The sequence below is a fragment of the Malania oleifera genome, chromosome 13 (assembly GCF_029873635.1).
Source record: "Malania oleifera isolate guangnan ecotype guangnan chromosome 13, ASM2987363v1, whole genome shotgun sequence".
Classification (NCBI taxonomy): domain Eukaryota; kingdom Viridiplantae; phylum Streptophyta; class Magnoliopsida; order Santalales; family Ximeniaceae; genus Malania; species Malania oleifera.
Genome location: NC_080429.1, coordinates 42,752,494 through 42,824,582, shown reverse-complemented (window position 1 = coordinate 42,824,582; position 72,089 = coordinate 42,752,494). Strand labels below are relative to the sequence as shown.

The 72,089-nt window shown below is 36.4% G+C and overlaps 1 protein-coding gene across 3 annotated transcripts; it reads right to left on the bottom strand.

Moving 5' to 3' along the window:
- Nucleotides 1–30,202: 30,202 nt before the first annotated feature.
- Nucleotides 30,203–56,963, bottom strand: LOC131146705 (uncharacterized). 3 transcript variants are annotated; one of them, XM_058096459.1, is made up of 7 exons: nt 56,755–56,963; nt 55,413–56,639; nt 39,055–40,064; nt 38,030–38,634; nt 30,833–30,999; nt 30,620–30,686; nt 30,203–30,533 (listed from the first exon to the last, which is right to left on the bottom strand). In XM_058096459.1, exons 3-7 carry the CDS (start codon nt 39,878–39,880, stop codon nt 30,495–30,497), a joined length of 1,704 nt encoding a protein of 567 aa, XP_057952442.1. In that variant the 5' UTR covers nt 39,881–40,064; nt 55,413–56,639; nt 56,755–56,963; the 3' UTR covers nt 30,203–30,494. The 3 variants fall into 3 exon arrangements, with proteins under 3 accessions (XP_057952442.1, XP_057952443.1, XP_057952444.1); XM_058096460.1 differs by having other exon boundaries at nt 39,055–39,958; nt 56,536–56,639; XM_058096461.1 differs by lacking the exon at nt 56,755–56,963 and having other exon boundaries at nt 56,563–56,639.
- Between the last annotated feature and the right edge of the window lie 15,126 nt (nt 56,964–72,089).

The following is a 72,089-nucleotide window of genomic DNA, read 5'->3' as shown; positions in this document are numbered from 1 at the left end:
TGTTCTCCAGCTATGCAGTGATTGATTGTCGTAAGAAGGTAGTGGTGTTCAGACCTCCTAGGAAGTAGGAGTATGAGTTCGTGGGATCATATGTGTATTCGACGCCACGGATTCTATCGGCATTACAGGCAAGGAGGTTACTCTTGGATGGTTGTCAGGGGTACCTAGCTTGCGTGAAGGAACCGTCACGAGATGAGTTGAGACTCGAGGATATTCAGGTGGTCAACGAATTTTCGGATGTGTTTCTAGATGATTTACTCGGTTTACCTCCAGATCGTGAGGTGGAGTTTGCGATAGAGTTGCTACCTAGCAAGGCACCGATTTCTAAGGCTCCGTACTGGATGGCTCCATCAGAACTTAGAGAGTTGAAGGAGTAGTTGCAGGAATTATTGGACAGGGGATTCATTCGACCTAGTGTTTCGCCCTGGGGAGCTCCAGTATTATTTATGAAGAAGAAGGACGGATCGATGCATATGTGTATTGACTACCGTGAGATCAACAAAGTGACGGTGAAGAACCGTTACCCTTTACCTCGTATAGATGATCTCTTTGACCAGCTGCAGGGAACGCAGGTCTTTTCGAAGATCAGCCTACGGTCAGGGTATCATCAAGTGAGGGTTAGATCTGAGGATGTAGCGAAGACTGCTTTTCGAATCAGATACGGCCAATATAAATTCTTGGTTATTCCGTTTGGGTTGACCAATGCGCCGACAGTATTCATGGATTTGATGAACAGGGTATTTCATGAGTATCTGGATCAATTCGTAGTGGTGTTTATTGATGACATTCTGGTATACTCAAGGAGTATGGAAGAGCACGTGGAACATTTGAGATTGGTGCTACAGATTCTGCAGGAGAAGAAGTTGTATGCTAAGCTGAAGAAGTGCGAGTTCTGGTTGAATCAGGTTGCTTTCTTAGGCCATGTGGTGTCTGAGGGCGGTATCTCTGTTGATCCTAGCAAGATTGAAGCTGTAGTCAACTGGGCTAGATCGAAGAGTGTGCAGGAGGTTCAAAGATTTCTTAGACTGGTGGGTTACTATCGTCGGTTCGTGGAGAGTTTCTCTAAATTATCTAGACCTCTGACACGATTGACTAAGAAGGGGGTGAAGTTTGACTGGACTAGTGATTGCGAGAAGTGCTTTCTCGGGTTGAAGCACAGGCTGGTTACCGCTCCAGTATTAACCATTCCTTCGGGGGGATGGGGTTTTTGTGATCTATAGCAACGCGTTCCTGAGGGGTTTGGGATGTGTGCTTATGCAACAGGGTAAGGTGGTAACTTATGCTTCTCGACAACTTAAGGAGTATAAGAAGAATTACCCTACGCATGATCTGGAGTTAGCTGCTGTTGTTTATGCCTTGAAGATCTGGCGACACTACCTGTACGGTGTTCAGTGTGAGATTTATACTGACCACAAAAGCCTCAGGTACTTTTTCACACAGGAGGAGCTGAATATGAGGCAAAGGCGGTGGTTATAGTTGATTAAGGACTACAATTGCACAATCAGTTATCACTTGGGAAAGGCTAATGTGGTAGCAGATGCATTGAGTTGGAAGTCAAAACAAGCAGCAGTAACTGCAGTTGTAGCTCAACATCATATCAAACAGGATTTAGAAAGCCTTGGCATGGAGCTGGTATCTGGTGATCGTCAGGCTTACGTTGCTAGCTTGGTGATCCAACCGACCCTATTTGAGCGTATTAACGACGCGCAGGCTAATGATGCAAAGTTAGCGGAGATTGTGGAGAAAGTGCAGCAGGGTTTGGCTGCAGACTTTAACATCTCTGACAGAGGTGTGTTGAGGTTTAGGACCAGGATGTGTGTTCCAAAAGACGAGGAGATCAGAAGGATGATTCTGGAGAAGGCGCATCGTTCTTTGTATATGGTACATCCAGGTAGTGCGAAGATGTATCGGAATTTGAGCGAGTCCTTCGGGTGGTCTGGTATGAAAAGGTAGATTTCTCAGTTCATGGAGCAGTGTCTGACGTGTCAGCAAGTGAAAGCTGAACATCAAAGGCCGGCGGGGCCGTTGTAGCCTTTGCCTATTCCAGTGTCGAAATGGGAGCACATTTCCATGGATTTTGTGACCGGATTGCTGCCAGTACTTCACGGGCAAAATGCTATTTGTGTGATCGTGGATAGATTGACGAAATGTGCCCATTTCATACCGATGAAAGTTGGTTATCTTTTAAGTAGGCTGGCAGAGTTGTATATGCATGAGATTGTGAGAATGCACAGGGTACCGGTGTCCATTGTGTCATATCGAGATCCGAGGGTTACTTCTCGATTCTAAAAAAGCTTGCAGGAAGCGTTGGGAATGAAGCTTACTTTTAGTGCAGCGTTCCACCCCAAGACTGATGGACAATCGGAGAGGACGATACAAATCTTGGAGGATATCTTATGGGCTTGTGTATTGGACTTCGGCGGTAGTTGGATTCAGTTTCGGCCACTAGTAGAGTTTTCCTATAACAATAGCTTCCAGGCTAGTATAAGGATGGCACTGTTCAAGGCTTTGTATGGTCGGAGGTGTCGATCTCTTTTATATTGGAATGAGGTTCGTGAACGTCAGGTTTTAGGACCTGAACTTGTGCAGCAGGAGTCTAAGAAGGTAGGTTTGATATGGGAGAGGATTAGATCGGCTCAGAGTCGGTAGAAGAGTTACGCGGATGTTCGCTGCCGTGAGTTGGAGTTCGAGGTAGGGGGTAAAGTATTCCTTAGAATCGCTCCGATGAAGGGAGTGATGAGATTCGGAAGGAAGGGCAAGTTGAGCCCGAGGTATATTGGACCATTTGAGGTCATTGAGCGAGTGGGTCCAGTAGCCTACAGAGTTGCACTACCCCCAGCACTCTTGAGGGTCTGCGATGTGTTTCACGTATCCATGCTGAGAAGGTGCGTGTTGGATCCTTCACATGTTATTAGTTATAATGAGTTGGAAATTGGGGATACTTTAGCGTATAAGGAGATACCTGTTCAGGTTTTGGACCGTAACATTCAGAAGCTTCGTACCAAAGAAATACCATTGGTGAAGGTATTATGGTGAAACCACGAGGTTGAGGAAGCTTCTTGGGAACTGGAAACGAAAATACGTCGAAAGTATCTGCAATTGTTCTAAGTAGTACTTGGATAGCAGGGTGGTATGAGTATGTATGTATGTATGTAATCCTCTGTTATCATACTATATTTGGTGGTTAGTCTTTGGGAGAGTCCTGTGGTATTGTAAGCTCCCGAGACCGTGTAGGTATGTGACCACAGTATTCCTCCGCCATAAGTGAGGGAATGGGAGCACATTTCCATGTATGTATCGTAACGAGACTGCAAATAAATGGCTGCCATATTCTCTAGAGTATGTATGTATATATCGTGACGGGGCTGTGTATAAACGGCCACCATATTCTCTAGAGTATGTATGTATGTATCATGATGGGGCTACGTATAAATGGCCGCCATATTCTCTAGAGTGTGTATGTATGTATCGTGACGGGCCTGCGTATAAATGGCCGCCGTTTTCTATAGAGCATGTATGTATCGTAGAGGGTCTGCGTATAAATGGCCATCGTATTCTCAAAGTATGTATGTATATAGTAGTATGAATGGGTTTGTAATAAGGGATTGCAAATTTCGAGGACGAAATTTTTGTAAGGAGGGGAGGTTGTAAGAACCTGAACCATGATATAGGGGTTAATTATGTAAAAGAGGGGTAAAAATGAAATTTGCACGGAATTCGTCGACGAGGCCATACTTGGTCGACGAAGGCTGAAGGCTTCTTGTCGACGAAATTCAGAAGCTCATCGACGAGTAAATGCCGAGCGGCCAAGAAAATTGGAATATCTGGCTCGTCAACGAGACTACCGATTTGTCAACGAGGCTAGTGAAGAATTCATCGACGAGGACCTCAATTCGTCGAAGAAATCCCCCGCGTCAAAGGTCTTTATAAGGATATTTTGGGTTCGCTTTAGGGCTAAGTTTCCCAAATACTCTCCCTCTCTCTCTAGAACTTTCCTTACACTCTCTCTCTCTCTCTCTAGTTTTCTTCATCATTTGTTTTCGGAATCGCAAATCCAATGTTACTGCGAGGATCAGTGAAGGATTCTCTACGTTTCTAGTGGATTAGAATCTCGTTTTGGAGGATTTCGGGTTTTGGGCTAAAATCAAGGTAAGGCTCGGTTTTTATTTCTGATTCAGCATATGTGTAGTAGTATGGATTGTAAGTATGTACTATACTGTGGTTTGTAGGTTTCGGAGTCTTGGTTCGTAGTTTTGGGGACCATAAAATTCGTAATTAGAATTCGAGTTAAGGTAAGAGGATTCTGTTTATATTAGTTTATTTTCGAAATCAGGATCGATAAGCTTGTAGGCTACGATCGTATGTATGTTTTGGTAACTTATTTGGGGAAATCTATCGGGTAAAAATGCGGGATTTTCGGGTTACAGTTTTTCAAGAAAATTTGGGATTTCGGGTATCATCTCTATTTTGTTTGGAAAACTGTTGGTTGTGTTAAAACTGTATTATTAAGGTGACTGTAATCCATATTTGCATAAACTATATACTTGAAATTATAAATGATATGATTTTCCATAAACCAAATAAGTGTGGTATGTATGGATTGTATGTATTTGTTCCAGGTATTTGTAAAACAGCTATGTGGCGGCTAATTACCGTACGCTGAAATGCATAGGAACATGAGTTCTAAAATGATTACTGGGATTTGTAAAACAGTCATGTATCAGTTAACTACCGTGGGCGAGAGTGACCGGCTCTATATCCGAGGTGTGAAATATCACTAGTATGTTCCGGCTGGTCACCGAGGGGTGTGTTCTACAACGTATGTAGCAATGTAATCATTGTGGGCCTAGGTCGTCGCAGCGTAGTTGTGCATGTGGCAATGTAATCATTTTGAGACTAGCTGACCTTGTGTAGTTGCGTATGTAGCAATGTAATCACTGTGGGCCTGAGTCGTTGCTTCGTAGTTGTATGTGTAGCAATATAATCGTTGTGAAACTAGGTGACCTTTGTGTAGTTGCATATGTAGCAATGTAATCAGTATTGGGCGTAAGTCATTGCATTGTAGTTGCATATGTAGCAATGTAATCGATGTGAGACTAGGTGACCTTGTGTAGTTGCGTATGGAGCAATGTAATCACTGTGGGCCTCGGTTGTCGCAACATAGTTGCGTATGTAGCAATGTAATCGCTGTGAGATGAGGTGACCTTGTGTAGTTGCGAACTAGTGAGACAACACTGACCGTATATTTTGGGTATCGTATGTATTGGAATGGTTTTTGTGAAAACACTACAACTGTATGTATACGTATAAAACTGTATGTAACTATTTCGAACTGTATCGTATTTTATAGTATTATGAAGTATATAAAATAACACTGGTATACCACACACTGATATAACCTGTTTTCTCCCTTAGTGAGAGGTGTCTCACCCCAAATATATATAAATGTTTTTCAAGTCCTTTAGATAGCCGAAACTAGCATCCTAGCATCCGGAAGCAGGGGGTGTTGTTTAGTTACTGCTAGTACCTGTTAGGTACGAGTTTTTGGTATCCAGGTTGTCGGGATGGTTTTTGTAGACACCTTGGGGTATGTTTGTAATATGGGAATGTATATCCTAACTTGTATAGACTTTGGATGAGTATGGATGATTGTGTGTATGTATGTGGGCATCCGTTCACTCCATGGGGTCGGACCCTCTATTTATATTGTATCAGGTATGTTTTAAATTGATACAGAGACAGGTTAGGTTACTAAATTCACACCTGGGACCTACCTGCGGGTTCGAGGCGTGACATTTTCATTTTGTAATTTCTTGCATAAGGTGATTAGCATGTCACAAGCTTCATCTTTGTTTGCTAAGAATAGTACCCAAGTAAATCTTGAATAGTCATGTACTATTACAAAAGCATATTGTTTGCCTCAAAAGCTTAAGGTTCTAGTTGGACCAAATAAGTCTAGGTGCAGGAGTTTTAGGGGTCTTTTAGTATATATGTATTTTTTTTAATTTTTGAAGCTTGTTTTGACTTGCTTTCCCTTTTGGCATACATCACACACCTTGTCTTTTATGAATTTGGTATTTGGTAGTCCATTTATAAAATTTTTCTTAGATTAATTTGGATAAAATATCCATACTAGCATGTCCTAGTTTCCTATGCCAAAGCCAACTCATTTCATTCATTGCAGCTAAACAAGTTACATTTTGATTTACTAAGTTTTCAAGGTTTATACAATATACATTATTTATCCTATGAGCTACAAACAAGGTTTTATTGTTCTTGGGGTTTTGAATAACACATTTTTCTTTCTTAAAGATTATTTCAAACCCTTTGTCACTTAATTGGCTAATGCTTAAAAGATTGTGTTTTAATCCTTCTACCAATAGCACATTATCAATACTAAGAGAATGTTCTTTACCTATCTTTCCAATTCCAATAATTTTACCTTTGGCATTGTCGCCGAAGGTGATGTATCCCCCATCCTTTTGTTTTAATGTGGTGAACTTGATCCTATCACCGATCATGTGCCTTGAACACCCGTTGTCCAAGTTCCATTTATCCATTGACGGTGTAGTCCTAAAGCATACCTACAACAAGGGATTCATTGTATTAGTCTTTGGAACCCAAATTCTCTTAACTTTCTTTGAATTGTTTTTAGTTCAATTATTCACTTTTCATTCACCTTGTACTTTGACATATTTTCTTTTTAGTGGGCAATTGAACATTACATGACCCTTAGTCTTGCACATGTGGCAAGTGGTGTGTTCATGTTTATTGTTTGAAGAAGTACTAGCATAGTGCTTGGCTTCTTTGACAAAATATCTCATGTATAATTTTTTACTCCTTTTTTTCGTTTTTCCATTATAACCTATCCTTTCTTTGTTTCCATTTACTCTTTGTTGTCCAATCATGTTTTCAAAATTTTATTTTCCTTTTGGTAAAGTTATATATAATTTTCTCTTTATCCTTTACTGATTTTTTAAGTTCGATTATCTCTAACTCCTTTTTATTTAAATCATCTTCATTAATTTTTCCTATCTCTTAAGTAGTTTCTCTTATTTCTTCTTTTAACTTTTCAATACAAGAATCTTTTTCCTTCTCACTGATTTTAGATGTTTCAAGTTGCTTCAATAATTCTTTATTTTGATCTTTCAAAATTATGTTTCTCTTGGAAATTTTTATGAATCTTTTATGTAAAGAAAACAACTCAACTTGTAATTCCTTGTAGGAAGGCATGCTATCACTAGACTCATCACAAGACTCATTGTAAGATTTTGTTGAGGAGTAGTAGGAATTTACCTCTTCGTCATTAGCCATGAAGCATATATTTGCCATCTCTTGTCCATTTGACTCGTTTTCTATCTCGCTGGAGCTTGAATCATCCCAAGTGGCCTTCATAACTTCCTTCTTTTTCTTCTTGTCTTTCTTGAGTAACGGGCAGTCCAACTTGATATGCCCTAGTTTTTTGCAATGATAGCATATAGGAGGTTCATTTTTACTGTTATTTTCTTTTCTATTTGTCTCTCCTTTCTCAGGTTTCTTTTTATTAAACTTTCTAGGAAACCGTTTATTTCTCCTATAGAATTTGCCTAATCTTTGGGTGATGAATGCTAATTCATCTTGATCTAAGTCGCTTGGTTTACTTTCTTCTTCACTTGAGCTATTACTAGAAGCTTTTAATGCAATGGACCTTTTATGCTTGGGTTCAGGATTTCTTTCCTTTAAAGCCATTTCATAGGTAAGTAATGAACCTATGAGTTCATCTAGAGAGGTGGTCTTAAGATTTCTACCTTCCGTGATAACAGTAGCCTTTGGTTCCATTATGGAGGGAAGGCCTCTTAGAATTTTTTAAATCATTTCGTAGGCAGTATAAGTCTTTCCTAAGGAACTTAAAGAGTTGATTACGTGGGCAAACCTAGTATACATACTTGAGATTGTTTCATCTGAATTCATTTTAAATGCTTCATACTCACTCGTTAACATATCTATCCTGTTGTCCCTAACATCTATTGTTCCTTCATATGTCACTTCTAATTTGTCCCATATTTCTTTAGCCGTCTCTTAGGCCATGACCTTATTGAACTCATTAGCATCTAAAGCACAGTATAGGGCATTTATAGCACTTGAATTTATTTGGAGCATTTTATAGTCTATATCGGTCATATCCTTTTTCTCTTTGGGAATTTTTTTTTCATCTACTATCTTAGTAGGAATTAGGACTCTATTCATAACTACTTCCCAAGCTTTCCAATCCATGTGTTGGAGATATATTTGCATTCTCTTTTTCCAAAAGGTATAATAATGTCCACAAAATATTGGTGGACGGGTTGAGGATTGGCCCTCGCCAAATGGTACTACTCCTATTTTTGCCATTTGATCATTTTATAGTTTCTAGTTAGGAATTACTATAACTAGGCTCTGATACCAATTGAAATTGGAATAGCTTTCCCAAGAGAGGCGTGAATTGGGATTTTTAAAAATTTATTTCCCTCTTTAATACTTTTGTGTTATAACAATAATCAATGCTTAACCACAATCACAAAACTGAATCAGAGAAATTTCAATCAAAACAAAATGATCAATCACTTAATAAAAGTCATGTAGTATTGTGAAAAGCTTTCGGAATTTGTATAAGCCATGTTGTTAATTTTCACAAACTACCTTCTTCCCAATGTTCAGCTTTAAAAAAACTTTCAGTTTAATAAGTCAAGGATGATCAACCAACGTAGTCCTTTTCGATTTCCGCAATCAATGTTGATCAAACCAAAACAAATTAACTGCCAGTCTATTTAACAACCAAACACTTAGAATTTAGAGTTTGATATAACATCCATGCAATTTATACATTTTACTGAAAAGTAAAGAGTAGGGGAGAAAGAAGAACACAAGGTTTTATGAGGTTTGGCTTCAACACAGCCTACGTGCTCACCTTTGGCAAAACCATCAAAGGATTCACTATCACCGTTCCTTTACCAGGCGGAACAATACCAATTACAACACTCCTTTGTTAAGGCTAGAGCCTGCTTTCTCAAACAATATCCCCTTATTTGGTCTAATGATTCTACACTCAAATCGTCAATCAATCTGCTGCAAAAATTTAAAAACAAGGCATACAAGAATTTGCTCCTCAAGAGCTGATTAGCACAGATAAAAATTATATACTTCAGTAAATTCACAAAATAAAATTCAGATTGAAGCTCTAGAGTTTTATCACCATAATAATCTTTCAATAGATGAAAGAATTAACAATTGAAGCACAATATGAGTGAGACAATTAGAAAACTTCTGAGAATTTCGTGGATGTTGAGAGCAATATAGAACTTTCAGACTTTCAAAGTGCTTAAGAGAGAGTTTAATTACTGATTTGAAAACTTGGTGTGTAAATTAATGCATCTTGAGGGTATTTATAGATGAGGAAAGGTTTCTTGCTTGTTCCCTAAGTTTACTTGGAGTAGGGTCCAAGTTTTAAAATAATTTGAGCTTCAAATAACTGAAATTTTAAAAATATGCCCGTTGAGAAATTTGAAATTTGCCGTGAGTCAGACGACAATGGGATCTCTGGTAGTCGTCTGTCCATGTATTTCATGCATATTTTTCACATACAGAAAGGTGGCAATTGGCTGTCCTTAGGGTGGTAGTTGTTTGTCACTGAACAACTCAGTTTTAAAAAAACATCCAAAAAGGTGGCAGTCAGCTGGTAGAACACACACAAACGTCTCATTTTACCCTGACAATCGTCCATCAAGTGCTTGACAGTCGTCTGTCATGCTACTGACTTCTTATTTAATAACCTTTAAATTTGCCAGTCTTCTATCCATAGAAAGACAGTCATCTGTCCAGCAGACTTTTCCTTCTTCTAAAAATATGTTTATCTCTCTCATTTTTGTTTGATTAATCTCAGAATATAAATTTGTTTAACTTTGAAAAACTTATTCCAAGGCATTAAAAACTTCAGATTTCTAAGTGTGTCTTTGCTTAATAAGCTTCAAAATGAATATTCATACATGAATCAATTTGAAGTACTTACAAAGCTTGTCCTATAAACAAATTTGACACTTCTTTGCTTTGAGTTCTTTTGGTGCTGATCTTTCAAACTTCCTTGAGCTTTTATTATGGATCACTTGTATTAATGTAAGGCTTTCCTTGTTCCTTGATCCCTATGAGCTTTCATAAAGTATTTGAAGTTTTGAGCAAATCATCTTTGCTTGAAATAATATCACTTGAAAACACATTAGATAACCTTACTTTATTATCATCAAAATCAAGAGTTGTAAGCCAAACTAGGCCAACAAATAATATTAAAATTTTTATAATTATTCTATTTGTGTCCTTAACGGTCATATTTTTTGGGAAGTCTATATATACCCCTTCATTTGGAATAATTAGCAGGAGATTAGAAAGATCATTAAGGCTAAAATTCTCTCAAATCCAAAAATCATTTTATTACTACTTCCAAACACTCACATACTCCACACTCTTGATCTCTTTTGTGAGTATCTCTAAGGCTATTATGCTTAATCTCTCCAGCTAGAACTCTCACTTGTATTATTGCTTGATTGATTTTATTTAAGAGTTTAGCATTAAAGTTCTTCCACCGATTTCATTTGATAAATCTTGCGTGAGAAGACTTTGAGGGTTGTGGTTCTTGCATTGTCATTGCAAGATACCAAAACCTAGCTTTGGTGTGCAAAAACCCTTTTCAAAAGCTAGTCTTTCAAATAACTCCACTATTCTTTGTATATTGAAATATCCTATTGAGTTTCTTTGATTTAACTTAGCATATTTGAAACCTTGATCTGATTTTTTGTTATTCACATATTGTGTTTCAAATCTTGCTTGGATAGACACTCTAGATCTGGACTGATTATCGTACTTAATTGAGTGTTTAGCACACATTAGAATACTGAGCATATTTACATATCATTCGTGCTTGTAATATTGACTGAACTGTATTGGTGCACACATCTGCTTGTCTAGAAGCGTATTTCCATGTACAAATTTTATACACATTGGTTGTATTCTAGACGTGGGCCTGAAGAGGGAGACTAGCCTTGTTGAAGAGTCTCGAACTGACTTAGACCCAATTAGGAAAGCTAGGTATGCCATCTTGGTAAGGCATGTTGGTTGAGGTCGGCCCCTTAATTGACCTGGTTGAAATCGATGTCGCTCCACCTATTTAAGTGAGTCGTAGTGGAGTCCTTGTGCTGGTGTAGCCAAGGCGAGGATGTAGGCAATTTGGCCAAACCTCGATAACATATTGCGTGTATTGTTTACTTCTCGAACTTTACTTTTATTGCACGTGTATGTTTATTTGTTGATTGCCTAGACTGATCCTAGGCTTGTGTAATACTATTGTTAAACCGATTAACCTAGGCAATAATTTTTAAATACCAATTCACCCCCCCCCCCCCTTCTTGGGATTGCACCAAACTTAACAAGGTGGAGCAGCACCGGTTACAACCAAGTCAATTCAAGGGGCTGACCTCAATCAACACGCCTTACCAGAATGGCGCACCTAACTTTCCTAACCGGGTTTAAGTCAGTTCGGGACTATTCAACAGAGCTAATCTCCCTCTTCAGGCCCACACCTGGAATACAACAAATATAAAAATTGGCGTACAAACAAATGCTTCTTACGCAAGCGGATATGTACCGATTTAGTAAAAATTAAACAATGCACATCAATATGTATGAACTATAAGTTCTGTGCAATGTGTTCAACTACACTCTAACACATGTCAATATATAATAACCACAAAGAGTGTACAATTAGTCTATCTTTAAAACCAAGTGTTAATATGGATCAATCATAGCAAGGGTTTCAAAGATTTGCAACAAGAGTGTTCAAAATATCTCACAAATGATTTTCTCAAAAATATAGCTCAAGAGTTATTTGAAAATTTTGCTTCAAAAAAATATATTTACACAATCAAAAACACAAGCCAAGTGAGTCTTTCAATAGTGATGCAAAGACCCACCAGCTACAAGGTTTTCCCACACAAAGAACATTAGTTAAATCAAGGAAAACCCTTAGCTAAAACTCTCCAATAAAATCAACAATCAATCTATATTCAATGAGAGTTTTGAGGAAGAGTAGCTGATCAAGATCACACCCTAACACTCTTTGAAAACAATGTTTGTCAAGGGAATCACAAAGAAATAGTGTATTTGGCTTGGTATATGAAATATTAGCACTCAAATTTTCAAAGGATTTTTAAGATAATCTAGGTGCTAATGCTACCTTAATTTTCCAAATGAGCTTGTATATTTAGGCATAGGAAAAATTATGACCGTTGGGGACTCAATGGGTATTATTAGATTTGTTTCAAAACCAATTAATAAAATTAACCCAATTTACCCCATTTAAAAATCAGTAAAAAAATATTTTAACCCGAGAGGTTCGGGTGGCTGAACTCTAGTTCGGTTGCCCGAGCAGAGACAGTAAAAAAAGCTTTTAAATTAGTTCAACAGCCCGAGTTTCAGTTTGGTGGCCCAAACAAAAGTCAGAAACATTTCTTCGGACTTTCAAGTGCCCGGTCATAGGTTTGTTAGCCCGAACTCATGTATTTGGTCACCTGAGCTTAATTTGAACTAAATCTCTCAGTAGAACGAGTTGATGAGAGGTCCCTTTCAGGTGGTTCGAGCACTCATGGAAGGTGTGCACAAAAATGTTCAATTTCCCGAGAGCCTAAGTCAACTGTGGACTTCTCAACGGTTCCGGCACCCAAGGAGTTTTGAGCTCCTAGGGTTCGATCACTCGAGCTCTATCAAATTTTCCTGTATTATTCAACTATATTCATTTTTAACACTCCTCAATTTTGTATGATATGTGTGCATGAGTGTTGGGACTTAGAGTCATACTAGGGTCTTTTTTAAAGGTCGTTTTGAGATAGTCCCAAAAATTCAGCATCGGTCAACCGACCCTAAGGTCATTTGGTCCCTATGGTCAGTCTATGGCATTTTTGAGCTTATAATCCTACATGTATGATATGCATTAATATTACAGACCTTTTCCTATATTCACTATTACAGAACCGAATAGAACAAATATTAATTACAACAAAAGAAGTCTTCAAAGTCTTTAGACTTTGAGTCTTCATGTGCCATTAGTTGATTTGCTAATTATATACCTGCACACAAACTTGAAAGTCATCAAATACCAAGAGTATTTGTCATTATCAAAACTGGGTATGACCTATAAGGTCAACATATACTCATATGAACACCATGCACATGACTTAAATGTTAGATTTCTTACACATGTGCGTTCTATGAAACTATTTTACTGTTTGAACACCAATGTTCTAATACATATCTAGTAAAATTACTTTTTTTTTTTTAAATGAATCAAGTTTGTTGCTTATACTGCTGTAATGAATTTCTTTTAATTAGCATCAGTATAAGTAGCCAACAATATCTAAGCACATATTCAAATTGATAAGAGGAGCATCTGAAAACAAATTCATATCTTATTATGCTCACCACCATTTCAGCTTAGATCTATCTTTGAATTCATTGTGGCTTGGGTTTAAACGAGATGATTTTATGGAATATCTTAATTTGAAATATTTTGTGTAGCCACAATGTCTTAAGTCCTGATATGTGATCCTTGTTCTTAATTTATTCTGCTATCTTTAGGATCCATATGGTTGTATTTTTCTGGTTATTTTCTACTCTACTCTTAAAAGCTAAAACCATGAAAATATTGCTTGCTTGATCTTTAAATTAAAGTTTCTTTTTCAACAAGCGTAGCCCCTAGTATTTATTGAAAATCATAAGGGGATATATATATTTTATATTTATATATATATATATATATTTATATATACATTTTTAAAAGCAAGAATTGAACTTATATAGAATATACTTTAGCCAATCATCAGACTCACCCACATACACCCAAACCCAATACAGGCTCTGTGTCTGTTCGGGCAACCAGCCCCAAGGACCGGACAACCGAATCTCTCGGGTTACCAAAAATTAACTACGGTAATTGGGTTTAAATTCTAATCAAATAATTTCAAAAATCTCCAATATGTCTCTAACGGTCTGTTAGCTTTGGTGTATTCCCAAGAGGGGGGGGTGAATTGGAATTTTAAAACTTATTCCTAGGTTAAACCAGATGTTAGTATAATATCACAACCTAGGGTCAGTCTATGCAATCCCAAATGTACAGATTAATATAATATGTAGAAATTTAAACCATACACATCATTCACAATAAAACATACACGTGCAGTAAATAAATTTTAGAAATGTAAAGAACACGCACGATATGTTATCGGGGTTTGACCAATTGTGCCTACGTCCCCGCCTCTAACTCACAACCCCGAGGATTCCACTAATGGCTCACTTAACGGGTGGAGCGGCACCTAATACAATCAGGTCAATTCAAAGGGCTGACCTCAACCAACACGCCTTAACAGGATGGCGCACCTACCTTTCCTAACAAGATCTAAGCCAATCTGGGACTATTTCACAAGACTAGTCTCCCTCTTCAAGCCCCTGCTTGGAAATACAACAGAATTTTTCTCAATCAAGTTGGTATAGTGATTGTGCTTTCATATAAAATAGATATGTACCCAAATATGCGCAGTATACTTAATCAACCACATACACATCATCAATGTAGGTAAATGTAAGCTCAGTGATGTGTATATACGTGCAATAACACTCAACAAGATATGATCACAATAACGTTCAAGAGTGTTCTAAACAAACAATACTTTGGAATTTAAGCAAAACACAAATCAATAGCACATCAGTATTCCAAAGATATCACTCAGATAATCAAACTAATTCAAAAGAATTTTCCTTAATGAACTAAGCACATTACTAGTTTGCTTGTTTAAAAGAAATCTTTGCACAACCAAAATCCAAGCTATTGGACACTTGCAATAATGATGCAAATATCCTAAGCTCACTAGATTATCCCAACACAAGATTTATAGTATGAAAATCTGTGGGATAAACCTAAGCTAAAACTCCCCAAGAAAAGTATAACAATCAATCAATCAAATGGGAGTATTAGCACTATCTAATAAACACAAGACCACTCAATAAACTCTCACAATATCAAAATGTATCAAAGGAATAAATATTTAAGAGTATTTTGAGAAAAATGGAATTTTGAGATAAAGAGGATTTTTGCTAATTATTTTTGGCTAATCTCAATCTAATCCTCACAAATGAACCCCTATTTATAAACAAGGTCAAAAATATAACCGTTTGGGGCCTATTGAGTATTATTAGAAAAGTTCAAAATGGCTTAAGCATATTTAACCCAACTTAACCTGATTTTACCTCAGTTAAATTAATTTTAACCCAGTGAGATTCAGGTAGCTGAACCTTGGTTTGGTCGCCCAAACAGACATAGTCATAAAAGGATTTTAAATAAGTTTGGTCGTCCAGATTATAGTTCGGTTGCCCAAATCAAAGTCAGTAGTCTCGCTTCGTAACTTCGGGTGCTCGGGCCTAGGTTTGGTCACCCAGGGCCTGATTTGAACTAAAAGGTTCGGCAACCCGAGTTGGTGAAAAGTACCCTAACAGAGATTCAATCGCCCGAGGTCGATACGTTCATTCTTGGTTTTGTAGCTCGAAGCCAAGTCAAACCGCTGACTTTCCAGTAATTCGGTCACCCGACCTCTTATATATTTTTGCAATTTTGCACAGTTTTACTTCAATTAATTCCTTAGATAAAATATGTGATTGTGGGGACAATGTGCACTAATTGTAGGAACCTAGGGTCTTTTTAAGTACGCCCAAAAACCTGGCGTCGGTTGACCAAAGGGCGCCCTACGATCATTCAGTTTTTATGGTCAGTCTATGACATTTTTGAGCTTATAGAAGCCTACATGCATGACATGCAAAGATTATTACAGACCATATCCTAATTACTATTACAAACCCAATAACATTACAATAATTAATAAACATTCCAGGTTTTTATTTTCTTCAAGTTGCCATGTTCCATCAATATAATTTTCCTACTATGGTCCTACACACAAACTTGGCAAACGTTTAATACCGGAGTATTTGTCATAATCAAAATAGGGTATGACCCGTGGGGTCAACACGGTCATAATTTTTAGAAAATCTATAAATACCCTTTCATTTTCTTAGATTAGCAACTTTGATTAACAAATATTTTCTCTTAAATTTTTCACTTAAATCAAAGTTCCCTCACACACACTCTTATTTCAAAAATCTCTTTGGGGTTAAATTTTTACACTATTCAACTCTCTTTATTATTCTTTGGCAAATCTTTCGAAAGAGGGCATCTTTATTTTAAGGCATTTATTTTTGCATCCATGTTTTCATAGATAAAGTTTTATATTGCAAAAATCATTTAAAAAACCAAAACCCTAGGTTCTCTGATTATTCTTTGAAAAATATTTTTGGGAGAATATTTTATTAGGGTCCAAATCTTTGAAGTATATATTATATACATTTTCTTCAAAGATTGAAAATATCACTTTGAGAAAAACACCCTTACTCTACTAAGTATCAATTTCATATTATTAAGGAGTGCATTTTGAGTTTAAATGTGTACATCTTTGCTTGTATTTTTTAGAAGCATTTCATATTTATAAAAATGATTTTTATTGAACCGGTTGGGTTCAGCCCATTAATTGAACTGGGGAGTCTCAGCCCCGTAAGTGAAATCGGTTCAATTCAGCCCAGAAATTGAACTGGGGAGTCTTCGTCTTGTAAGGGAGATCAATTGGACCCAACCTAGTAATTGAGTTGGAGTTTACCTCACACCATAAGGAAATATTGTAACGGCTTCTACTCCACCCGTTTAAGTGAATAGGGTTAGTGTAATCCTTGGGGGGTATGCCCAAGGCGGGGACATAGGCTGATTTGGCTGAATCTTGATAACAAATTCAGTGTCTCTTTCTCTCTATCTTATTTAAATTCCTTCACTTTAATTTCTGCATATGTATGATTATTTATTTAATGTCATAATTATTCGCATACACACATTTGACTTAAATAAGATATACTGCACATGTGTATGTTTGTTTTTATTGTTAAAATTATTTTACATTCACGCATGTATATTGAATAGGATATGAAATGAGATGAATCTGTAAATATTTAAATTTAGCCAAAAAGTTTTTAAAACCCAATTCACCCCCCTCTTGGGATCACACCAATTCCAATAAAGGTATAACTTGATTTTCCTCCATTCCTCGTACATTTTCTTGGTTGTTATAATAGTGTTTAATAAATTAGTTAACCATATGCTTCCTTTACACCCTGAACATCCAAACTTCAATTAGTATGTTATCTAGTCCTATAAATTTTCCACTTTTCATCTTTTTAAAAGCCACTTAATTTTGAGGACTCTAATTTTGCAAATAAATCTCCTATTTTTAGTCTCTTCCTCATTTGTCGTTTCTAAGCTTAAGCTTTCATTTTGGTTTTCATTAAACAACTTATTAAAGTATCTTTGCCACATTTCTTTTATGTCTTCTTTGATTATGACATTATCATTATCATTCTCATCCTTTATACATTTTATATTACCTAAATTTTTGCGATTTCTTTTTCTAACTCTAGCAAGTTTATAAATGTTTCTTTTTCTTTTGTATCCAGTCTAGTATATAAAGTATCATAAGCTCTATCTTTAGTTTCACTAATAACTTTTTTATATATATTTTCTAGCCTCTTTATAATTTTTAGGATTTTTTTTGTATTCTACAACTTTGCCATGTTTTACACTAGTTTCTTTTTGTCATTACAACTTTTTGAACATCTTGATCCCACCACCAACTTTCTTTAGTGCCCAAGTATCTTCCTTTGGATTCACCTAAAACCTTTTTTTCTATTTATATGATAAGAGTTAGCCATTCTATTCCACATAGTGTTTGCATCTTCCTTATCTCCTGTTGCCAATCACTCTCTTTAATCATTTTATCTTTGAATTTGACTATACTTTCTCCTTTCAAGCTCCACCGCTTAATCCTATTGCATTGATTTATGTTGCTCTTTATCATCCATTTTTTAATATATATAATACTAGGACTCTATGTTATGTTGTCAAACTTTCACCTAGATAACTTTACAATCTTTACAGAATGGACGAACCCCCTTCCTAGTTCAAAAGAAATCTATTTGGCTTATATTTTGCGCACTCTTGAAAGTTATTAAATGTTCTTCTCTTTTTATAAAATAGGCATTCAATATAACCAAATCGTAGGACGTGACAAAGTCTAAAATTGTATCCCTGGCCTCATTTTTATTTCCATATCCATAACCTTCATGTATCCTCTCATAACCTATATTGTTCTTTCCCATGTGTTCAATCAAATCAACTCCTATAAATGTTTTTTCAAATGTTGGTATCCCTTGATATTTTTACAAACTTTTTCAGCAGTCTAGATAAGTTTCATTGTCAAATCAATTCCAATGAGCCCAAATGTGTCTTGAGGAAAGATGGGAACTTCACAGTCAGCTTTTTCTATAAATGTCTTAGTTTGGGAACTTCATTGTCTGCTTTTTCTATAAACGCCCTAGTTCCCTAGCTGGTAGTAGCACTAACTTCCCTTGGAAGCTTATTAGGAGAATGGTGGCCCTTTTAAAGGTTGCCTTTTCCACATAGGAAGCTATTCTTGTAAAAATTGTTACTATAGCAATCTATATATTAAAGAAAAAAAAGTCTTCCTCTTGTCAATAGATGCTTTTTATGTTTAGAGCAGGAGGAATCAGTTGATCATGTATTCCTGCATTGTTCATGAATCAAGAAACTGTGGAACTTGCCATCTCCATTGTAAATCAAAAATGGATCACTGCAACTATAGTGGGAGGTGAACTATGGCTTGGAAAGGGATCAGATCTAATAAGGAAGGGAGAATATCTCTCTCCCTCATTCCCCTCGCTATTTTTTGGTCCATGTGGAGAGAAAGGAATTGAAAAGCCTTTCAAAGAATCATCTCTCTATTCAAGTTGTCAAGGACCATTGGATTCCTATGATCTCTAGTTGACATTCTGGATATGCTAATAAAAACAAAAAAAAATAAAAGGTCCTAACCAATTCATAACTGTTGCAGAAAAAGATGATGAGACTCAAGTAGTTGAAGCTAAAATTGAAATCCCAAGTGACTCAAAGGATGATGGCAATGTGAAAACCTGCTTAGTGCTTCGACATATGCTCTCTTCCCACAAGCTTAAATTAAAAAAGGATTGGAATCGAACCAATATCTTTCTAACTCAAGTGATATGCTAAAAGCAGCTTTGTACTTTGGTTATTGATCATGGTAGTTGCATAAATATAATTTCTAAAGAAGCTCTGAAATTATATTTGGAAATTGAGCCTCATACCGAACCACACAAAATTTCTTGGTTGAACAATTCCAACTTGAAGGTCCACGATCACTGCGTACTTACCTTCAAGATTGGTTCCATTGTGGAGACAGTGCATTGTGATATCATTCTCAAAATCATATCCTTTTGGGTCGACCATGGTTATTTGATAGGAAGGTGAAGCATGATAGATACGAGAATTCTTAATTCCCTCTCCATTGACAACAAGAACTATAAATTGATGTCATCTCGAATCCTCCCACTCACCAAGTTGAAGCATACTATTGGTTCCTGTCTTTTGAAACAAGATAATTTTATTCATGGTGATGGGCTCCTTGGCACTTTCCCCAACATGACAAAGAGTCGAGTTCTTTTTAGGAGGAGGGAATTGAATTAGGAAGACAAGTGGGTATCTGGATGGATCATTTCAATCCAATTCGGAGGCCTACGTTGAAGAATAGGGTCAATAGTTTATGGGTCTCAAACCTAAATGTGCTTAGTTGTTTAAGTATGTGTATGTAGTTTTCTTGTATATGAATTATGTGTGTTGGGGGTTTGTTTGTAATATTTGTGTATTCTAGTGGGGTATATAATGTTATGTAGTTTTAGAGGTATGTGTGTATATGTTTAGAGGCATTTTATAATTGTGTGTAAAAGTCAGCAAATGTTGAATTTGAGTTGGAATTTGTTAAAATGTCAACCCAGAATATCTTTGTAAATAAAATACAAATTAGGAAAGTGAGTAATTATGGGGGATTTGATATCATTTAATAGGAAATTGTTTCCTTGATTAGAATAGGTTATTGTATTATATATTGGATTGTACGTAAGAACAAAATTATGAAAGAAATATTTTTTCCAATCTTTTCTTCTTTCATGGTATCAGAGCTAGAGTTTCTTAAACCCAGCTAAACAATGGCTGACAGCAGAGACTCTACCTCCTCTGCAAACATCATCGGCGATTCAGAGGGTACGTCTGGTGGGAATACGAATGATAATACAATTTTTCCACTCTCATTAGAAAAATTAAACGGAAAAAATTTCCATGAATGGGCTCAGTCCATGAAACTGGTGATTGAGGGAAAAGGAAAGCTTGGTTACCTTATCGGTGAGCGAAGGAAACCAGATCCTTCCGACGTCGTAGCCTTGCAAAGATGGAGGTCCGAAAATTCCATGATCACGGCTTGGCTCGTCAATTCAATGCAACCATCAATAGAAAAAATTTACTTTTTTTTGCCAATGGCGAAGGAGGTCTGGGAAGCCGTACGTGAGACGTACTCTGATGGCGAAAGTTACTCTCAAATCTTCGACATCAAGACTCGATTGTGGCAGATGAGGTAAGGCGAGAGAGGGGTTACAGAGTATTTCATGGAGATGAGTCATCTCTGGCAGGAACTCGATCTGAGCATCGACGAAGAGTGGGAGTGCTCCAACGATAGCACGCAATACCGAAGGAGGCTCGAAAACGAGAGGGTCTTTGAGTTTCTTGCCAGCCTGAATCGAGAGCTTGACGACGTGAGGGGATGGATCCTTGGCCGGCGACCTCTCCCTTCAACCCGAGAAGTCTTCGCAGAGGTCAAGCGGGAGGAGAACAAGAGACGGGTAATGTTGCGACCCCAAAATGAATCCGCTGGGCTGGACCCGGTTGTACATGGATCCGCCCAATGGGCCGCACGCTGGGCCAGATGCCTCAGCTTTTGCATTAAAAGGCCCAGGAGGACCTAGTCAACGGCCACAAAGAGGAAAAATATGGTGTGAACATTGTCGAAAAACAGGTCATTCAAAAATACCTGTTGGGAGATTCATGAAAAACCGGTAGACTGGAAACCAAGACAATACCACCAAAATCGTGGGTACCAAGCCAACACTGGCAGGTCAACTGAAAGATCACAAGGAGAGAACAATGATACCCCATCCAGCAGTGTCTTCAGTCCTGAACAGTTGGATCAGTTATATAAGATGTTTTCATCAATGCAAACATCGAGTCAGTCCTCCTCTAGTTCTCTGGCTCATCGAGGTAATCATCTGTTAACTTTAAAAACCATATCTTGTTACAAATGCCCTTGGATAATTGATTCGGGTGCATCCGATCATATAACTAGGTCGTATCAATATTTTTCATCCTACTCCCCATATGTCGAGAATTTGAAGGTAAAAATTGCAGATGGATCTCTCTCACTAGCTGCTGGAAAAGGAAGTATTCGCATATCTGATTCCTTAACTTTACAATCAGTCTTACATGTCCCCAAGTTATCCTCCAATCTATTGTCTATCAGTCAGTTAACAAAAGACTCGAATTGTTCCGCTAAATTTGTTTCCTCCCATTGTGTTTTTCAGGACCTATCATCGGGGAAGACGATTGGCACTGCTAAAGCGTATGAGGGACTCTACTACTTTGAGGAGGCAAGTTTGAGTGAATTATGTAATACTATAATTTGTGATTCTGCATCTACTTCTAAAAATAGTGAACTTTTGCTATGGCATTCACGAATGGGTCATCCCAATTTTCAATATTTAAAACGTTTGTTTCCTTCTCTTTGTTCAAATAAAATGGCTTCTGAGTTCCAATGTGAAGTGTGTGAACTTGCTAAACATCGTCGTACTTCTTTTCCATCATCCATATACAAACCATCTCGCCCATTTGCTATGTTTCATAGTGATGTATGGGGTCCCTCACGTTCCCTAAATCGCACCAATACAAAATGGTTTGTGACCTTTATCGATGACCATACTCGTCTTTGTTGGGTCTACTTACTGAAAGACAAAACTGAAGTCCGCTCCATTTTTATCAATTTTCATACCATGATTCATACACAGTTCCAGACTCATATTCAGATCCTACGTACTAATAATGGTACGGAATACTTCAATACCATCCTGGGAACTTACCTTCAAGATCATGGGATTGTTCATTAAAGTTCTTGTGTGGATACCCCCCAACAAAATGGGGTTGCTGAACGGAAAAATAGACATATACTTGAAGTCGCCCGGGCTTTAATGTTCACTACCCACATAAAACATTATTTTTGGGGCGATGCCATCTTAACAGCCACATATCTTATTAATCGAATGCCAAGTCGAGCACTCTCATTTGTCACTCCTCTGCAGAAATTTCAGGAACACTTTCCTACCTCTCGACTCCCTTCCAGTCTCCCACTGAAAATTTTTGGCTGCACTGTGTTTGTTCATGTCCATGCACACCATAGCGATAAATTGGATCCTCGTGCCATTAAATGTGTTTTCATTGGTTATTCACCTACCCAAAAAGGCTACAAATGCTATGACCCGGTCTTAAAACGACTGTTCGTTAGTCTTGATGTCACCTTTTTTGAAACCACTCCTTATTTCTCAAAGCCCTCTCTTCAGGGGTAGAAATGGAGGAGTGAAGATCGGTTCTTTGATCCTTTTACTATTGAATCTGCGGTTACTCGAGTTACTTCATTCCCTGACCCGTCTATTGAGTCTTCCATTACAATACTTCCCGATCTACCAAACACAACTGAACACTTACCCTCAGGGGGAGATGCAGGAGAACAAAACAACGCAGACATACTGGTTTACTCAACAAAGCCGAAAACAAAGGAGAAGGAAAACCTCATACGTGAGGTACCAAGAGTGTTGGACCCGGTGATGGCTCTAAATAATCATGATCTGGTAATTGAGTCTTCCTCTAACAATTCTGCACCTGATGATATCAATCTACCTATTGCAATTAGAAAACAAACCAGGTCATGTACTCAATATCCTTGGTCGAAATACATGTCTTATAAAAGCTTTTCTACAGGATATCGTGCATTTGTCTCTAATCTGGACAGGATGAAAGTACCAAAAAACATTCAGGAAGCTCTAGAAATACCAGAATGGAGAGAGGCAGTCTTGGAAGAAATGCGAGCCCTAGAAAAAAATGAAACTTGGAAGCTGACAGATCTACCGAAAGGAAAGAAGCCAGTAGGTTGTAAATGGGTTTTCACAGTGAAATGTAAATTTGATGGTACAGTTGAAAGATATAAAGTCATACTTGTTGCAAAAGGCTTTACACAGACCTACGGCATTGACTATACTGAGACATTTGCACCAGTGGCAAACTTAAATACAGTTCGGGTTCTCTTGTCCCTGGCAGCCAATTTAGATTGGCCACTACAACAACTTGATATTAAAAATGCTTTCTTAAATGAAGAATTAGAAGAGGAAGTTTACATGACTATACCACTAGGATTCAGTAGAACAGGTGAAGAAAACAGAGTGTGTAAACTAAAGAAATCGTTATATGGCCTCAAACAATCTCCGAGAGCGTGGTTCGACAGATTCGCAAAGGTACTAAAGAATCAAGGGTATCGACAAGGGCAATCAGACCATACACTATTCTTCCAACAGTCTGAAGGAGGTAAGAAAACAATTCTAATAGTGTATGTTGATGATATAATCCTTACTGGTGATGATACTGTAGAAATGGAGAGATTGAAGAAGGTTCTGGCTACTGAATTTGAAGTTAAAGACTTGGGACAAATGCGATATTTCTTGGGAATGGAAGTGGTAAGAACAAAAAGGGGGATTAGTGTTTCTCAACGAAAGTATGTTACTGACCTCCTAGTTGAAACTGGCATGCTAGGGTGCAAACCCAACGAAACCTCGATAGAAACAGTAAAAAGGGTTGAAGATTGTGGAAAACCAGTAGAAAAGGAGAGGTATTAGAGATTGGTTGGTAAACTAATCTACCTATCACATACTAGACCAGATATTGCGTTTGCAGTTAGTGTAGTAAGTCAACACATGCATTCACCAAAGGAAGTTTACTTCGATGCCATATACAAGATCCTTAGATACCTCAAGGGATCCCCAGGAAGAGGACTCTTCTTTAAGAAATGTGAAAGTAAGGAAATAGAGATCTTTACAGATGCAAATTGGGCAAGATCAGTGGAAGATAGAAGGTCCACCACAGGATATTGTACATTCGTCTAGGAAATCTCGTGACTTGGAGAAGCAAAAAACATAATGTGGTGGCTCGTAGTAGTGCTGAAGCTGAATTCAGGGCAATCGCTCAAGGGATTTGTGAAGGATTGTGGTTACGAAAACTATTGGAGGAATTACAGGTACCGGTGAACCTTCCTATCAAACTCTACAGTGACAATAAGGCAGCTATTAGCATCTCTCTTAATCCAGTCCAACATGATAGAACTAAACATGTGGAGGTAGACAGACACTTCATCAAAGAAAAAATTGAAGAAGGAATTATATGTATGACTTATGTACCAACAAAGGAACAAACTGCAGATATCCTCACTAAAGGCTTGGGACGACAGAGTTTTGATGATCTTATTAACAAGTTGGAGATAATTAATATTTATGATCCAACTTGAGGGGGAGTGTTAAAATGTCAACCCAGAATATCTTTGTAAATAAAATACAAATTAGGAAAGTGAGTAAATATGGGGGATTTGATATCATTTAATAGGAAATTGTTTCCTTGATTAGAATAGGTTATTGTATTATATATTGGATTGTATGTAAAAACAAAATTATTAAAGAAATATTTTTTCCAATCTTTTCTTCTTTCAGAATTTAACATGAGTTTCCCCCATGTATCTCCTCCCTCCTCCCTCCTCCCTCCTCCCTCCCCCCATCTTGAATCTCTACTAACCACTCCCGTGGCTCTAGATCCTCGATGCTGCCCCTACATCAAAATATCCACACGTGCATATTTCGATAAGAAAAATTCATTCATTAGGGGGAAAAAACAAACAAAAACAAAAACAAAAACAAAAACAAAAACAAAAAAACACAAGCATCAAAGGACAACAGCAAAACAACTAGAAAAGGGCTGATCCCCCCCCACCCAACCCCTTTCCCCACAATTTTTTTTTTTTTTTTTTTTTTTTTTTTTTTAAGTGTGCCCAAAAAGAAGCTAAAAACTACCCGTATCCCATAACAAGTATAAAGAAATAGTCTTAGAATGGAAGATTCTTTCAATTTTCTTGCTCCACCAAGTCCAATGAATTAGTTTTTGTAGAATAATATTATATCGTTGAGTTATTGCTCATTATCGATAATTGACAAGTTGCATCAATTATGTGGGCCTCAGTTCTCATTCTTGTGCCATTCTTTCAAACCCTAATATTCCCACAAGTTCCACCGTAGATGGTTTTACAGTAGGATGGTAATAAAGCTTCTTTATCCGTGACCATTAATAATGCAACTGGGAAGATAGATTTTGACAGTTAAACCCCAAACTACCCTTCTTTGAAAGGAAAACCTTGCCATCCCCTCATCTAGTTCAAAGCTTCTTCCCCCATAGTTATCTACTCTTACCACTGATCCTCCCGTTTCTGTCTTGCTGTCCATGCTTGATTTCAATGATCTTTAACCCCCAACACTGCTTGAATATGGGTGGTCTAATAATTTTCCAATTCACTAAGGTTGTGTAGAGAGCTCGTATTTCGAGCTTCAGATTTGGATTTGTGCAGATGTTACCGAAGCTCCATTCAATACTATACTAGCTTTTGTTCATATGCACAAAATCAAATTTATGAGTTCCAAATACTGTACTGTTTGTAGTATTTAAAGCTTTCTCCCATGTTACCCCTAAGAGATCTCTGAATACCCTCCTACTTCTCAACTGACTAACGTATGGGGAAGAGAAACATGAAGTATACAGGTAGGTTTGATACGGCACTCGTTAAAGTGACAAGCTTTTCCAGCCCTCCAATTCCTTTGAAAATCTCTGAGCCATGGGAATTTAGAAGGATTTCTCCTTTAATTAGCTTCAAGGGACTGCCCCGAGCAAGTCAAAGGAAATTTCCACACCTTAGACCCCAAAAATTAAAATCCCTGCCAGGAGATCGCCATCTGCCTATTCTCAAGTACAATCTGCCTATTCTCAAGTGCAATCAGCTCTGTCTTAATTCAGTTAACCTTAAGCCTTCGTATCACTTCAAAACTTGAGGGTTAGTTTGGTTGGGGAGATACGGAGGAAAGGGAAGAGAGAAAAAAAAAATAGTCCCTCTTTATTGTGTTTGCTTCACGTAAAAAGGGGAGAAGAGAATGGAAGTGGGGAGAAAAAAAGAAAAGGAGATAAAAGGCCCGCTCTTTTTGCTTCCTAAATAGGAGAGTTTTGGAGGAAAAAGTAGAAAGACCAACTCATGACTTTACCAAAAAGACAATTATGCCCCTTTCAAAATCAAAATTCCTAAAATCACAAATCTTATCTGTGTCATGTTGTTTTTTTATACGGTTTGGTTGATTCTACAAAAATATGGTTGATCATATTGTGATCATGGAGACATACATACAAGTTTCTTCAACATTTAATAGAATTGTGTGCAGTTAGATTAATCTAAAAGATATTCTACGATCACACAACATGTCTGACACACTCCACCATTTTACCAAACCTGCTTTAACTTTATTCAATTTCTGCTTCCTCTTACATAATAGTTCCAAGATATCGAGATCTACTAGTGTTATTAATTTCTTAACTATCATGTTTAATTTTCTCTCTAATATTTCTCGTTATGTTATTGAAATTACATTTCATATATTCTGTCTTATTTCTATTTATCCTAAAACTTTTATACTCTAAAATGGTTCTCCAAAGTTCTTACTTAGATTCCATTCTACTTTTACTTTCATCAATCAAAATAATATCATCTGCAAACAGCATACACCAAGGGATCACGTTTTGAATATTTCTCGTGAGTTCATCAATCACTAAATCAAAAAGAGACAGATTCAAAGTAGAACCTTGATGTACACCTATCATGATTGGAAATTCTCTAGATTCTCCTCCTACAGTCCTTACACTAGTCGCTACTTTATCATACATTTTCTTAATGCCCTTAGTATGCCTATTACATACTCCCTTCTTTTCTAAAACCCACCAAAGAACTTCCATAGGTATTTTATCATATGCATTCTTTTAGGTCAATAAAAATCATATGCAAGTCCCTTTTCTTTTTTCTAAACTTTTCTTAATCTTTGTTAGAAGATAAATAACATCTATTGTCGATCTCCCAAACATAAAGCCAAATTGATTCTCTCAAATCCTCGTTTCTAATCTTATTTTTTATTCAATTACCCTTTCTTGTAGTTTTGTCGTATAACTCATAATCTTAATTCCAAGATAGCTGTTACAGTTTTGAATATCGCTTTATTTTTGTATAAAGGTATTAACGTGCTTTTCCTCCATTTCACCGACATTTTCATGGTTTTTATAATTGTTGAATAGATTAATTAACCATATACTTTCTTAATCCCCTAAACATTTCCAAACTTCGATTGGTATGTTTTCTAGTCCTATAGATTTCTTACTTTTCATTTTTCCTTTTTAAAGTCATTTGAAGTATTCTAAGTTTGCTAATAAATCTCCTATTTTTTGTCCTTTACTCATTTGTTACTTCCAAATTCAAGCTTTTAATTTGATTTTTATTAAACAGCTTATCAAAGTATCTCTGTCACCTCTCTTTTATGTCTTCAATTATATTTATTATTCATACATGATCCCAAATAGAATAACAGGTGTGATTTACATGTAACTCAAAAAATTAAACATAACAATGTGACATACTTGGTTATCTGGTCATAGCATTTCGATTGCCTGCAGGCTTTGCATCAATGACGCCAAATATTTGCATATGTAAAGTGTCGAACTTCTGTGAGTAGTGCATTTGCATGGCTGCATCAAAACTTGATAAAAGGCTTTACTACAGTGGCTCAAATAGCAAGCTTTTAAATCCAATGATAGGCATTAGCATATTAGGGGCTTGTGCGTGCATGTGATTAGCTAATTATGAAGTCAAACATAAATATTTGGACTCTGGAGAACAGTTTAGTGCCCTGTGCAAGATTTAATCCAATGAGCAAAGGTATACTTACGGTTCTTATGTTTCTTCATTTTGTTGAATTTCATCCATTTCTCATCTCTGATTTGTTTTTCAGCTAGTAGTGATTTTGGGTCTGCAGCACATTTTTTTACGACATTTTAGAACAACAAATCACCACCTCATTATATTCTTTATAATATGTGAGGTTGATGTCATTGTATCACTTGGTTGGACTCCTGTTAGGCTTCTTAGAGGTTTCTTCAATGTTTTGATGGCTTGAGTTGATCAGCTATAGGCTCTCATCGCACTGAATTTTTTTTTTTTTTTCTCCAGTTACGTTTCACCTATTGATGCCCTCTTTGTGCTGTTTTGTGGAGAATTTGTCTGGTAGAATTTCTCTAGTTAGAGAGTTTTTCAGGGGGTTTCATTTGGGACAGGGTTCATCGACTGTTTTCATATATCAGAGATTGGAGTGCTTTATAAAGAGGAAGAAGTTTCATTTTCAATTTTCTTTAGTTAAGAGGAGTTCTTATTTCCTCTTCTGGCATCTCATCTCCTTTTTAATGTAGTTTTTTTTTTCCATCCAAAAAATAAAAGCATTACATCTACTGGTTTGCCTTTTGCCTGTGCCTCCTTGTAATTGTACATCATCTTAAGGTGTTTTGGCTGTTGCTCTTGCTGTTTTAGGGATTCACTCATTGAACATTGACATTAAGATGTTGATATCATGCAGCTCTGAATGAAGCGCTGAAGCAGGAAGTTGAGCGGCTCAAAATTGCCACTGGATAAACACAGAGCTCCCCTTGAGTTGTTTAGCTTGGGAATGCATACAGATCAGTCCATCTCCCTCTCTCTCTCTCTCTCTACATATATATATATATATATATATATATATATATATTTTCTTAGTGGCAAATTGTGGGTTTCAGATATTTTAGAGGTTTAATTTCTTGTTTTAAGGCTCTTCACCCCGTGTTTTTGTTGGAGTTGGAGGATGTTCTTCGCCCACTAGCCTTTTATTGATAACAGGGTGTGGGAGGCGCATGAATTTTTTTTCATCATATGTTTACATTAATGCAAATCTAATAAAATATGATACAAAATTATATTGAATTTGTTCCAAATCCCGAAAGACACTCAAATACTACATACATTTAAAAAATTAGGGGTGGAAAATAAATAAAAATAAATAAATGATTAATTATTAAAACTTGAGACCAGAGCAAGCAAACAAAAAAAAGATGGCATTGGTGGACCAACCTCATGTAAAAGAAAAGGCAATCACTTCACCAAATTTGACCAGCCAAGGATTTATAAAAAGGATCTATCTTTGGGGTGGTACGAACCTTTAATCTTCATGCAATGCAAGCCCACAAACTGTGAGATGTGGCATTCTTCTCACAAATTATCTACTGGATTACCTTTAAAAACCAAGCCCACAGACAATTCATCATATACTACCAAGGTTTGCCAGTGCAATATGGCATTCAGAAACCCAGAGGCTCAGCTTCCTGAAAAGGCTCCTGTGAATTTTATCACCAATCGACTTGCCATTCATTCCACTTAGTAGCTTATTCGGAGAACTACATCACAATTCCTATAAAGTTCTTTGCCATCTCTTTACAATAATAATTGTGTTTACGCTTGTCACCAATAAGATGACTCAAAAAATGGTGAATTTTCATGGACCAATCTTATCATCTAGACACTGATTCACTGCAAGTCTATTTCTCAATGCACATGCACAGGCAACGTGTGAGCCAGTCTTCAGGGTTAAGAAATAGCCTAAGACTGCAGGATTGGACCCAAACTGGTGTTGGAAACAACCAGATTGATGGTTAAACCTTGACAGCTGCAAAGGTGCAAACATATATATACTAACGCTGCATTTGGAAGCATGGATTCAGACCTTGAATTTGGATTAGAGTGGATTTGAACAAATTTCAATACAGTTGTATATTACATCTTCTCTAAATCCAATACAAATCCAAATCCAAAGTCTCTCTGAATATAGAGGATTAATGTCATAAACAGTCATATCATTCCCAGCATTTTGTCCAATTCCATCAAAGCAAAGCCAGTTGGGACAGGAACTACCTCAATTATATTCACAAAATCACCATGTACAAGAACTGCACAAAGTTTACAGAGGATGCCAGAGTAATGACAGTTTTTTTTTTACTTCAACACCTATTTAAGTGAGAACCTTACTCTACCAATGACAGTTTTTTTTTTTACTTCGACACCTATTTAAGTGAGAACCTTACTCTATCAAAGCACAAGGGCAAAATCTGCAAAAGGACATACCAAAATGGGCGGAAAACACATTCTCATCATACGAAGAAGAGAGCAATAATGTATCCATCACTATAATTACCTTACCATATTTCTCCACTTGTCCTTTAAGTCCACCTGAACAAAAGAACATATCTATGCAAAGTTAAACAACTAATAATAATAATAATAACAATAATAATACAGCAAGTGAGTAAGTTTACCTCAGTTCTCTCTTCAAATACATCAGGATACATACCCAAAATAAGCTTCCAATTACCTTTTCCATACCTTTAAAACAAAAAAGGAAAATGAAATGCAGAAATCTATATTGAGTACAACAATAATAATGACGGCAACTACGACAGCGATGATAATAATAATAATAATATTATTATTAAATTATACAATATTGCCTTGACAAAAGCAATACTTACTTCTGCACAGCAGTTCTTAAAGTGTCTTCTTCCAACAAACTCCATCTCTTAATTTGACGTCTTCTGACAATTTTCACTAATTCTTTCTTCTTCAAAGGAGAAACATCCATCTTCCTTGGGCTAGGTAAGCGAAGCCTATCAGGTGAACCATCAACTGAGTCGTCCCACTGCAAAGGAGAAAATAGTTTGAAGTGCACAAAACAGATTAATATATAAGTACCCCCAAATTTAGAAAAATATAAACCAATGAGAACCACAGTAATGAGATGTCATTCTTCAAAACAACTTTGTGACCTTGGCAGCTTTTCTTTTTTTACTTTTTTTTTTTTGAGGTAAAAAAATAAGGAAGATATTTCATTGAAGCAGAATGTATGTGCAGAAAGAAGCAAGACATCCGCTTATCAGAAAAAGAAAACAAAAAAGAAACTATGATCAAAATAACACCCCCTTCCAATCTCGTTGTAAATCCAAACAAAGACACCCTTCTGAAACATCCAGCTACAAAAAACCAAAGCCAAGCCAAATAGTAGATCTTTTCTCATGACGAAGAGCACGTGACCTTCCCCATAAAACATGCATTTCACTCCAACCAAATTTCCCAGAAAAGTGCAAAAAAAAAAAAAAACACAGAAATCCACAAATCTGAATCATCTCCACCCTTCTCAAAATCTTTGAAGGAAATAGTCAATCAAATCCTCCACCATCCATAGGCAAACCCAATTTTCTCCCAATAAACCAAACAACTTTTCCAAATTCTCCAAGAGTAAGAGCAGTGCAAAAAGAGTTGAGATGCAAATGATGAGCTATCAAAACCCAAGGACCATACAAATCCTTCAAAGGCCTCTTGCTTTGCAACAAATTGTTGATATTAACTCTATTAAGAACAACCAACCAAATAAAAGCTTTTTATCTTACTGGGGACTCTCGCTTTCCAAATACTATGATGAAGAGGAAAGGACAAATTAATTATATTCAAATGGTTAAAATAGACTTACAAGAACATACCCCTAAAAAATCTAAAACCCATAATCAACCATCCTTCCCATTTGAAAGACAACATCCCTCCAAAAACACCAAAAAAGAAGGGAGTTCCTTCACCTCCTATCATTTATAGACCTGTGAAAATGGAAATCTCAATGAGTACTAAACACATTTGAGATCAGAAAGGAAGCAATGACATCATTATGCACCATCGTGAGACGATAAATGAGGAGAAGAGATGCCAAGGACAGAATCAACTACCTAAGTGTCTTCCCAAAACGAATCAAGACCCATTTCCCAAAACATATTTGGTATAAAGAATAAAGAGAGAACAGGTCTGAGCAATGCATCTCCAAGGACTCTAGAGCACAACATCTTGTTATGAGATTGGCAACTGTGATCTGTCCCATGATATTGGCACATTACTAAATATGTTAAATTCCTTAAAATGGGGAACCAAACAACTATGTTCAATGACAAAAAATTGGGATGAGAATGCCGGTCAAAATAAATCTTAAAAATAGCATATTAACTTTGATTGACTAGATCTATGCGATGAAAATTCTTTCAAGAAGCTGATTGTACTCCATATAAAAGATATTTTCTAGATGGCAAGCTGCCAGCTGTTCCTATTTGCAGACACAATAAAAACGTCACATATATAGTCCACACGACCTAAAACTTTGTGATTGAACTAGCTAAGTTCACATAACTTCCAATAGGGAACAAAACATTCCACACAGCCTCAACATGACAGCAGCTATCCATCAAATTCATAGCCATAGAAAATAAACAGCAAGTTTCAATTGCATCGAGGACAACAGATTCTGTCCCATGCTTATAAATGAATTTAAGGTCGACGCTTCCATAATTATAAAGATCATATGAAGCTCAGCCATCCAATTAATAATATTATTCAATGGATGTAAGAAGAAGAGAAATATTCTTGTAGTTAAATTGAATGGCTACAAATGAAAGGACATAGTTGAACACGAGAATGAAGATAAAAACAAGTGCAAAGAAGTATATTAAAGGAGGAAATTGTACAAAGAGGAAAAGAAATCTTCGAAGAGCATAAAAGAAATATATATACATTATATATATATATATATATATATATATATATAAAAATCCCAATACAAGAAGATAACCCAGACTTTGTTAAAAGAGCCATCCATCACAATAAATATCAGAAAAAAACCGTATAACCATATTAGTATTGAATATCCACATTGAAAATAGAAGCTGGTCCCAAATCAAATCCACAGATGACTCACAATCTAGAAGACAAAGGGCTCGTGCTGGTTCGAAGGCTCAAATACAAAGGGCTCGTGGGTTCAAAGGGTCGAAGAGGACGGGCTCCTGCTGGTTTCATGCTGGTTCGAAAGGGTCGAAGATGAAGGGCTCCTGCTGGTTTCATGCTGCTTCGAAGGCTCGAAGTTGAAGACGAAGGGCTAGAACTGGTTCTGGCTATTTTTTCTTTCTTAACACGCCTGGAGAATCATTGCACTTCAGTGCCCCTAACTGCACCTCTTGCAGGTCACCTCACCTCAAGAGGAATGAAATGCTAGCCTCATCTCCCCACTGCGCCTCGCACCTATGCGCGCCTCAAGCACACTTTTGACTAGTATGATTGGGAGTAACAAGATACTCCTCACAGGTACACTATTTGGCCTACATTGCCACTTTTAGTAACAAGTTATTTTGGATCTACCCCTACCCCTTCTATTGCCAATTTTAGTAAAATGTAACCCTTCCTCGCAGGTGTACTATTTGGCCTACTATGGCATAGCCGGTCTTATAGCCATTTTATAAAACTTTACTTAATTTTAAGTGTATTATACAATCACACAACCCCTTTCTCAAACAAAAAAGTAAATCCCCTCTCCTAACCCCTCTTGATAAACCACAACTTAGATTCTCCATTACTACAAAGAGGCATTAGATAGAAATCCCTTCATCCAACCCTGTCACCTCTCACCTAACCCCTTACTCATGAAGATTTTATCTAAAATCTCCAACTAACTAGATCATGTCTTTTCAGAATACACTTTAAACAAATCCCCTTTCTCTTTCCTCCTTGGCTCCTTCAAACATCCTAAACACCTCATTAGCCATCAAAATAGCATCCACAATTTGCCTACCACCACAAAGCACTTTGAGCCTCATAAATGGTGTCACCATTCTTAAAACTCAGCCTATTAGCTAGAACAGCAATAGTCTTGTACACTCATAACTACACTACTAGGCCAAAAAATAAAACAATGGTAAGTATACCTATATTCTTAGGCACGCAAAGTGTAGAAGTACAGTTTAATACTCATGTCCAAAATGCCACTAACAATAAAACTCTTTAAAAAGCTTCATTAAATCCTCTTAACTGATCCAGATTCCCAAAAAAACATAGAAAGCAAGCCATACTAGAACCATCTGAACCCCATCCTATCCCCTCCATCCAACAACGCCTTCAGTCACACTTCTAAAAAAAACTTATTACCAAAGATAAAGTATCCCTAGAAAGTCGACTCCACTCTAACACTCAAACATAGGCCTAAACCCACCTCCACTGCAAACAATTTAGCAAAAAAAAATGCCATCAATAGTAAACGCAACTTCCCCCACCCACTTGCAATTCCCTAGCAGGTACTTGATCCTCGTGAGTTAGGCAACATACTGAAAGGTTAGAATTGCAAAAAAAATCACCATCCCTAACCAATACTAGTTATTATCTCCAAGTCACTCAATTTCCTTGGAAAAAAAAAATTACCTGACACTCTCTAAGACTTCTCACATTCCACAAGATTCCCCCTCCCCTTCTTCTTTCCTATCCAACAAATCAAGCTCATCAAGCTCTTCCTAACCCTAACATCCCTACGACCCCAAACACTTCAATATTCCACCTCTTTAAACCTTCTAAGACTCATCACATTCCATAAGATCCCCGTCTTCTTCTTCCCCATCCAGCAGATCAACTCTTGTTAACCTTATTATACCAAACACAACAATATTTCACTTCTTTAAATCACCTTTAAGACATTTGAGTTCTTTCATACCTTCCCCCATTTCCAATTCCTTAATCATATTCTTTCTCCCCTTGGTGCTAGTCAACCCATGAAAAACTACAAAAATTGCAATCACCCTCCCTAATCCATTTAAATTTAGTTTTTTGTCTCCTATTCCTCATTTCCCTAAAAATCACCTCCACGCTCTCTTAGACTTAGACACTCCATAAGATCCCTTTTTATTCTTTCCTATCCAACAAATCAAGCTCCTCTTAACCCTAATATACCCAAACACTTCAATGTTAGACTTCTTCAAACCTTCTTTAAGACACTTTAATTAACATGTGTTCTAACCCCTTACTCAACTACCTCATTCCCAATCCTCCTCACCAAAGACCGGAAGGACTTATCACCAAACCACATTTTTTAAACTTAACAAAGAAGGATCCACTTAATCTTGCTAGAATCTACCAAAATAAGGAAATGATCTAAAAATGTTTTAGACAAAGCCACCTAAAAGGGATTAGGAAACTCCTTTCCCCACTCACTAATCACTACAAAGCAAGAATCTATCTAACCGACTAGCAACTAATCTCCCTCCCCCCTCAAAACCAAAAAAAAAAAGCATTACGTAAAGGAAGATCCCTCAATCCACAATCCCTAATTAATCTATCAAAATTCTACACACCCTACCTCATTTTTCTCCATGAGGAATCTCATCACATTAAAATCCCCCTTAAAACCCCATTGGATAACAAAAACAATGCATAGCATATAACTAACCCCCAAAAAAAAAGGACATAAAAGCAAACCTAATAGGACCGTAGACTAACAGAAACCATCACTAGCATCTAGCCCGGCCTTCAACCTCCCAAGATTATCAATTTTACCAAGAAAATGAGCATCCCACATAATAAAGAACCACCCATGAAGGAAGAGCCTCCCAATCCTTGCACCAATTATCCCATAAGCTAAGGACCGCCCCGACATCTACCTTTTCAAGCTTCATTTCTTGAATTAACACAATATCAAGGGCACTCTAATTCAAAAATTCTCTAAAAAGCCCCCTCTTCCTCATATTCCCTAAACCCCTAATATTACAAATAATGATCCTCATAATTTAACTAATTTACCCCCACCCCTTAGCCTTGTCCCTTCTCCACCCCCATAATTAACAAAACTGGCTAATTTATTCAATTCTTTTTGCACCCTTTTTCTTTCTCTAACAAGTCATAAGATAAAAAGATACCTTCAACTCTTCCTCTAAAGGGTTCACTACCTCAACTCCCATCTCAACAAGAAGTTTTTGTGGATCTTGGTAGTCTCTCTCACCCTCAATGAATCAAACATGATCAGGAAATTCTTATCACTAGCATATTTTTTGGTACCTAGAATCTATTATGCAACCTGAAGGAGAAATTGAAGAAAATGTACAAATTACAATACACAGGGATTAGAATTAAAGCAGATTGGGAAAATGAAGGACCATGCACACTGTGTGATGGCAAAATACAGCTAAAATTAAAAGAAAATTTTGTATAAAACAGTTTTGGATTAAAAAATCGGGCAACTAAGATAAGAAACAATGTATCTTAAAAAACAAAAGTTACATAGAAGGGAACATTGAGAATGCTAAGATGGATGGATCTTAAACTCTAAAAGATAAAATGAACAGATCCATTGAAAGCTACACATGGCATATAGAAGATAACATATGGGAAGGGTTGTTAAACTGATTTGAGCGCTTGCAACGTAGATTTAATAAGACATCAGCAACCGCAGTGAGCTAGTTGTTGTTGGTGGCAATAGGAGGGGAAGGGTAAACCTAATATAACTTGAACAGAGACAGTGAGTAAGATTGACATCACTCCAGCTTGAGGAGGCTTGGTTGCTGCTGTTGTTATTCAACCAACAGCGCAAACATTATATGGTGATAAACACAATAAGATGATAAAAATTTACATGGTAAACTTAAAGAAAAATACCAATTGAAATATCAAAGGCCCATATGAACCTTGGATACATTTAAGACCTTTGCTACCCTAAAATTTTGGCCCATGCCGAAATTTCATATATGTTCAACAGTATTTATAAAAATGTATCTAATTAGCATTGAAGCCTTTGAATGCATCCTCTACTCATATTAAAATTCTAAATAGATGTGACAAGGCATATCTCCTATGGCTGTATGAACATTGAGACATTCCAAACTGGAAACTAAATTACATGGAAATTTTCACCATTCAGGTCTACATTACATAAACACAATTATCTATTTTGCATGATATATCATTCATGAAATAAATTGGGGAATGCCTAAATCAAATCCATATAAAAATAAATTAGGACCATGAAAGCTAAAAGTGAAGCCTAAAATGACACCAATTTAATATATAAACTCCAATATTTGATACTGAAAAATAACTACTCTTGTGTAACCTCTCATGTTGCTGTTGGTTGGGCTGCTTGGGCTTGGGCATAGGATGAGAGAGGAGGAAACGAACTTGCATGATAGAAGATAAAAGAACATGGATTAAGAAATGACAGTGTCCATTTCTTTTCAATGCTCTCCATTTCTCCCCAACTTTGTAGAGAAACTTAAGCCTCCTTCCCTTTTTCCCCCATCCATTCCTCCCCAATTCTCTTCTTCTCTCATTAAAGTAATAAATGAGAGAACTGAAGAACTTCTTAAGTTTATTTTCTCTTTCCTCCTCATTTAAGTAACCAAACAAGAGAAATGGAAAGAACCCCCCCCCCCCCCCGCGGGAAGTCTCTTTCTCCCCTCAGCACTTCTCTTCAACAGAATAGGGTGTAAAACTGTGCCCGGCAATGTTTTTTTCCCCTTGCTTTTTATTGTCATTACTAGTTTTTTTTTTTTTTTATAAACAATAGCAAAGAGTATAATTGTTTTTATTTTTAATATATTAAAGTCATATTTCAAAACAAGAAGATTTTAAAAGCAGGGAAAAAGTTGTTTCAATTTGTTTCCGTATATAATTGTGCAAAATATCATTCTTTTCCTTTTATGTATAAATAAAAATAAAATGAAAGCATGCTACCCAAAACATATGCATGCACATGTGCTGGCTAAAGAATTTGCTCAAGAAAATTGACAGCAGACCTATATACCATGTATGATGGTGATGGTGATGGTGATGACGATGACGATAGGTCAATAAAACTAATATGAAGGTATATAATATAAACAAATTACCTCATAAGTCCGTGCAGTACTATTCCGTACCATTAAGCTGGGTCTAGGCACATCATTCTCATGCCCGCAACACTGATTCCCTGGATTGTCTTCATTTGCATGAGCAGCTTTGACTCCAAGATTTTTGGGGCTTCCTTCGTTCCCTTGAGCATCTTCATTTGTGGGATTACTCTCATTTCTTTCAGCAGCCTCAACATGAACATTCCCAGAACTGCCTTCAGAAAGTTGAACAGCTTTGACACTTGCATCAACTACATGAGCAAGTGCATCTGCATTAGATTTATGCTGATTTTCTAACAAAGGGACCTGATTCAATCTTTTCCTTGCCATTTCATGTGCTATAGTGTTAGCAAAGTTTACAGCATCAGGCAGAGGATCCTTCACGACTGCTTGTAGGTCCAAAGAACTAGATTTAAGTGCTGCTTGCATTCTAGAAACTTCAGCCGAAGACAGACAGTCATATTTTTCAGGTAATGTCTCTGCACCCAATTCCTCTGTGTCATTAATCTTAATCCCCCTAGATTTTCCAGACAATGCTCGGCGAGTGCATCTACCACCACTAGTAACACGCTTGCGCTTGGAAAGTTCATCTCTCATATGTGATTCTGAGAGGAAAAATAAATAATAAGACTTATCAAATTTATAAAGTTTAAAAAATGAGTACTCATGAAAGTCCAAAGAAGCTAACTCAAAATAACTGTGCTTTCACAAGTAGAAGAAGAATGACAACTATCAACTTATGTGCATACATTTAAAGAGTTAATAACTAATAATTCAGAAGTCAGTTTGGCGTAAGTAATGTAAAGACTCCTTTTATGAATAATAATTTGTTAAAAATAGACAATAAATCAAAGTTAAAGCAAGGGCATTCCCTCTCTCAGCAAGTAAAATAGAACAAAAAATAAAGCATTCAAAAAAAAAAAAAAGGTTAGCAAGCTCCTTGTATACACCTGTGCAACAAATAATAGACTTGTAATCACTCTCTCAATATACACTATACAAAAACCTTTGTTGAGTAAAGATACCTTTGTCTACGTCACTTGTGCCCACATCCTGCGCAGCATCTGGTGATTCTTCATTAGGGATGCCCACATTGTGACCTGAAATTGATGAACCCACTGCCTTTTGCTCGATTTGATCGCCTATTGGATCCTTGTCCGGTCTCTGCATTTCCCCATCGACGGTTGCCTCATTCAATTTATCAGCGGCAGCCAATTCAAGAAAACAAGGACCCATTTGTTCCCACGCTTCCGTCAAATATACTTCCAGCAATACCAGAGCATTGTTTCGAGTGTTCATTCTCAGTATCATTTTACACACAGTCGTGTCCCAAACCGCAGCCTCAATCTCATCCCTCCAAGTGCGCAGTTGCTCCGAAACCAAATCATTTGCCCCCGATTTTTCCAAATCACAGATCCTCTCCTTCCAAATTCTAAGAACAGCTTCGAAATACTTGCCCCGATTGTCCACTTTACCCTCTAGACACTTCACCGTGCAATCAACTGCCACCGCACAGTAAGCGTCTTTCATTGACTCTGAAATTACAACTCCCTCTGTGTGATCCAACTCTTCGATGAACTCCAGATAATTCAAGAGCTTCTCCGATATCGAACCTTTCGATGTCTCGGATTTGATGCTTCTCAAAAGTAGTGTTTTCTTCAAGCGCGGATTCCTGTCGGAAACAGGAAGAACGGCGAGAAAAGCTTTCATCACGCTGTCTTCGAGTGGTTGGCGAAGGATGAACTCGAGAATCCAGCCGGCTATGACGAGATTGATCGACTGCACTGAAACCCTAACTTGCGAGTTAGGGCTTTGGGGTTCATTCGTGGAATTGGGGGTTTGAACGTCCATTGAAGGACAGACATGAAAGTCTTATGGCAGCATTCAGTAATCTTGTCTCAAATTTACCTGCCAATTTCGATTTTTGACCTTCGATTACAAAATGGTACAAACACGCCAGTCGTCACATACGCAGAGCGAGAGAGAGAGAGAGAGAGAGAGAGGGAGTGAACTGGGAAGAGAGTCAAGAGACGACCTGCGAGTTTTTCCCCGTTTTAACTTTTTTTTAAAAGAATATATATTAAATAATTTTCCCCGAATGACTCTGACGTAATCTCGCTACTTCAAATAGCGATATTTAACTAAATCTCGCTACTTGAAGTAACGAGATTTACTTTTAACTGAAGGGCTCGTACTAACACGTGACAAATCTTACTACTCCAAGTAGTGAGATTTAATTGGGATGATTAATGCTCTGCCAACCGCCTTTTGAATTACCTCCACCCGGCTTTCGACACGTGGCAAATCTCGCTACTTGGAGTAGCGAGATTTGCTTCAGAATAACCTCGCTCATTCTTCCTCCTTTCTTGCGCGAACAAAGTACCTGTTGCAGAGCCGAGCAGGTTACCGTTGAAGGAAGACTCCGGAGCAAATGACCGTTGCGGGCTTCATCAAATCGAAAGTTATATAAGGAGATGGGGTAAGTTATGTTTTCCATGTTCAGTACATAGATTTTTAACTTATTTTTATTTCATCCAAAACTTTGATAATCCGAGAGAGAGTTTGTGATTTGTGTTAAAACATTCGTGGACAAACATTACTCTTAAGGTTTGTATTTCATTGTTTTGGTATTTAAATTTAATTTTTTGCTGATAATATTTTATTTGTATTTCATTGTTTAGGTATTTAAATTTAATTTTTTCTGATAATATTTTATTTTTTCCATTCAAACTGTTGTTCAATATTTATTTATTTATTTTGGATTGTTGTTTCATTGTAAAATGCATTATCTTTTCTGCCCTAAAATTTGTTGAAGTTTCCTCCACTCACTAAATTTGTTGAACTTCCTTATACTCTTTTGAATATAATTGTGCAATTATAATTAGATCATATGATTTACTTTCAAAATGGGAAATTTTGTTATTCAATCCTTGAATTTTCTTCTATTGTTTTTAATATAATTGGGCACATCCACTAAAGTTTTTCAATAACATGTAAATTGTATGGTTTTAATTGATTCTTTGAGTTAATGTGAGTACACATTGTAATTATAAATTGTATTGTCATTTATCGTATTAAGTGCATATACTTTTCTATGAGTTAACGAAATTTAGAATTTAAATTTTGACTTATTTTATTTCCTACACAAACTTTAATAATTTTAGCTCATTTAAGAATGTAATGCCTATGATATATTTCATAGATAACGCATAGAGTATATATATACAAATGCCTTTGATGTTTCTTATATTTAATTTCAAGCTTTAATTTTCCTTGAATTTTAGTTTCAATTCCTAATTAATCAAACTCATACCTTGAACCAACCACATAATAAAGTTCAAGTTGAGCCGCATGTTTGAAACATTTGGAATAGATTAGAATAAAACTTTATAATTATAATATAAGGAGTATCATTTGTGAATTTTTTATTGTCAAATAAGAGGTCCTAGTGACGGGATTAAGTCCCCTCTCCCTCTCTTATGATTACTAGAATACAATAATTAATAGGATAAAAGATATTCATTTTTTTTAAGTTTGCTTAAAAGACAAATATCTTTGCTAAAATTTCAAAAATGTCACGAACGTCTCCTAAAGTATCAAAAATGTTAAAAACCTCATTTGATGTTTGTCAAAAGAAAATGAAATTTATCTTAAAAAAAAAACTTGTCTTTTTGCAAATTGCAAAGTGAGATTTGTGCATTTTTAACAAATCTCAAGAGAGATCATTGAAATTCTTAAAATGTCAGCGAACGTTCTACAAATTCTTAAAACTCCTGGTATAATATTTAAAATTCTTGAAACCTTAGGATATGTGATTGTCTTTTTATCAAATTTTTGGGAAGATTAGTGTCTTTGTCTAAGTTAATATACTTTATTAAAATTACCTTATAATTTAGTTCACTAATCACACTAAAAAACTGAAACTTGTAAAAATTATATTTAAAATAAAAATAAATAAATAAAAATACCCAAAGGAAGTAAGAGCAGATAAAGTGGGGAATTCATCATGAGACAAGCCCCATATGTATAAGATCCTAGGGTGGGGGGTGCCTGAGGAGGCCACAGTCGACAGAGCACCATTAAAGATCCAACGGTACGAGGGCGAAGTGGGCCTCGACTAGTCACCGTCGATGACGCTGACTGGGAACACTGTAGAGATGATAGCTAAAAGGTCACATTATTAGAGGAGAGTAGTAATGAGTTTTTTCCTCCCCGAATTTATGTATTTTTCACTAATATATTGATATAAATGTAGTGTTCACATTTTAAAGCACTTGCCATAAGACAATCTCATTCCCATTTCATGAATCACATTTCATGAATCGGGATGTTATGCGTCCTAAGTAACATTTTTCCAAAAGATCCCTTCAACTCCTTTGAGTATGGCTGTTTGGATTAGCAATGAATCCTCAAAAGGCTACGTAACAAAATTGAACTTCAAATTAAGTGGCAACCCAACCCATAATGAGGCAGAGTACGAAGTACCATTTTGGAAAAATTACTCTTAAGAGCACCATTTCATAGTTCTTTGGATTCTAAGTTGAATTACAATTTCGGTAAAATCCGAAGTATATGTCATATGGGGAAAATCAATACATATTCATGCTGTTTATTCATAGACGCTAAATTCATCTATTTATTTTCTTGGTGGGAAAGTTAGGTCCAAACTCTAAGTTCATTCATTCATTAAAATTTGTATACATCTATTTGGTTTATAGTTATTAGTTATTTCGTCTCATTTACACATCACTTATACATACAATTTTGTCTTGCGTAGGTTTGTTTTATTTCCCGATCACCGATCTAAATGGCAGGGAGCTCAAGCAGTGATCCAGTCACGGTATTTTTATATATAGGGGGGGACATTATAACCGCATTAGATGGTGTTAGGTATAGTAGTCGGCCAGTTCGACTTATTCGAATTGCCCGTAGGTGTAAATTAAGTAAATTATATACGAAGATACATAAATATTTGCATATTGATCTAGATCAATATGCATTGCGGGTGACCACAAGATACCCTGCGCGAGAGTTAAATAATACAGCGTTCTACGAGGCTGTTCCGATATCAAATGATTATGGGTTGCGCATTGTATTAGACGCACACTGTGTCGGTGAGACATATTTAACGATGCAATTGTATGTCGAGACTATTCCTCAAGTGGGTGTAATTGCAGTTAGGCAGCCAGATGAGCCCGCGGAGCAATTGGGTGAAGTTGGTGAAGACACCGAACAAACACATCAGGTCGATGTTGGTAGGGAGGTTCGTGCTATGTCCACGGTCGATTTTAACGAATATCCGGGATCGTCATTCCAGCCGTCGGAGTACGAAGTACCTGTTCCTCACACGTTTCCGCAGGGAGGTTGCGAAGATGTCCCGAGTGCGGTACCAGCATCGTTGTTTGGCATTGCGAACGACGCATTGGACGAGGGCATGAACATTACGAATGATGTTCATATTGAAGACGAACACATGCACGAGCAGGAAATGGGTGAAGGATTAAATGATGTCCCCGATGATGTGAACTTACCTCACCATGACACGGACGATGCAACGTTTGATGCGCAATTCATTGGCGAGCTTCCGATGTACGATCATATTGACCTAGCTGCTGCAGATTTAACTGCGGTCGATGAGCTTCCCATACGCGTCACTCATCGGGAAGAATCCTCTGAGTTGAGTAAGGAGATGCTCTTCGGTTCGAAGGATCAGCTGATCGCCGCAGTACGAATATATCACGCTTGCAACCACCACAACTTCCATGTGGTGCGATCTACTCCTGAGTTATGGGTTGCTAGGTGTAAGGACCACGATAGCGCGTGGAGATTGCATGCCATGTATCGGATGATACATCGTTTTTTTTTCGAAATCACCCAATATAGTGGTCTGCATACGTGTCTGAATGAACTTATCTCGCAGGACCACCAAATCACGTCGTCCCTCATTGCTGGGGAGATAGTGAATATGATCAGGGGAGATGCGTCGACGTCGATCGCTACATTGAAGGAGTTCATTGATCGTCGATTCGGGTATTCAATATCTTATAAGAAGGTTTGGTTGGGCAAATAGAAGGCAATAGCCCAAGTCTTCGGTGATTGTGAGAAATCGTATGAAACGTTACCGAAGTGGATGGAAGTGATGCGCGCGTACAATCTTGGTACTGCAGTCAGGTGAAGGTCAACTCCGGTTCCAGGTAGCACTAACAGCGCAACCTTCGTATCTGTCTTTTGGTCATTTGCAGCATCTATTCAGGGTTTTCGTCACTGCCCTCCCATTATATGTGTGGACGGGACACACTTGTACGGTAAGTACAAGAGCAAACTCCTTATTGCGACGTTCCTCGATGCAAATAGGCAAATATTTCCCCTTGCATTTGCTATTGTGCAAGAGGAAAGCCTCGACACATGGAATTGGTTTCTGTGTTCTCTGCGTTTGATTACCGATAGGGATGACATTTGCCTCATATCATATCGACATCCAGGGATTATCGCTGCGGTGCAACACAATCCTGATTGGCAACCACCACGTGTGCACCACCGATTTTGCCTTCGACATGTCGTCAGCAACTTTAATACGAAAGTGCGGAGTGTCAATATAAAGCGAATGGCTAAGCGAGCCAGAAGGGAGTATCAGGTGAGAAAATTTGACACCTGGATGGAGAGGATATTCGACGAGGGTGGAGAGCCAACCAAGTCGTTCTTCGATCAGATCCCTTCTCATATGTGGACTCAGTGCCACGACGGTGGAAGGAGGTATGGAAACATGACCACCAACCTGGTTGAATGTTTCAACGCCGTCCTAAAAGGCGCACGTAACCTTCCCATAACGGCTCTCTTGCAACTAACATTTTATCGTGTTGCACATTACTTTAATAGCCGACGGGAGTCTACTTGTAACGCAATATCTGGAGGAAATACGTTAACTCCGCATATATTGCTAGCGATGGAAAGAAGGAAGCTGAAGGTGACCGGACAACGAGTCACGACGTTCAACCGGTCTAGGGGTACTTTTAGCATCACGACCGCGCAGCGGGGACCCCATAAAGGAAACAATGTCCAAACTTTGAGCATCTAGAGGCGCGAATGCTCCTGCAGGAAGTGGCAATCTTTACACTATCCCTGCTCGCACCTTCTTGCAGCCTGTGCCGAGACATGGCTAAATGCGAGCCAGTTTGTTGAGCCATATTGGAGCACTGCCGAGCACTATGCAACATATGCTGCAGAATTTTATCCAATCATGCATGAGGCATATTGGCCAACTTGCTCGTTGCCAAACTTGCAGTCAAATCTTGCATACACTCGACATAAAGGTCAGCCTAGGAGCTCACGTATACATAACGAGATGGATGCTCGGGAAGGTCGTAAACATATCACGTGTAGCATGTGCCGTCAAGAAGGACATAACCGCACAAGATGTCCGAGAAGGACCTAACCTGGGGATGCAGTTGGACGTTCGCACTGACCTATAACTTATAGGTTATCCGGGATTTGCGTACTCATACTCCTCGCGTCACGACAAGTTTTCAGCTACCATTCTACTCCTTCCTTCTAAACAATTTGTTTCCAAATGTTAAATCCTCAGACCACTTTCATTTTTCGATGAACATGCGAATGCTCCATGCTCAATTTTTCTCTGAGCAATTGAGTCACTATGTCCATCAATCAAGAATAGTGCATGTTCAGATGAAAACTTGGTGAGACATTTTCATTTGTACACATATAGGATAAACCTTGAGATTTTTGTTCGGTTCCACCATACAGAGCACCGGGGACAGATACTCAATTCTTATGATTTCTATGTTAATGCTTTCAATATTCTGGTTTTTTGCAGGATCGATCCAAGGCCGTCCGATACTACTGTACTGTGTATGGGCGATAGGCACCGGTCCAGTCGGGCGTGGACCGATTCGCATGCTGACGTGTTATATTGCCGAGGGGGCAGTCAGAGCGTACAGGATAGGATAGGCGCAGACCCTCGCATTATTGATTGGATACGTGATGCGGGTTTTTATGGGATATATCAGATTGGCTATATCCAGCTGGATTGGCATCTTGTGACCGCGTTGGTCGAGCGATGGAGGCCAGAGACACACACTTTCCACTTGCCGCACGGGGAGGCGACTATCACAGTACAGGATGTCGCGGTGTTGTTCGAGCTACCGATTGATGGGTTGCCCGTCATTGGTCGTACAGCTGGACCAGTATAGGATGGAGGCGTCAGTCAAGGGGGAGGACTTCGCCGCATGTGCGAGAGATTGTTAGGAGTGGTGCCTCCAGATGGTGAGCTTGTTGGTGCCCGCATTCGAATGCGGTTTCTAGAGGGGGAGATGTTTCGCCAGCTTCCGGCTGATGCTGATGATCAGACTATAGCATGTCACGCACGTGCCCACATTCTGCGATTGATATGTGGCACACTGTTCTGCGACCTATCGGGGAGTTACGCACACTTGATGTTCCTTCCACTACTCGCGGAGCGAGGAGAGATACGCCATTATAGTTGGGGTGCTGCGACGTTAGCCTAGCTGTACCGGGAGATGTGCCGCGCCACTGACGTGTCGTACTCACAGATCGGAGGAGCACTCCGCTTATTGCAGGTTTGGGCGTGGGAGAGATTCATGTCGTTAGCTCCTACGTGCCGCGGTGTTCGATGTCTTATTTAAAGGGACGAGGATGGACGACCGATTGACCCAGCTCCACTCGCGTGGAGGTTAGTAACTCAACTTAAAATCATTTCCTTCAGTTGTAGTACGTAGTCGTGGTTACACCTTGCTAACTTGTGTTGTATTGTGTACAGGTGGAGGGATCAGTTGTTTGCGCCTAATGTTGCGCAACACACGCTGCCCTGGTACAGATTCGAGCTGGACATGCACCGGGAGCACGAGGTAGTCTCGGTTATGTGTATTGATAGTATTTTTCAAGATTTGCATATATTCCCGTCCCACCTCTGACATTTACTATATGTATACACGCAGTTCGTATGGGCGCCCTACACTGATGACATTGTTGCCGACCTACCACCTGGTTATGCAGTTGGGTCAGACCTCTGGGTTGCCCGAGTGCCACTCATTTGTTTTCATATTGTCGAGTGACATCTCCCAGACCGAGTGATGCGCTAGTTTGGCTTTCGACAGGGCATTCCCGGTCGCTTTTGTACTTCGGGGGTCGATGTACGTGGGGAGGACTTGCACGAGATTTATGGTCGCGGTCGGGGGAACACAGATTGGGCTGCGAAGCACGCCATGTACGTGAGTATGTGGGTACATAGGCGCGACTACATTGTCGAGGGAGTGCGGGCAGATGGCCCGATGCGTCCGGAGGATCCATATTACGCATGGTACAGGTTGATCACACGTCGCTTCGTAGATAGGACTGCGGCGGTCTACATGAGCCTCGTATGCTTACTCAAACGTATACCTAATTTGTTACCGTTTACATTAGTAGTTCAATGTTTTAACCACTATTTTCGTATGCTGCAGGCTGACGTATTACACCAGGGCGACTCGCTATCATCAGACCCCGCTGTGAGCGATTTAGCGAGAGTTGGTTTGGACATTGTCTACGAGGACGGGCGACGGATCCCTACCCCACGCCGGACCCCGACCCCACGAGGTGGTCAAGCAGCTCCAATACGAGGGGTTCGAGCAGCTACCTCCAGTCGTCCATCGAGTCCGGCCTTCTCACCGCCCATTGTACATCAGGAGTATGTGTTTGGGCCGTCCGCACCGTATGCCCCATCGACAGCTACTGATTTTACGGGACCCTCCAGTAGACCGACGGATTATCGATCTGACTCTGCCGCGACGCCGTCGATGTCGTACTTACTAGACGACCCTCTCGATACGGAGGAGGTGGATGCACCCGGTTTGCCAGCTCAGACTCGTCCAGAGACTACATACGACATAGCTCCCTGTCCGCTTCACCTAGAGAGGGATTATCCAGTACGTATGGGCGGAGACGACAGACATGTAGCCCCTCGACGTGACCGGACGCCAGACGCGAACGAGCAGCCAGGTGAGGGCAGACGTAGACGGCAGCCACCCCGACACCGAAGACGACCTCCATGCGGTACCGAGTAGCCGATATATGTATTTGTTAATTAGTTCATACTTTCATTTGTACATCAGATATATGTTTACAGCTTCATTTGTATATAATGTATTTATTCATTATTCATTTGGGCATAATGTATTTATTAATGACTTCATTTGTACAGCATCTATTTGTATAGAATATATCATTTGTCCTTTATTTCTACTTGTTTGGAGTATCATTTGTACATAATGTAATTGTTTGGAGTATCATTTGTACATAATGTAATTTTCTTAATTCTGAATCTATAGAGCAGCAATAGGTAAAGTGACAAGCAGGTATCATTTAGTGTACTAATTTGATATGTTGAATGTATACAAATCAGATGAATGTAACGTTGTGAACATACTGGTATCAACTGTATTTGAAGAATGTTTTCTTTGCACAGGTGCGTGGATAGATATGCTCAATTTGTAAACAAGACTCTTCTGAAATTAGTATAGTATTTTGATAGGTTCAATATATACGATTCTCCAAACATGTAACGTTATGAACATACTGGTATCAACTGTATTTGAATAATGTTTTATTTGCACAGGTGCGTGGATGGATATGCTCAATTTGTAAACAGGACTCTGCCGAAATTAGTATTGTATTTTGATAGGAAATGAGGGTATGTCTTCTTAATTTACATATAAATTAAGATTTTTTGTTAATTAATACTAAGTTGCGAATTTAGATATGAATGAACAGCTTCAATGAAATGGAATTCGAACTAAACGAGGGAAAACATTGGAATACTTTGGAATCATTGAATGCACAAACCAAATGCTAAGCAAAGGCACAATAGAACCAATCATTAAATCAGAAATGTAATGACAATCCAAAATGTAGAACGTTAAACATGATCCAGATGAAAATAATAACCTATGATCTATAAAGGAGGAAGTTCTATTAACTCCTATCGATAATGGATACATATATGATGAAGAAGTAAAAGTTAAAAAACATTAAATGTAGGACAGTGTTGTCCCAACTCTATCTGCTAGAACATGTTAATAACATAGAAGAAGGAAATAATTTACAAATTTTAGCTCATTTTGTATGATTCTTGAAGGGTGAAACTGTTTAACATTCGGAAATGTGAAGACAATCCGAAGGGGGATTGTCGTCTGAAGGAGAAGCAGAATCAGAATTCACCTTCTCTCAGCTCCTCGCTGCCTTCTCTTCATTACCACCTACCCTGCAGGACACTGAACTGCTCTTTTTCTTTGGTGAAATACATGGATTCTCTGCAGGCATCAAAATGTCCGTCAGCAGCTTCTGGCCTACTAGCTGAGGCTGCTGCTTATTATCTTGTCCTCTTTTCTTTCATGCAGCTGTTGCTGTCGATTTAGCATTTGTTGCTACTTGTTTTCTTCTACCCCCATTCCCCATCAGATATCTCTGTAACAGTTAACGATTTTTCTGTGCTGCAGCCTTTGATACTTTCTTCCTCGCAGACACTTAGGGAATTTCATGTTAATTCCCAACATCAAGAACAATAAGTTTTGAAATGAGCAAAAGACTCCATAAGTATAATTGTAGTAGTCATTGGAGGAGTAATGACCAGTCTATCTGATCTGAGATCATTAGGTTGTTCCCTTACTTGTAATCAAGATCGATAAGGATCATCTAGGCCTAGTAGATGAATTATATAGGATCAAAATGTGAGAGGTAGGATTAGCTTGGAAACACCTAGAAAGCAATCTCAAGCATGTTAGATTGGAGGGGCCTTTGGGCAACTGTTAAAGAATTGGAGTTGCTCCCACAAGAGGGACAATTTTCACTTAAGCTAAAAGACTACAATGTGGTAGCAACATTGCGAGGCGAAGTCTCCCCAGCTCAATTACGAGGCTGAGCCACAATCGGTTCTCCTTAGGAAGCAAAGGCACCTTGGTTCACTTTCTGGGTGGAACCAAGATGTACACACTTTACAGGATGGTGCACCTCCTAACTCACCTAACCGGGATTCCTTTACGGGGCAGAGTCTCTTTAGCTCAATTTACATGTTGAGCCAATTTTGTACATAAAACAATTTTTGTACATAAAAATGCTTTTGCAAATAAGAAGAGATGTACACAATGAAAGCTCTACAATGCACTCTCATATGATATGATTTATGCTCAAGAGAGTAAGGGTGTTTTCCAAATAATTTTTTCAATATTTGAATATGATATATATGACAAAAACTTCGAAGATTTAAACAGTATAAAATATTTCTCCAAAAATATTTTCAATAAGTAGGAGAACATAGGGTCTTCACTTTTAAGAAAATTTTTGCAAAAATGAATATATATGATCATTGATGTAAAATGAAATATGCAATAAAAGCTTCAAATATCTAATATAAAATAAATATTTTCTCCAACAAAGATTTGCAATAAAAGTGTTTGGAGAAGTTAGGATTTATGCTCAAAAACATTTTTTCAATAAATACAATATGAGCTTTTGAATCTTGCAATAGATGTGCAAAGATTCACAAGCTACAAAAAGTTTCCCCAAAAATATTTATCAAAAAAATAATTGGGACTTACTCTCAATTTTTTAAAAAAAAAATAAGGAGTGAGTGAGAGTATATGCATTTAAAATAAATGTTCAAATAAAATGCTCTCTTCCAAAGGATTTTTTCAAATGAGTAGAAAACAAAGAGAGTAGGAAAGTGTGTTAAGATTTTGCTTCAACAAAATATTTTTGAAATAAAAAGAGTTTAGGGGAACTTTAATTCAAAAAAATAGCTCAAATAAATTTAAGAGAAAATTTGATTAATCAAAGTTACTAATTAAGCTTATGGGAAGGGTATTTATAGATTTCTAAAAAATATGACCATTTGGGGACACGCTCGATATTTTCCAATTTATTTAATTAAAAAATTAATCCTAATTAGCACTGGAATTTTGAAAAGTCCGAGAGGTTTGGTCGACCGTGGGTTGCACTAAAGAAGAAGAAGAAGAAGAAGGTTCACAACAATCCAAAGGCAAAGGAATTGCTGCAGATAGTGACACTGATTCTGATACATAGATGATGTTTTTAAAGTTTTTGCTACACATGCTCAGTTTTTGAATGTATTATGCCTTTTTGTTGATGTCAAAAGGGGGAGTATGTGTGTTGAGCAAAGTCTATGAACTTATGTATGTATTGGCTTATGTATGTATTTGCTTATGTATTTCCAAGTATTTCCAGTTTTGAAATTTGAACATGTGTTTGAAATTTGAGCAAAGTCTATGAACTTATGTAAGTACTACGAGCTCTATGAAGAGTTTTATGAATATATATGTCTTAATCCTAAAACTTTCAAATTTTTTGAACGTATGTCTTAATGTGTCTTAATGAGATTATTTTAAATCTATGCTTATTGATAGAGGGAGCATTAATTTTAATTTTATATCTTTGCTCGTTTTTTGTAATCATCAAAAAGAGGGAGATTGTTGGCCTACTTAGGCTTACAAACTCTTGGTTTTTATGATAACAAAGTAAAGTTATTTAATGAATTTTCAAGTGATAATATTTCAGGCAATATGATTTGCTCAAATTACATATTCCCTGACATGAAAGCCTACAAGGATCAAGGAACAAAGAAAGTCACATGTGAATACCAAAGATCCATAATGAAAACTCTCCAATTATAGATGGGAAAGGAGAGGGAATGTGAAATGATAGGTGGTCTGGGTGTGCTGGATCTGAAAGCCTGGCATCTTTCCTTGCTCACAAAAACACTCTGCAATATCCACTCTAAAAAGGCTTTGTCTAGTCCAAATGAGTCAATCAAATCTACCTGAAAGGTTCAAGTCTGTGGGAGGCCAGGATATCAAATGATGAATTCTCACTATACAAAAAGCTCAATAGAATTAAGAATCGGATTATGTGAAGATGTGCGAACCACCTGGATGCATTGTTTCAGCTTTTTGAGGAATAGGACCTCGATCATTCTAGCTCTTTCATTTGCTATAACTTCTAGATAAGTAAAGGAACTACGGTTCCTTGGTCCATGGTGGTTTGGAAGAGTGGAAGTACCCCTATACATGCTTTCACTCTTTCGCTGGGAATTATAAATAAACTACCTACTTGTGATAGGCGTATTGGGTTTGAAGGAAACTTGTATTATTCCTTTTGGTTGGTAAGAGAGTTGGTTTGGCCTATACTGTTTATCTCATATGAAATGCCAGAAATAGGAAAAGGTTTGAAGGAAAATTCATATCTCCAATGGAGTTGATTGTGACCATTTAGAAACATATATACACAGTACTAGGCCAAAAGGTCCCTACATTTGCTTAGGCTCTTTTAAGATCCTGAGTGTTAACTTTATTGCTTGTAATTTTGATGGAGTTCATTTCCCCCCCTATATTTGCCCAGTGTTCCATGTAAATACTCATTTTGATCAATATATTTACTTTTCGATCAAAAAAACAATATGATAAATTGATGGATCATCGACTCTCTTTGTGCTACAGATAGCGGTAATAAATGGAACATAACATTTAAATATATATTTGTTTAAATTTCTTCTCAAGCTCTTGTTGGTTTCTACATCAAAATGGTGCTTGATTTGTTTGCCTCTGTTAATGTTTGATATGCATTGTTGGCCCACAACCTAACAGCTTAAGCATTTAGTAAAGTGGTATTCTAACTTGGTACTGGAGTTGGGTACCAAAAGGTCCTGGGTTCTAGTCTTAATGCCTGCCGTGGTGGTGTTTAAAAAATTATTGTATTCCCTGTAATGAGGGTTATTTATCAAGTGTCCATCTCTTCACGTGCTGTCGGGCTGCATGTGCGAGGCAGTGCTAAAGCTTGCAATACATTGTTAGCCCACAACCTAACAGCTTAAGCTTTTAGGTAAAGTGGTATTTTTACAACCAATATGGAATGTCTAGTTTGCAAATTCAATTTGTGATATTGTGCACATTTTTTTTTTTTTTTTTTGGAAATCAACTCAATATGGTCCTTGATGTTTAGATATTTGCATCTGATAGCTTTCTTGAATTGACGGAGTATACGCGCGAAGAAATTTTGGGGAAGAACTGTCGGTAAGATATATTATATTTTGCATTTTTTTCTGAAATATTGTTTATATTATTAAGCTAGAGTGCCTTGACCCAAGTTGATGGTTGGAGAACACAATCCCATTCTATCTTAAACCGAGTAAGAGCCAAGTTCTTGTAAAATACATGGTGCCTTAGAGACATCCTTTTCCCCACTCACCTCTTGCTTTTAGATCATTCATGTTTTATTTTACAACTTCTTTTCGTGTTTTCATCTCATTGTATTTTGAAGCCTCTCAATTAGTCATTCCCAAATATTTACAGGCATACAACCATAAGTTACATATGGAATGTTATATTCATTTATGTCTCCTTTATATTGAGGGATATGGATGTTAAAGCTTGATATACATTGTTGTCCCAAAACATAATAGCTTAAGCTTTTAGGTAAAGTGATAACGTAACATGGTATTGGAGCTGGTTACCAGGAGGTCTTGGGGTCTAGTCTTGTTGCTTGCGTTTATTGTGTGGTTTTTAAAAACTATTGTATTTCCTATAAGTGGTAATCTAACAATGGATATATTATCTTTTCACTGGGAGTTTGGGGAGCTTCTTGGTTCTCATTTGTTGGGGAAATTTCCTTCATTTTGAAATTATAATTGAAGTTTAGAACATTTGTTGGTAAATTTAAATGTGGAAGGTAAGGGCAGATCAATCTTAATAATTTAGCGCCATTAATCATCATGCATGGGACTAGTGCTTAGAAGCTGCAAGTCTTGGGGATTATAGGTTGCAGGCTTATTCTTGATTTTATCATGATATGTGATGGGGCTATCTTTGAAAGGCATGCATGCAAGACTTCATGCCATTTATCCTTTTTATTATGTCATTGGTCTAGTCTAAAGTCTGAACTCTTAAAGATTTCAGGTTGACACTGAATGATCTTGAATTCAACATTTTATATAGTTTAATATGTCCATGAACTCAAGTCTAACTTCATGCTTGTAAAGTAAAAGATAACTTCATGCTTGTACTATGAGGGGAATATCATACAAATTTGATATGAAAAATATTAAATTCAAAATTTTGAATAGTATATGAAACAATTTTGAAATGAGGATACACTTCTTAATTTTGTTGTCTTGCCTGATCTTAATAAACATTTAAATGGATCCAAAAACATAAGGGGGCAGCAATACAATATTAATGAATTTTTTGTAAAATTATAATTGCATTATTATTATTATTATTATTATTATTATTATTATTATTATTATTATCCCCAAGATCCAGGACTATCTATGATAAGTATTTTTGTCATTTGACTTAATAAATGAAACTGTCGGATCCTTCTAATTTAAATATTAATATGAGTAAAGATATTTTTAAAAAATAGGCTAAAATCAACAAAATTAGATTTAATTTTTTTATTTTTATTTTTAAAAGTAACTAAGACTTAAAATTGGGACTAAGGAATTGTGTTACAGATGACCTCCTCTTCCTCTTTCTTAATTATTCTCAAGCGATAACCACCCTTAGGCCTCCCTATTAAAGAAACTTTTTTTTTTTTTTTAAGAAATGAATTACTAAAAAGGTGAATTACATTTTTATTGTGCATGTCAGTATAATGGATGTGATCTGCGGGTCAGAATTTTGAACAGTTGCTGCAGAGCATGCACAGTAGCCTGCATATAGCCATTATTTCCTACCATCCTATTTTTGCTACCATCCATCAACTACGAATACTAATAAGCAATTAAAATAATATAATGTATATAAACATATTTAGTAATTATTTCTATAAAAAATTTTAAATCCCATCTTGGGATTTGCTGCCGTCCAAAGAGACTAAGCTCTCTGTCAACCATTTGATATTGTCCAATCAGATACTGACAAATCTGGGTTGACGTGGGCCATCCAACTCTGCACATTTTGGGGCTGTCCACCCGAGACGATCTATCCAACGAACCAAAAAACACCACAGCACAAGGAATCGAGTTTTTTTCTTATTTATCATTTTTTAAAATATAGATATTAAATAATATTTTTTTACAAAACTAATTCTTAAATTGATACGTGGAAAATCTCGCTACTTGGAGTAGCGAGATTTGGTAAAATATCGCTACTCCAAGTAGCGAGATTTGTTTTTAGAAAAATAATTCTCCAGTTGACACGTGGTAAATCTTGCTACTCCAAGTAGCGAGATTTGGTTAAATATCGCTACTTAGAGTAGCGAGATTACGTTAGGGTCATTTTGGAAAATACTTCCCAGAATGAGGTATTATTTAATATATATATTTTTTAAAAAAAGTTAAAACGGGAAAAAACTCGACGACCTGCGATTGGGTCTATTCTGTTTTTATGTGACAATATTGTCCCGCGAGTGTAGGATTTGGAACTCACTCGGGAGATATTATAATAATATTTAGAGCTATATTAAAATTATATTAAATTATATTTTTAAATGTTATTGGTGACATGCTATTTTGTAATTGATAGGTTTTAAATTTTAAATACAGCAACCTTCTAATGAAAGTACTTTAAGTTTCATGATTTTTGTAAATTTTTTTATAAATTTTCATTTAATTTCAAAAATCTAGTATATGCGCACACAAACATACACACGCGTATATAGTCATAAATCTCTCAGGTGCTTACACATGGCATTCCACTTTTATATTTCTTTGATTGTTTAAGGCAAATAAATTTAGTGATGGGTGGAGACTCAATTTTTAAATATAGTTGAGTAGGTTTGGGTTAGCAAGATTGATTGGCTTGATTGACATTGGTCTTACAAATTTGGATAGAGCAAGCTAAATTAGATCAATCAAGATAGGGATTCACTACTCTGATGGTTTTTTATTCCTTTATTTTACCAAATTGCTTACTTTTTTCTAATCTTAATTGTTGAAGACAAAATTCAAGACTCATCATAAATGGGAAGAAGTCAAACCAGTTATCTGTCAAATCAGTTATATATTCCTCAAATTTCTCCCTGATTAAATACGAAAACGTAGAATCTTTCATATTTTCTTTCATTTTTAATTTTTTTTTCCTAGCTCGAAATAGAACGATGCTATACAGCTAATTCCTCTTCTACATAGTTTCATAACGAAACATAAAAAATGTAAAATCTTTTGACTTTTCCTTTTTCTATCCAAATATTTTCCAATTTTAAAACATAATTTTACTATTTTTTTCCAATGACTTAACTCTAAACACAAGTTTGGAACCATAAAGTTTGGATGTCAGATTTATATTTTGTGTGAAATTATATTGAATACCATCTAAGTACAAAGCTCGAAATCAACTACCTCAAACACAACTTAAGGATAAATTTTTATGGACTGATTGGTATTATTGTCAAAAATTACAAAAACGAAACCAAAAATAAAAATTAAAAAATTAGAAAAAGAAAAATAAAAAAAAAATCAAAAACCAACAAACGACTCAGAAGACAAATTTCCCCAAAAGAGAGAGTCGAACCTGGTTCCGTGGTCCGTGAAGCTGAAGCAGCGAGCGAGTGATGGGCGGTAGTCGGCAACGACGAGGAAAGTGAAACCCTAAGCAAAAGTGAATGAGAAGTGAGAACGCATAGAATGAGAGAAGAATAAGAAGATTTAGATTTCAGACTGTAGGGTGCTGTCTGTGCAGTGTATAGACAGAGTAAGAGCATACACTATAACGAAGAGCGACTCGAGCGAGAGAGTGATGGGCGAACAGCGAACTGGCGAAGGTACGGCAACACCGCAAGGTGAGGGTTGTCACAGACTCACGAGGCTCTGCTAGCGAGCAATGTGCGGCAATCGACGACAAAAAATGAAAGCGTGAAACGCTAAATGAAAATGAATGGGAACTGGGAAGTGAGAACGCCGAGAATGAGAGAAGAATCAAAAGATTCGGATGAGTGAGACGTGGTCACGTGAGTGCTGTGTGCTGTCTGTGGCCTTCGCTGAGAATCTGGGCCGGTGGGTGTGGGCCGTGTGGGTGCGTGCGCGTGGGCACTGGGCAGTTGGCAGTGAATGGGCCGTGAGGAAGTGTGTTGGGGGCTGTTAGGCTTTATGGGTTAATCATTAATGGGCTTTTAAGCAGATTGACGGATATCTGCTGGATAAACCCGACCCAATCTATTGGACTGTGAACTGGAGTGCATGAAAAACAAAGCAATCGTACTATTAAGTGAGCTGGTGGGCCATGCGCTGGGGTCCAAATCAAGGACGTGAGCATAATGGGAAGCATTGTGGACTGGGCTTCGTGCATGGCCGTGTTAATGTGACAAGATCACGTGAGCATTAGTGGAGAGGGGAAGAGGCTTTTAAGAAAAGTAGGGACTAGGGTTCGAGAGGGGGAGCAGCCGTAGGAGAGCTAGGGGAGTGCGCCACAGCAGCTTGGGGAGACTCCTCCTACCTCTCAGCCATCCCCATTGCTCTCTCTCTCTCTCTCTCTTCAATTTAAATACTTGTTTGGATTATTTAAATTATTAAATTTAATTTATTTTTTAAAAGTAATTGTTGAATTTAAATTTTGTTTGAGTTTTTATATTATTAAGTTCAATTTGTCTATTTTATTTTAAAGTCGTTGTAGGAATTAATACTTGTTGCGTATTTTTATTATTGTGTTTACCTTTACTTTTATTTAAAGTTAATGTTGCAATTAAATTCTTGTTTAAGTTAATTAATTTGCTAAGTATTTTTCATTGTTGAAGAACTCTTTTTATTAGATAAATTTTTGATTGAGTTCTCACTCTTTCTCTTGTTTTAATTAGTTGTCTTATTTTATTTCAATAATATTTTGAATATTCTGTTAAAATTTTTCTTTATTGGTTTAAGTTTAGTTATGTTTATTTAAGACTTTGTTGAGCTTATTTATTGTTAAGTTTAGTTTATTTATTTAGTGGAGTCATTGTTAAATTCAGCTTATTTTTAGATATTGTTGGATCTATTTATTTCATTCAAGTTATTATTGTGTTGAGTTGGGTCATTATTCTTAAGTCATTATTGAAGTTTAATTTTAGTTTATCTTTATTTTATTATTTGAATGTTTAATTAGTGAGTTGTTTGGTTGGTTTTAAGCATGTTAAATCTTTAGTTAGGATTCACGTTGTCTTAATTTTATTACAAACTTTCAAAAAAACCTCCAGAAATATGAATCTGAACTATGTTCAGTAAACTGTTTTCTTATTTTCTTCTTTTTGTTTTACGCAAATTTGAAACTGATCTGCATTCCATGAGGAGACAATCTGCCATTTTGGGCTAATTATTACACAACATAACTTTTATGCTTGAGATAGCCTTTGCCCTGCTCATTTTTGGAGCGAATCAAGTTTTTGGCATCATTGCCGAGAAATGTTCGATTTAGTTTCAAACTAGTATTTTTCTTTTATTTTGATTGTTTCTCATAAATTAAAAAAAATTGAAGAAACTATAGTTGCACCTGCACTGCGTACTCTTATGAATTTTTTATAACCCACACAAACCACTACATCATCATGCGTTGTTTTACCTAATGATGCACCTAATTTTACGATTGAGCATGGGATGATGTCAGTGATACCTCAGTTCCACGGGATGGATTTTGAGAGTCCTTACCAGCACTTGACGAACTTTGAGTTGGCTTGCACTACTTTTATTGCTAGAGTTGGAACTGATGAATTCACTCAACTTCATTTATTTTCTTTCTCTTTAAAGGATAAAACGAAGATTTGGTTTAATTATTTGAGGCCTAATTCTATCTCTAGTTGGGCTAATATGCAAAAAGAATTTCTGCATAATTTTTTTTCTTTACAGAGAACTCAATTTTTGCAAGAACAGATTAGTCAATTCATGCAAAGAGCGAATAAAACATTTCATGCAAGCTGAGAAAAGTTTAGAGATCTGGTTGTCATATGTCCTCACCATGGATTTGAATCATGGTGTCTGGTCAATTATTTATGTACTGTGTTGACTCCTGAATCGAAAAGTTCGTCCATACTATGTGCTCAGGAGATTTCTTCAATAAGGAGTTTGATGACGCACTAAGTTTTCTGAATTATTTAGCTAAAAATGCTCAATAGTGGAACACTAGGATTGACGATTGCAGCTTAACCATTGAAAACAACAAATGGTGGAGAGTAGTATGAACTGAAGGATGATGTTGATGTTCAGGCTCATATGGCTGAGATCACCAAAAGATTGGATGCTATGGAGATGGAAAAGGAGAATAGTATAGAGCAACTTCAGAATCAACCTCTCCAGTCCTACGCACCACCTTCTCAACTGTCATATCATCATCTTGCCTTTCAGCATCAGTATCAGCCACATCAGAATTTTTCAAATCTATTCTTTAGCAGTGCTCGCTCTACTAAAAAGTTTCTTGAGGATAGCATGACACAGATGGCTAATACACGTCAGCAATTCATGGCAAGCCAAAATGTGATCAACTCTCAGACTTCTCAAGCCATCAACAAAATAAGCACCGATTTGACTAAGTTGAACACAACATTTACTGCATTAGACATAAATGAATCCCCATTTCAAGCCTAGCCAAATGCTCAAGTACAATCTACAATCGTGGAGCCATCATCCTCTACTAAAGTAAATGTTAGGGATTGCAATGCTGAAATAAATCTCTATAGTGGTAGGGTGATTGATACATCAGATAGGGAGGTTGAGCAAAATGGTAAGAGTTCAACTTTCAAGGAACTAGGTAAAAATTTTGATGTTGATGCTTCTAAAGCACCGAAGTTAACTATTTCAACATTTGCTCCTCAAAGACTGGTTCTTAAAGAAGTGAATTCCCTAAAAAACATACTGAATAAAGATCCTTTCTCGTTAAAATAAGGAACTCAATATGCACATGTTTTGTCTGCAACTTTGAAGAGTAATGATTTATTTGAGGCTAACTTCTGTGTAAATAACAAAACTAATTCATTATAGTGACTCAAATTTGGAGACTCGCCAGTTCAATTTATAAACCTGTAGCCACTAGATGAAATTACTCCCGAGCCTCCTCCAGACTTACTGTGATGTTTTTCTTTCCTTTATTTTCATTTTGTTTTATCTTGTTTTATTTTTAGTTTGTTTTTCAGGTAAATTTTCCCTTAGTATCAGTCTTTCTTTTCCCTTACTTCTCTACCCAAGTACTCCTCTACTTCCCTTATTATCATCTTTTCTGTCTCCCTTATACTTTCATATTGAGGACAATGTTTTTATTTAGTTGGGGAGGAGGGGGGAGAATTTGCATGTGCAATTGTGTATTGTCATCTGATGAGTTTTAATGTGATATCTGCATGAGATGTGAGCATGTTTTAGATAGTTGGTCCACCTTTGGAAAGTACGAGTGTTGAGTTCAAAGCATACTAAATTCCTTATTTGTGAATGTTACATGCTAAATTTTTTGTTTCTTTTTTAAGATATGGAACATGTAAGATGTAGTGCAAACCCAAGTTTAAATCAAAAGAGAACTTTATCCATTTCACTTAGTTTCAACCAAAGGAAAGGATGTTGAAAGTTTTGCTAAACACACACAACACAGGTTAGAAGACACGACTGGGGGGAGAAGTTCCTGAAGGACCAGGATGCTCAGGCATCCTGATCCTTTATAATATATATATATATAATTTAATTAATAATTATTAATTAATTAATTAATTTTTTTGGATTATTACACTAATCATGTATATATATAATTTAATTAATAATTATTAATTAATTAATTAATTTTTTTAGGATTATTACACTAATCATGTCTATATATATATATATATTTATATATATATATATATATATATATTTATATATATATATATATATATATATATATATATTTTTGGATCATTACATTCTCCCCTCCTTATAAAAATTTCATCCTCGAAATTTGTTAAATAACCAGGAGTGAAGAATTTCCCTAAAGAGACTCTGCTATTTAGTAAAGGAATAATAGTACTTGTGAATCAAGATGGTTTAAAGCAAAGTAGGAGATTAGAAAGTAATACACTATAACCCTAAATAAAATCTATTGTTAACACATAACACTAGAATGGGGTTAAAACTATCCTAACCTACCCATTCCTACCCTTATCCTAATTCATTCTTATACTCTGGTAAAAATCATTCATAAAATCTACAGAATCTATATCCTGGTGCTCTGATACCAATTGTAATAACTTGAAATTTTACAATGGAAGACCTCAAATATATTTATTATTAGAGTACTAAATAACCTTGTTGGAATTGGTGTATTCTCAAGAAGAGGGTGAATTGGAAATTTAAAGCTTTTCCTAGGTTATGTTTAAATTTCTCAAACATTATTGCACAAACCTAGGGTCTTTCTATATAACCATAAATCCAATCAAATGTTTAAACAATTAAACACAAACATTCAAGTGCTGAAATTTAAAATGCAGAAATTAAAAGAAGGCACAAGAAATGTTATCGGGTTTGGCCAATACTACCTACGTCCCCGCCTCAACTCGCAAGCCCGAGGATTACCACTATTGCTCACTTAACAAGTGGAGCAGCACCGGTTACAACTAGGTTAAATTCCCAAGGCTAACCTCAACCTTTACACACTCTCCTTACGGGGCGGAGAAGGCCCTATCAATCCTTACGGGTTAGATCAACACCCCCGCAAGCCATGCCTGGAATACAACAAACAATTTAATTTTGCGTACGATTTTAATGCTTCTAAACACAAGCAGATTTGTACCGATATAGTTCGAGACAATTACAAATTGCACTTACGTATAATATGAAAGTATAAGCTCAGTGAAGTCTAAATGTGACCACTCTCCAGATAATGTCAATATTATCAAGCAATATATGAGAGTGGTTTGAGTATGTCTTTGTATTAAAAATGTGTATATCAATCACAAGCAATAACCACAAAGATTTTAAGAGCACACTCAAATATCTCTAGCACAAATATTAAGTACAAGGTATAGAAGATATTTGAAATCAAGCTTGTTTGAAAAGTATTTCACAAAGCACAAGAACAAGCATTTGAATACTTGCAACAATAATGCAAGATTCACAAGCTCTAGAGAGTATTCCCACTGAAGACTTATGAATTAAATCACAAGGGGACTCTCAAGCTCACTCTCAAAAAATCAACATCAAACAAATACAATTAGAGTGTGAGCCAATATAAACAATCTCAATAATATTCTTACCAAAGTATTTTTACAAGTAGGATGAGTAAAATATGGATTTATGGCTTGTATATGATAAAATAAGGGTTTTGAAATTCAGAGAGTTTTGGCTAATGATATTTGCTAATCCATCATTAATCTCCAAATAAACTGGTATATATAGATATTCATGGAAATATAACCGTTGGGGGACATAAGAGTCTTTTTAGTAAAGATTAATGAAGGTTAGATAAAATTAACCTTGTTTTACTGGAGTTAAAAATATTCAACTCGAGATGTTTCGGTCGACTATATTTTAAGTTCAATCAACCTAATTGATAAGTTCAATTGATTGAGGCATTTTTGAACTGAAGGTTCAGTCGACTGAAATAATGCGATTTCCGAACCCTTCGAGGTTCGGTTGACTATATTTGAGTTCAGTCTGCTATACTTTATGGTTCGGTCGACTCAATAAAAAATGAATTGGAAGTTCGGTCAACTAAGTTGTTGGAGAGCAGACACATGTGAGTTCGGTCAACTAAAAAATATACATTAAAAAAGATTCAGCTGACCGAGTGAAGTCAAAATGTTGACTTCCACCCAGTTCGGTCAACTAAGGCATTTTATACTACCAGGATTCGATCGGTCGACCGAATTAGTCCATAAATTATTTCTAGCCCAAATAAAGACCTAAGTTAAATCCCTATTAAAGTGAGTTATGAGCCTATTTACTTAAGGGATTCCTATAGTCATTCTATTGTCTTTTTGAGCTTATGCAATCTGTCATGCAATTTATTACAGAGCAATATAATGAAAAACTTCTTCTTCTTTCTTTTGTTCTTCAGATTCCCATGGATTATACAAGGAATATGCGCTTATTGAGATCTTTCTAGCAACCACATTACTTTCATGTGTGTGTTCTGAATGATTAACCTGTTCAAGTACTTCGATACACAAATTAGTAACATACGATTTGTCATTATCAAAATTAGGGATCGGACTCAAAAAGTCAACAAACCTCATTACAACAATATCTCTAATATTAAAATTAATAACCCTAAAATTTCAAAGACATAAAAAACATAACTAATTAAATGTTTCTCCTAATTAACTCTTCTATCTCACCCACGCTTCTGCTACGCTGCTCTGATTTTGGCTATGCTCCTCAAGGTATCTGAAATGTATGATAATAATTTGGTGAGATATCTCTCAGTAAGTAAGGACTAGATTATTATTAGTGCGTGGCTAAAATGAGCTTTAGTGTAAAAATAACTTAATAATAATTTTACTTCAAATAATATTGCATTTTGTAAACTGTAGGTCACATATATAAATAAATATACGTACTTTTATCCAAAACATTATTTAAGTCTATCAAATGACCATAATCACATAAATATCTAAGTATGTATAAAAGACTCCTTTTGGCAGATGCATGTCATGTTTAACTCCCATGATTGGGTTGTGCGGTCCGAAAAGTGGACTTAACTTGGTTGAACGACCAAAGCTAAATCAAAATGTTATGTCTATAAGTGTGATTTGCCTTTCACATCTTGGTCCAGAAACAGGTGTGTACTCACCCCTACTTAGGACAAGTCTACTATCCACCGCCAACGCTTCCACTACAGTATGGCTACACTAATATTCATCCATAATTACGGTACCGAGTATTCACAACAAACGACCCATTAGGATTCTTAAAACATATAATTGCAATTTATGCAACAAACAATAAAATAATCTCATCATTTTTTCAACATATAATTTGTAATAAACTCTCATCATTATTCCCAATAAAACACGTAATAAATATAACACCGTAAAATTCACAATAAAACACATAATAAATATAACACTGTAAAAATTCCAACATGCTTAATTATGTAATAAAATAAATTAAACTCATGCCACACGATTTGCATTGTTAAGTATAATTTAATAAATTACCTGAGAAACCATTATAAATATATATTTAATAGATTTAAATAAAAATGCAGGTATGATCAATTCCACATATTTAATTTAACTCAAATATATTCAAAAACTCGATATGATCAAATCCCCACAGTTTAACTTAAACTCAGGCATGTATTTAAATAACATGGATATAATTAAATTCACGTAATCAATTTAAATAAAAAATATTTTAAATTAAAATCTGACATAATTCAGTCCACTTACCCTATTCCTTGAATAGTGCCTACAACATGCAGAAGACGAATTTCTCGTTCCTTAAATTTTGTAAAGGCGGAACAAGGGAATTGAAAGAGAACTGAGAGGGAGAGAGCGAGAGTGGAAAGAGAGAGAGAGGTGAGAGATGACTGGGGGAGGGGAAGTTCTTGAAAGATTAAGATGCTCAAGCATACTGAACCTTCATAATATATATATATAATATTAATATATTATATTATATAATTAAGAATTAATTAATTAATTAATTTTTTTTGGATTATTACATTAATGATGTACAACTATAGTAATAAGAACACGATAGGATTCCTATAGCTCTGATACCAACTATAGTAACCCAAAATTTTATAGTGGAAGATCTCAAATATATTTATACCAGAGTACTAAGAACCGTTATTACAACAATATCTCTAACATATCAAAATTAACATCCTTAAAAATTCTAAAACATTAAAAACATAACTAATTAAACGTTTCTACTAACTAACTCTTTAATCCCACCCACGCTTCCGCTACGCTGCTCTGATTTCGGTTATACTCCTCAAGATATCTAAAATGTATGATAAAAATTTGGGTGAGATACCTCTCGATAAGTAAAGACTAGATTATTATCAGTGTGTGGTTAAAATGAGCTTTAGTGTAAAAATAACTTAATAATAATTTTACTTTAAATAATATCACATTTTGTAAATTGTACGTTACATATATAAATAAATATACGTACTTTTATCCAAAACATTATTTAAGCCTATCGAATGACCATAATCACATAAATATCCAAATATGTATAAAAAAACTCCTTTTTGGCCTATGCATTTCATGTTTAACCCCTATGACTGAATTGTGCGGTCCAAAGACTAGACTTAACTGGTTGGCCAGTCAACCAACTAGACTAAATCAAATATCATGTTTGTAAGTGCGATTTGCCTATCACATTCATACTCATACTCAGGAAAAATCCACTATCCATAGTCAATACTTTCACAACAATGTGGCTACACTAATATTCATCTATAACTACGACCATCAGGGTTCTTAAAACATATATAATACAATTTATGTAATTAAACATTATAATAATTTGAACATTTCTCCAATATCAAATTTGTAATAAAATAGCATCAATATTTGCAAATAGTCACATAATAAGCATATCGTTGCAAAAATCCTAAACTTGCTCAATTATGCAATAAAATAAACTCATGCCACACAATTTGTATAATAATTATAATTTTATAAAATTTCACATATTTAATTTTACTCCAATATATTAAAAAAAACCCCCAATATGATCAAATCCCTTCGGCTTAACTTAAACTCAAGCATATATTTAACTAACATGGATATAATTAAATTCACGTAATTAATTTAAATCAAGCATATTTTAAAATAAAATCTGACATAATCTAACTCACTTACTTTATTTTTGGAGTAGTGCTTACAGCATGCAAAAGACGAATTTCCCATTCCTTAAATTTTGTGGAGGCAGAACAGGGGAATTGAAAGAGAAATTGAGAGGGAGAGATAGAGGGAGAAAGAGAGTGGAGAGAGAGAAAGGAGAGAGACGACTGGGGGGAGTTCCTAAAGGATCAAGATTCTTAAGCATCTTGACCCTTTATATAATATATATATATATATATATATATTGTAACGACCCGAAGAATAATGATATTTGAATAATAAAAAGGGAGGGGAATGGAAACAGTAACAGAAGGAGGCGGCCGACTTCGCGTTTGTCGACGACTTTACACTTTGGATGTAATAACCCAAGGAATTTTCTCATGGCCTCGTCGATGAACATAGGGGATTCGTCGACAAGGGTATAAGAGGGTTTTGTCGACGAGGGTATGTTTCGTCGATGAGATGATACCAAGAGGATGTTTTAGGCAATTTTAAATTTCATCGACGAAGGGGAGAGTTTGTCTACGAATAGCTTCTTAAACTTGTTGACAAAGGCCGCAGTATAAATAGTGTAAACCTTGGATTTTTACGCAGAAAAATCACGAGGAACTCTCTCTCTCTTTCTCTCTCTCTCTCTCTCTCTCTCTCTCCTACGGTATCTTCTTCATCTTGCTTCGATTTTGGCCCCGTCAGTCACCGGATCGATGATCTGAGGTCACCATGACACTCCTGGCAAAGTTCTCTTCAAGTTTACCGGGGAGGATCATTGGTGGGATCGAGTTGAATTTCTCTTCAGAATCAAGGTAAGACTTTTTATTCAGTTTTTGACCTTCTAGTAGTTGTAAGAAATGATGGAGACAAAAAAATAATGATATTTTGTTCTGGCAAATGTTCTTTCTAGGGTGTTGAGTAGGAAGTCCTACGGGTGTTGGACCAGTATACCATAAGAGCTTTCCAGTAGTCAGGTAAGGGAAACATGTTATATTAGGATACTTTATTATGATTTCAGTACAAAATATAGGTTGTTATCAAGTTATTATTCAAATTATACATACGATTTTCAAAGCCTGATTATAATAATATTTATTAGTGTGTCTTGAGTTGGCTAGAGTATAGTACCGTATTTATACAAACTATGAATACCATGCTTACAATTTATGAACAGAAATACCATGATATTTACATGCTTATAAAGGACTTTTAGTATACAGTATACTTAGAAAAATATATTTCTAGAATTTCAAAATAATCAGTTATTCAATACCGTAACGCCTCGATATTCTGTTATACAGATAACAGTTCAGTTATACAAAAATCAGATTTTCAGTCAATAAATTTAGAATTTCAGATAAATGCTATGGGGGTTATGGTTATTTCATAAAACATAGTAAAAACAGTATGTTAAAGATATCATCTATCTATATAGTATCAGACCCTGATTGATCAAATGCAGCAGAGTACGGTACCGTAACTACAGATATACAGTTTAGAGTGCAACCACTTTACTCAGATAGTGAGTGGTATGAGGTCGATCGTGCCCACGTCGGGACAGACTCTCCATCAGATATGGATTGAGGGGGCCGATGAGTTCAGTTGACTTACCCTAGTCGATCAGCCAGGATAGGTCCCGCCTTCGAGCCGCACAACCCTGTCATGAGGGGTTAAATCATGACATACAACCATCTAGGGAAAGTTTCTAAGATATTATAAGTATAAGTAGATTTCCAGAAATAGTAATAATATTATGAAATTTAAATTTATATAGTTTTAATATATGTTCCTTATACCAGCATTTACAGTTTTAGTTATCCATGATATTAATTTTAAATAAGATTATTTATATAGAATTGTAACTCAATTACCACACACTAGTAATAACATGTTTCGTCTTATTGGGCGTCGTCTCACCCCAGTATTGAATTATTTTTTAGGTAAACCTGCTAGGCGAGCGGATCAGGCTCGTAGGTTGAGGGGCTGTTGTACTACCCTTTTTGAGAGTGAGTATTCTAGTTTTGGGGTGGCATGTTTTTGTAAACCCTTGGTATCAGTAAGGGTAGTTTTGAGAGAACAGTGATGTTTGTATATCATGAGATGATTTGATACTCTGGTATTGTATTATGTGTGGATTTATTTTATATGATTGGCTTCCCGCTGTTTAGGTTAATGTTTTGATATTAAAATAGGGGAAAATTTTTATTTTATTAGCAGGACGTTACATATATATATATATTATTATTAATATATTATTATATTATATTATATTATTTAATTAATAATAAATAATTAATCATGTTAACCTTATGGGTCATATTCCATTTTGATTATGACAAATCCAAGGTATCTCACTTGTGCATCTAGTACTTGAACAGGTATTTTATGGATAACACAAAGAGTAGAGGTACTGTCAAAGCCATAAGGAGCAGAAAGATCATTCATTAAGGATATTGCTTGACGCCATAAAAAGTAGAGAATGAAAACCTTTCATTTGTATTGTAAATGCATTTAATATTTGGATCTGTAATAATTATGGTCTGTAATATTTGCGTATCATGCATGATAGGATTTAATGCTTAAAGGTCATAGACTGAACTTAGGTCCCTAAACATCTTGCAAAAAATCCCTTAAGATAAAATGTCATACTCATACAAACAGGGAATAAACTCATGAGGCTATAATTAATTTTATAAAGGTTGACCGATGCTGAATTTTTTTGGGCTTAATTAAAAAGCCTCGATTGACCGAACCCTTCTAGTTATAATCAGTTCAGTTGACCGAACACTTCGTAGGCCAGAAAGTCAAAATTTTGACTAGGTTCGGTTGACCGACCTATTTTTGAACTAAGCTTCCACGGTTGACTGAACCTCAAAAATAACTTTTCCAATGCCCTATGTCAACTGAACTATCTGTTCAAAAATGCCTTGGTTAACCAAACCACTTGAGTAGTCAACCGGACTATTGCTATGGTCGACTGAACCCACGAAGGGTTTCAAATCACCTTTCGCTTGGTCGACCAACCTGTTCCTTAGTCAACCGAGCTAAGCCTGCGAATTCAAATGTTTGGCTTGGATGGTCGATCAGCCCTTACCCTTGATCGATTGAACCTCTTGGGTTCAACAAGTTTTACTGCTAATAATTAAGGTTAATTTTAATTAAACTTTTCCAAAATTTCCATTATGTCCCCAATGGTTATATTTTTTTGGAAAAACTATATATACTCTTTCATTTGCCCTGATTAGCAAAAGATTAGAAATTTGATTAGCAAAAAATTCTCTCCAAAATTTTTGAGCTCCCATTACTTATACTCTTCATTTTCAAAAGAATTGTTTACTCTCTCTTTTAATTCTTTCTTGCTAAAATTATTTCAAAAAAAGAGTTGCATTTGTATACTCCTAATTTACAAATCAATTGCAACTTGGAGAGAGTTTGATTTTTAGTATTGTGTGCTCATTCATATATTATTATTCAAGCTTGAACTCTCACATTGTGTATAGTTTTAAAAATATTTCTTTAGTGTTGGCTTTGAGATTTCTCCCATAATATTTCATATTGGTAAATATTGTTGGGAAAATCTCTTTCTTGCTTGTGAGTCTTTTACATTTTCATTGCAAGACTCAAGAGCTCTTCTTTGTGCTTATTGCCAAAAATATTTTGTGAGCTATATCCAACATCTCCTACAATATATCTTGAAAATAATCTTTGGAGTTATTTTTTGAGTACTAGATCTTTGAAGAGTTCTTGACATAAATATTTTGCTGACTTAATGTTGGAATTGGTGTGATCCCAAGAGGGGGGAGGGTGAATTGGGTTTTAAAACTTTTTGGCTAATTTAAACATTTCATCGATTCCACCCATTTTAATTATGGTCGTGTATGTAAAATGATTAAGTTATAAGTGAGAACATACATGTGCAGCAAATCTCATTTAAATAAAAACGTGCATGCAAATAATTATAACCATAAATGAATAAGCATACAAATGCTGAATTTAAAGGGCATAAATTAAATGAGATAGAGAGAGAGTGACACATGATATTTGTTATCGAGGTTCGGCCAAACCAGCCTACGTCCTTGCCTTGGGCATACCCCCCAAGGATTCCACTAAACCTATCACTTAAAAGGGTGAAGCAGAAGCCGTTACAATCTCTCATTGCAGGGCGAGGTAAACCTTTGCTCAATTACAAGGTTGAGCCCAACTTGTCTCACTTACGGGGCTGAGACTCCCCAATTCAATTTCCGAGTTAAACCAAACTGATCTCACTTACGGGGCTAAGACTTCCCAATTCAATTTTGGACCGAACCCAACACATACAATAACACATTTTTATACATATTACATGCTTCAAACAATAAGCTGAGATGTACACATTTAAACTCATAAAAAGCATACTCTAATATGATATGAAATATTTTTCTCAGTAGAGTAAAGGTGTTTTTCTTAAAATAGATTTTCAATCTTTGAAAGATGATATATATTATAAAACACTTCAAAGATTTAACCTTATAAAATATTTCTCCAACAATATTTATCAAAGGAAAAGTTGGGAGAATTCAATGCTTTGCTCTCAAAAATATTTTTCAAAAATGCAAGCTAAGAGAGAGTTAAAAACATTTGAATGAAATAAATGCCTAAATAAAAATACTCTCTTATAAAAATGATTTACAATAATAAATGAAAGAGAGTTTTGGAGAGTAAAAGATTTGCCCCAAAAAATAGTTTTTGCAATAAAAAATAAGTTAGGGGAACTTTGATTAATAGGAAGTTAAAAATATTTTAGAGAAAATATTTGCTAATCAAAGTTATTAATCAAAGCAAATGAGTGGGTATTTATAGTTTTTCAACAAAATATGATCATTGAAAATATTTTAATTGAGTTTTAACCCTAATTACCCTTGTAAAAAATTGACAACCCGAGAGGTTTGGTCGCCCGAATAGACACAGATAGAAAAATTGCTTTTTCAAATTCGGGTGCCCGAGGGAAAGTTTAGGTGGCTGAGCCAAGGCAATTTTCCAAGCGCTCGAGGTTCGATCGCCTGAGCCTATTTTGAACTAAACGTTTGATCACCCGGGGATAGTGGAAAAGTTGCTTTTAAGCATTTGGTCGATCGGAGAAAATTAGTTCAATTTAAGTTCGGTCGCCCAGGGCTTGGTCAACTGTTGACCCTTTGTACATTCGGTTGCCCGAAGCCCAATTTTTATCCTAATTAAGATAAAATATTTACCTCTGTTTTCATAGATATGACTTATAAGATAGAGGGGATTTTCCAAGTGATGTATAAGGACCTAGGGTCAATTTATGGTCATTTGAGCTAACCCAAAAAAATCCGGCATCGATTGACCAAAGGTGATCCCTAAAGTCCATCTATGGTCTTGAGTATTAAAACATATCATGTAAATGCATGCAATATTACATACCAAAATAATAATAAAAATAAATGCAATTACAAAAGAAATATTGTGTCTTCTTCTTCTCCTTTGCTCTATGACATCATGGAATACACCAAATTTGAGCTTTAAGTCCTATCTTGACTTCCATGTTCTCTTAATCTTATGTGTGACCTGAATTATACCTATTCACATACTAAAACACACACATAAGAGACACTTGTGTTTGTTAATATCAAAATAGAGATCGAACTCAAAAACCAACACTCAAAGATCATTATCTCTCACAAATTTCATAAACCATCTTTGGAGAGATATTTACACATTATCTCACTTGAGCATTAATTCCTTATCATTTGTGAGTGCATTGTGCTTTAGATTGTACACATTTGCTTGTTGAGAAACATTTATCTATACACATAAATTGTTATATTAGTTGTATTCCTGATGTGTGGTCGGAAAAGGGAGACTAGCTTTATGAATAGTCTCGAATTGCTCAAACTCGGTTAGGATAGCACCGGATAGATCTAGACCCGGTTAAGAAAGTCTCAAACTGATTCAGACCAGGTTAGGAGAACTAGGTGCACCATCCTGTAAGATGTTGTATTTGGTGCCGCTCCACCCTTAAGCGAGCCTTAGTGGAATCCTTTTACTTGTGAGCTTGAGGCGGAGACGTAGGCAAAATTGGTCGAGCCCTGATAACATATAGTGTGTTTCCACTTTAATTTCTTGCACTTTATATTCCTGCACATGTATGTTATATTTGATATATTGTGAATGCTGCACATGATTTAATTTCTGCACTATATTTATCTGCGCAATTGGTATATGCTTAAAAAGACCCTAGGTTGTGTATTACTGCTGCTGGTTTAGTTAAACCTAGGAATAATTTTTTTTAATACCCAATTCATCCCCTCTTGGGAATACACCAATT

Bases quoted from the DNA above. Each gene is read 5' to 3' on its own strand.
- LOC131146705 (XM_058096459.1), bottom strand. From the start codon at position 39,880: ATGGACGTTCAAACCCCCAATTCCACGAATGAACCCCAAAGCCCTAAC. The intron at 30,687-30,832 runs GTAAGTATTGCT...TTTGTTTTAAAG, and splicing joins TTAAGAACTGCTGTGCAGAA to GTATGGAAAAGGTAATTGGA. The intron at 30,534-30,619 runs GTAAACTTACTC...TCTTTTGTTCAG, and splicing joins TATTTGAAGAGAGAACTGAG to GTGGACTTAAAGGACAAGTG.